The following is a 72,089-nucleotide window of genomic DNA, read 5'->3' as shown; positions in this document are numbered from 1 at the left end:
ACAGGTGAGCTATCTACGGAAAGGTGTATGAATCTAAATTTCAGAAGTCCAGCAGATTTCTGAAAATATGTCAGAGCTAGTGGGAGCATAAGTGTTATGCTGATAATCATCATGTTAGTGGGAGCATGATTATTATGATTAGTATTGCAAGCTAGCAATGTTAATTATAGAAAACAAAGTTTCAATCCGTGAAGTTGCAAGGGTTGAAAAGTTGTTTTGCTATAATTAAGGGAGAGGAAATTATACTTCATTTCAATTCTAAAGCTTAGATTGAGATTTTAATCATCTTTAGTCAAGAATATATATGAATTTTGTGTTGGAATGGTTCAACTTGAAGAAATTCTATATATATTGCATTTTCAAAATTCGATTATGATTACGACATCCCTCTTCATAGTTAAATTTTGAAAAACATGGCAAATAAAAAATATTGTAGCAAAAGACTGGTCTAGTATCATGTCTTTATGTCAAACATCATGAATCGTGTCCCATATGCTTCGGATATAGGATCGATTTCATGTGCTATAATATTCATTCTTTCTAAATTTTCCAAATGCTTAAGGCATTTAGAAGGGAAAAGTCTAGAATTGGATATGACTAAAGTGATTAAACAATTGTCGAGGACAATCTAAGGTTTACCAAAGATTGGTTTCTCAAGGACAATTGGAAGTATAGTGATAATTCTGGAAGGACCATATTGACATAATCTGTAAGGAGGCAACTCTTGTTCAGAAGTGATAGTCAAAATGGGATCTGGAAATGTTTCAAAGTTAGAAATTATTCAATCTATGTAAGATTAGGAAACTTAATGCAAGAAGGATGTTCCCAAGGAGCTGATCTCCTTTGGAATGCTCTGTAATGGTTGTTGTCAAGTCTTTCTGACTTTGTGCATAATCATTACAAGAGGATCAATGCATATAAGTTTAGAATCTAACAGATTTCAGTAAATGACATGAATTTGGAATTCTTGCATTTACAATAAGGATTTGGGATTGTGAAATGAGTATCATTGGAATCATGTTCAATTGATCTACATCACAATGTAAGGATCATAGACAAACATAGTGTGCATACTTGGGGTATGGCATAACTATTGTTTAGAAAAACAAAGTGTACATGCTAGGAGCATGGGACGACTGTTGTTTTTATTTAAGTCTTAAGTTGATTATTTGAAACATTGAATAATGTGTAATCAATATGGTGATAAATAAAAAGTGGTTTTATTTATATTCAAAAGGGTTCTGAGACCATATTAGATTCGATTATTATTGTGTTTCACTTTGCATGTTTTGACTTCCAAAATAGCTAGGTTATTCTTTCCGAATGACTAAGTTATTTAAACACTCCACAGTCGTTCATATGTTGGAAGTAGGTATGAATCAAGACTGTCATGAATCGGGTTTGTAGATGGCTAAATGGGTTTAGTCATAGTAATGGTTGCTACAACATTCATGAGTGCTCATAAGTTATGAGTATTGGAATAAACCCACGCTCACTTGTATCACTTCATGGAATTTATCTCGAGTGATCGTGATACGATAATATCATATAAATTTTCAAACCTAGAGATATGAGTTGTTACCTATGAGTTGGTTGTGCATTGATTGCACGTAAACGCATTAGTAACTTGATGTTATAAAACGTGCCTTTGTGTACAATTCAACAAGTAGTAGAACAAGTATATGAGTCGAAGTTTATCTGTTCCTTCTAGAAATAGAAGCGATATCTGGGCCCCTCGATGATTTTGTTGTGACCTATGTACCGGCCGGTCAGAACTGAATTGATGTGTTTGATTAAGTTCTTTGTCAAACAAATCGAAAATCGGGAAACAAACTGATGGACAATAAGTACGACGTTGTTCCATGTATTTATCCGGATGATATCATGAGAACAGAGGATTATATGATCCCTTATCTAATGGACAAGTCATTGACAAGGTCAGAGTTCATCTACAAGGTCAGAGTTCGACAAAAGCTTTTGAGAGCTACGATTGCCAGTTGGCTCCTGAAGTCATACACAATAATAGTTTTAGACTTATCCAAGTGGGAGACTGTTGGATTAATGTCTAAGTCCATAACTATAATTGGTAAGACTTGACCTGACCCGGCATGGTCCATTTGGGTTGCATACCATCATGCACTTGGATAGACTATAATGAGAGAAATAAGACACTTATGGTTATTAATATATTATAAGTTCTAGTATATTAATAATAAGAATAATAAGATTATTTAATTAGTATTGATCAAGAATTAATCTAGGATTAATTAAGTGATCAAAAGAAGACTAATTAAATATATGGGTTGATTGTGTAAATCATCCATACTTATATAGTGGGCTAATGCTCCATGGATAATCAAGTTGGGCTAAAACCCATAGGATGGTCCATGGATGCTCCATGGTGTATTTGAACCCATGGATCCAAGGAAATGGAAAGCCATGACAATTAAGGATTTACCCTAATTGTATCACTATATAAAGATCTTATTCTTGACAAAAATCGGCCACTAGGATCACACTAGAAAGTGAAGAAAAGGGCTAGCCGATTTCATGAAGTGTAGAACTCTCTCAAGTTATTCTAAGTGTTTTGATGATTGTGATTCCATTTGAGGCTTCCACACTATTGGGGCTAGGCACTCAAGCTTCATGAAGACTTTCTACATCAAAGAGGTATGTATTTTATCTTGTTACACTCATTGTTTTGTATGCTAGATTAGGATAATACCTTGGATGTTCTTATTTGCATGTATAATAGAGAAAACATAGATCCAAGGTATTTAGGGTTGCATGTACACTTAGGAGTGTTAGAATGCTCAAAACCCAACAAGATTAACATGCGTTTTTTTTCCAACTTGTGGTTTTGTCATTTTTCGTTTAATATTCAATAACTTACAGCCCCCCAAAGTCAGGATATCAAAGCTGAAAATTTTCAAATTTTCAAATATTTATTTTTGTACTTTGAATTCTATGAAAATGTTAACACATGCATATCTCATTTGTTAAAATTCGGATTGACATGTGGTTTTTTCTAGAGTGTAGTTGAGAATTTGTACGTTATTTTAGACTATAATTTTGTTAATTTTCGTTTCATATTCAATGACTTATAGTTCCCTGAAGTTGGGATGTTAATATGAAAATTTTTAAAGCTCAACCCACAAAGTAGCAAGTAATTACCAAAAAATTCCCGGTTTTTCGGGTTTTCCAGTTCTAAACCCACTTTATTTGACTCCAACCTACCGACTTTGATATTTTCAGGTTTTCTGGTTCTCGACTCACTTTACCCGGTATCATACCCGGAACCAAACCGGAAGCAGTTCCTATATATCGGTCTGGTTTTCGGTCCTACAATATCTCGTTAATCGGTTTCGGGTTTTCCGGGTCTAGGTCCATCCGGTCAGGGTTTAGACCCACTTTCATCCCTACCCGAATGGTTCACATATATGCTAAAAATGGCCCTAAACTTAAGCATGGAGAGATCTAGCTAGAGAGAAGTCAAGGTAACGACTTGTCACCTTCCAGATTATGCCAAGATGAAGTAGAAGTCGGATCCAAATGCTTATCCTTGTTCTAAGCTCCTTAGACTTCAAGTCGTCTCCACAAATTCACCTTCCAAGCTTCTTAACACATAAAATGAAGTAAGATCATGATTAGGGTTTTCTGAGCTCCAGGGGAACGGTAAGGGAGGCTGGTGGTGGCTAATCACCCTTTAAATAGGGTGCAGAACCATGGAAATTAGGGTTTCTTTTTCCAGCTCCTACTCGTCGAGTCAGGGTCCTCCGACTCGTCGAGTAGGTCCAATAATCCACACGAGCTAACTCGCCTTTACACGACGATTTGGGGCAACCAACTCGTCGAGTAGGTCCATAAACATGTATGTAAGGCTTTAAAACTTATACCTAGGAGTCGGGGTGTTACACGTATGCCCAGCGTACATGCTGACCCTCCGCGCTCATCTATGCTTAGTACGATAAGCCTACTCCTGGAGTACGCCCAACGTACTTAAGGGGCCATTTTGCTATATTTATTAACTCAAGGGTTTGAATGGTAATTCCTGATTTGGAGTGTTACATTAGACAAAATACATGTAGGATTTATTTGATTGTGCATGGCTCTCTGTTAAGACCATTAACATGCCCCTTGAGATAAATTCTTGATATTTTCTAACTAATGGTGTTTTGTTATTAGATCTGAGCCTATATCATATTATTATGGGTACTTTGATTTATCTTATAGTCACTCGCTTGGACATAGCTCATGTGTTTATAGCCATTTTGTTACTTCTCGAATATTCTTCACTAGGGAACTATTCTTTGTATTTTGATATATATTCCTGGCGTTCAAATTCATGGTGTCTTGTTCCCTTCAATGTATTCTTTAGAATTTCATGTCTATAGTAATGTCGATTGAGATGGTGATCATAATGATCTCAAATCTACTATTTGTTTTTGTATTTTACTTGGAGATTCACTTACCTTATGAAAAAAAATATAAGAAACGAGATGTTGTCTCTCAATCTTCTATAGAAGTTTGATTTCGTTCTACGGTTGTGACTACTTGTGAGATTGTTTGGTTGCAATGGATTCTTGTGGATATGGATGATGAAGCATATTGAGATTCATTGACATTTCACTTTCCATCATGTATAACTCAAACCATCTCGATACTGTTTGTTACCTTAGTCTTCCAAATTTTTTATGTTTTCACGGAGGGTCAATTGGTCTCTATATTTCGTTTATTGACTCAATTTCGTTTATCGGGTGACATAGTCTCAATATTCATTGCTATCGTATCGTGGGCTTAAGGAAGTGGGCTTAAGGAAGGATGTTAGCATAATAAGTTAATGGGCTCATTTTTCATTAGGTTTTTATTTTATATTTTTAGTTAGGTTAATCATAGATTGCTTTTCTATGTATAATTAATTTATTTTCATTTTTATGGCTTATTAAATATAGTGATATTTTGTTCTTTCCTTTCTTATGCTTGTTTGTCAAATTACAAAAAAGAAACAATTAACTTAATATGTTGTTACTTTTTTCCACATTAAGAATGGATAAAATGACTGAATGAGTAATAATAATTGTACGGATAATATTTCTAATGATTATATATATATATATATATATATATATATATATATATATATATATATATATATATAGTCTAATGCTTTTATAGATAGAATAATATTTGTTTCCATACATTGAAAGAGTAATAATGTTTGCATGGATATAACCTTTTATATAAAAAGTTAGTTTCTTTTATAAACTAGACCGAACAAACAATACATGAATGAGACTAAATGATCATCTAATCCTTACTTTTGTGAAAACAAATTTCATTGTATGTATCTATTGAAAGAAAAATAATCAATAAAAAATTGGCATCTTAATATCTTATGTCAAGATTTTTGGTATAACTCTAGAAGTTATAATATCCATATTAATTGCTTAACCCCTTAAGCCCATTACGGCAAAAGAACAAGCCCCTTAGTTACCTTATTTAAGTACAATGAAAAAACACATCAACATTTTTAAATTACATTGATTTCAAGGCTGAAAATATGATGTTATACTAAAATAAGTCTAACTTGTTAAAGGTTATCATAGTCAACATTTAGCTTTTACCATTCCCCAATTTGCTTCCAAAAACGGGTTCTTGTTATTACGTTTGTTGATTAGAATTTGAAACTTAAAGGAAAGATGTCAAAGGTAAAAAACAATTAAAATAATCAAAGTATATATTGATGAGAATGGCATTCATGTCATATTGATTCTTTGGTGTTTTCTAAGAATGGAAATATGAAATGTGGTCATTTGACTATTTATGACGGTAACTTTTCTCATCTTGCTTTATACTTGTTATTTAGATAAAAATAGATAGAGTAATTGCTTTGCATGTATGAATGAACAAATTATTTCATAACTTGCTTTGATTTTATATGGCCACAACAAGGCATGAATAACAAATTTTAATATAAAATGAAGTGAAGAACATTGTAAAGGATGTATTTAAGTTTTCTGTTGGTTGGTGTTGATGTGCTTTAATTGGATAAAGTTTACTAATAGAGAGGATATAAATGATATGGATCTATGCTACCGAAAGGATTATCAAAGTTTAGACTACTTTTCTTATTTTCATAATCTTCCATTGGAAAACTGGTCACGCGTGCTTTTTAATTACATGCTACGATTATTTACGGTGGTGTTGTTAGACAATTCAATTTTAGTATTATGAATTGTTTAAATACATGTAATAGCTTCTTCTTTTTCATGGTATTACCCTAATTATCTTGAAACAAATGGCCCATTTTAACCGGCACTTGAGCTGAGGCATATCAGAGGAGGTTGTACTTGCCAAAAGTAGTGATCTATTTAGGCGTTGCCCTCCATTGTAACGTTGAGGGTTTATGTCTGATATGAACATTGGTAGATTTAGGTGTTAGATTATAATAATAGATTAGACTAGTTGATTTAATATATATATATATATATATATATATATATATATTATTTTAATATGTGGATATTTGTTTTTACATTTTCTTGGTTATTATAGAAAATACGAATTGATTTTACTTATAATCATATAGTTATATTTGTTTAAGAAACCACAATCTATCATTAAATAAGTCTTAAACGAAACAGAAATGATTGTAACGGAAAGGATCAATAATAGAAATGATCATTAATTAAAAAAAAAAGCCATAAAACATAAAATCATTCATCTTCTTCTTTTATGAATTGAAATTCTAGAGAATCGTACGACAATTTCACTTTCTTTCTCAGTGTCGAATCCATAATTCAAATTCACAGATGTCTAACTCAAATGAAGTACATAATAAACAGGTCAAAAAAAAATTTATATAGTCGAACTATCAATGTACCATTTAAGCCAAATAATTCTAAAAAGATACTAGTAAATTTAAAACCAATGAATTAACAATTTAACATAACAAACTCTAACTAATCATTAAATCCAGTAGCAATATACGTACAAGTTACATTTGAGCATGAATTTGAAAATACTTAAAGCCAATTTGTCAAATGAACAGCAAAATTGATAGCTATACATATTTGTCAGACAATTTATGATTATTGATTCACTTTCAATTTTTTTTCTTTCATTTATAATTTACATACCTAAGAAGAACTTTAGCACACTTCCTTTTTTCTCTTAAAACTTTAAAGCAATCATCGGATTTTTAAGATGAAGACAACCTACCTGATTTTCAAGAATAAAACTACTTTTGGGACTCTGGTAGACGACACACGAGTCACGAAGGAGACACGTAAAAGTAAGATGGACAGAAAACATGGTAGATTCCAATGAAGAGGCAAGCAACAACATAATGTAGTGGTTGCGGCCGGAGGTTTAGAGAGGCATAGGGTTGTTGAGACAATTGAGGGTGGGTTATCTGATAAACCCAATTATTTTGATTCCTTGATTATCTACACTTTTTTGTCAAAATTATTAGGGTTTTTTTTTTTTTTTACCTTTTCCTTATTTTTTTCCTATCTTTTCTCACTTTCCATGTTTATAATTTGTTACAAATTAGAAATTAAAATTGTATATTGTTATTAGTTTTTTATTTAGAAATCTAAGGATGTCCATCCTTAAATTGTAAGGTTGTCCTAATAATTTTCTTTTATATACTCTAACAAAAATTACAAAGCACGGGGTGTACATGGACACCCTTTGCATACATGTAGCATCGCCTCTCTTTTTTCTATCAAATCATGCTTTCATTCATCAATTTTCTCACAAATTTGTCAAAACTCATCCTCTATAATCACATTGTCACGATCGACTTTTTTTTACCCAACTCTCACTGACTTAAATTTATTTTTTCATCTCCACTATCCATTTTTTCCTGTGTTCAATTGTAACACCGTAAAAATTTGAATAATTTTTCACTTTTGTAACCCATAAAATATCATTTGAAATCATAAACAAAACATTGTATCAATACAAAACCCAAGATCAAAATATATATAAACTTTTGTATGTGTGTGTACGAATCATGTCGGCGCCTTCCCGCGATCATCACTGGTACCTGAAACACATAACACATAACATTGTAAACATAAATGCTTAGTGAGTTCCTCAAAATACCACTCTAACACATAATAGCCCCTCGAGGTTGTAACTCTGTTGATCCTCAGGTCTATGTGTCTCAGTGGGGCCCTCCAGCCCCAACTCTCTATGGGCCCTCTTGCCCTAACTCTGTGGACCCGAAGGTCCTAACTCTGAATCATACAAGGCACATATCACAATAAATCATAGCACATAAATAACATGCAATTACACTGGCATTTAACTCTAAAATACTCTATCACATAACTCTGTTACCACACTAGGTAAAGTATAGTGAGAAGACTCACCTCAGGCGTCTCAGTAAATCCTTGACTCGGTAGAAATATTGCCTAGTCTTCGCCTATTCACATAAAGTAAATACTCTTATAAATATAACTCTCGAGACTAGACTCAACCTGCCATTGGCACCCTTAAGAGGGAAAAAGGCTATTTTACCCCCCTCTCGATACAAGTACTCCATTAACCAAACCCTAAAAGTCAACGGTCACACTTTGACCCTACTCGCCAAGTGCACCCTGGTGACTCGGCGAGTTCACACATGTTCTTTAACACTTTGTCCCGCTTGGCTCGCCGAGTCCCTCCCTATGCTTAACAAGTCATACTAGGCATGAATCGCGGGGCCACCACGACTCAACTCGCCTAGTCTCAAGAACAACTCGGCGAGTACCGCCTTGAACTCCAGTCCTCTAACTCCCTTCTGACTCACTGAGTCATCCCCCAACTCAGCAAGTCTACTCACCGAGCAATTTACACTCGCCGAGTCTCAGGAACAACTCGGCGAGTTCATGCCATGCACAAACTCTACTGGCCTCCTGAGGTCAGATCTGTTTCCCTAATCAAAGATCTGGCCTTCCCAAGCATGAATGTCACGTAAAGCTCGAAACTTGATGCTTGTATAACAACAACAAGGCATCAAAAGGAGATTTAGTCCCAAAAATAGCAACCTAAGTCCAATAACCCCAAACTGATTCATAAAGCTCCAAGGGTTAATGTCTCTGGACCTCTTTGAGTCCAGATCCAAGGCACAAACTCAAAGAGGGACCATTTGCTCCACATAATCACTCTCCAAAGGGGTTAGAAAACCCTAACTCTAATGATCAACACCAAGACTGAAAGAGGTTCGAACTATTACCTCAAAATGAAGTCTCTGAATCTCTGGAACTGCTAGAATCGCACCTCCCCTTTGCTCTTGTGCACCTCCTTCTTGCCAAACCAAAGGTACAATGATCAAAAGTGACTTCTTCTTCCTCACAATGATTTAGCTCACTTAGGGTTATCTCAAGGGATTGGTAGCGGCAATGAGAGGGTATAAGTGCCCTTAAATAGGCTCCAAACCTGGGGGATTTAGGGTTCATTAAACGGCGTGGACTCGCCGAGTCCACTCATGAACTCGCCGAGTCCAAAGTGAATCCGGATGAACAATCACGACCCTACTCGGCAAGTCTACGCATCAACTCGTCGAGTTCTTTCTCATAATTCAAAATAAATAAATAAAATAATATACTTGGAAACCCGGCTGTTATAATTCTCCCCCACTAGAATCGGACTTCGCCCTCGAAGTCTCACTCTGGAAATAACTCCGGATGATGCTCACGCATCTCATGCTCCGGCTCCCAAGTCAGCTCGGACCCCTTCCGATGTTGCTACTGAACCAAAACCAGAGGTACTTCCTTGTTCCTCAAAACCTTGATCTTCCGATACTTGATCGCCACCGGTCTCTTAGCATAATTCAGGCTCGCATCCACCTGAATGTCCTCCAATGGCACCACTGCCGACTCATCTGCTATACACTTCTGCAACTGCGATACGTGGAAAGTATCATGAATCTGACCCAACTCTGCAGGTAGCTCCAAGCGATATGCTACCCTGCCCACCCTCACGATCACTTTAAACGGACCAATATACCGGGATCCCAGCTTGCCCCTCTTTCTGAATCGGATCACTCCTTTCCAAGGAGATACCTTCAGAAGCACCAAATCACCGACCTGAAATTCGAGCTCAAATCGTCGCCTATCAGCATAACTCTTCTGGCGACTCTGAGCGGTCAACAATCTCTGCCTGACCTGCTGTATCTGCTTTGTCGTCTGAAGCACAATCTCCGTACTACCCATTACACGCTGCCCCACTTCTCCCTAGCAAATGGGGGTCCGACACCTCCTCCCATACAACAGCTCAAAGGGTGGCATACCAATGCTCGAATGATGGCTGTTGTTGTAGGAAAATTCCACCAAGGGTAAGTACGTGTCCCAACTCCCACCGAAATCCAGCATACATGCCCGGAGTATATCCTCGAGCATCTGAATCGTCCGCTCACTCTATCCGTCAGTCTGGGGGTGGTATGTAGTACTGAAATGCAGTCTAGTACCCAATTCCTCATGGAATTTCTTCTAGAATCTAGAGGCGAAACGCACATCTCGGTTAGAGACAATCAAGATTGGTACTCTATGCCGTGCTACCACTTCCCTTACATATATCTCTGCCAACCTCTCTGCGGAAGAGCTCTCGCTAATAGCGAGGAAATGAGCGTTCTTCGTCAACCGGACTACAATCACCCAAATTGCATCGATGCCCCTTGCGGTCCTTGGCAATTTGGTGATAAAGTCCATGGCAATATGTTCCCACTTCCACTCGGGAATCTCTAACGGCTGCAACTTGCTGTGCGGTCTCTGATGCTTGGCCTTAACCCTGCGACAGGTTAGGCACCTCTCCACGAACCATGCAACTTCCCTCTTCATACAGGGCCACCAATACTCCCTTTTCAAATCCAAATACATCTTAGTGGCCCCGGGATGGATCGAGAACTTTGATCGATGAGCCTCTTCCATCAAAATGGTATGCGTTACGCCCACATGCGGTACCCAGATCTGACCCTAAAACATCATAAGCCCCCGACCATCAGTGACGAACTCCGATACTTGCCCGACAACCCGCTCTCTCTTCTGGTTTTCTGGCCTAACGGCCTCGGGTCTGAGCTCCTCGAATGGTGTCCAACACCGGAGTCATCACGGTCAACCTCATACAAATGTCACACATCGGAACACTCTCCGCCCTACGACTCAAGGCATCAACCACCACGTTGACTTTTCTCGGGTGGTACCAGATCTCGCAATCATAATCCTTTACCACATCCAGCCATCTCCTCTGTCGCATATTCAGGTTGGACTGATCCATCAAGTACTTCAGGCTCTTGTAATCTATGTATATGGTACACCGGACCCCATATAAATAGTGACGCCAGATCTTGAGGGCGAACACCACTGCCCCCAACTCCAAATCATGGGTAGGATACCTCGCCTCATGAGGCTTCAGCTGCCTCGATGCATACGCTATCACATGACCCCTCTGCATAACTACTGCTCCCAATCCTGATATCGACGCGTCACAATATACCACAAAATCCTCCATTCCCTCCGGAAGGGATAACACCGGGGCTTCGCATAATCTTTGGCGAAGTGTCTCGAAGGAGGCCTGCTGCTCTGGACCCCAAGCAAAAACTACACCCTTCCGGGTCAACTTGGTGAGTGGCACGACGATCTTGGAGAAATCCCTGATGAATCTCCGATAATAGCCTGCCAGCCCTAGAAAACTCCTGATCTCCGTGGGCGACCTTGGCACCTCCCAACTCATCACCGCCTCAATTTTGGTGGGATCGACCAATATCCCTTTCTGGTTAACGAGATGTCCCAGGAACTGGACTTCTCGTAACCAGAAATCACACTTGGAGAACTTGGCATAAAGCCTCTCCGATCTCAAAACCCCTAGGATCTCCCTCAGATGCTCCTCATGTTGCTCTCTAGATCTCGAATACACCAAAATCTCGTCGATGAATACGATTACCGAGCGATCCAACATCGGTCTGTACACCCTGTTCATGAGGTCCATGAACACTGTTGGTGCATTGGTGAGCCCGAAAGGCATCACCACGAACTCATAATGCCCGTAACGAGTCCTAAATGTTGTCTTCTGAATATCCTCATCTCGCACCCTCACCTGATGATATCCAGACCTCAAGTCGATCTTGGAAAACCAAGATGATCCCTGCAACTAATCGAAAAAATCGTCAATCCTCAGCAACGGGTAACGGTTCTTGACCGTCAATTTGTTCAACTCCCGGTAGTCAATGAACGTCTGGTGTGAACCATCCTTTTTCTTGACAAAAAGGATAGGAGCTCCCCACGGTGAACTACTCGGCCGAATAAACCCCTTTCCCAGTAGCTCCTGCAGCTACGAGGATAACTCCTGCATCTCTGGAGGCGCAAGGCGATAGGGCACGGCCCTCGGAACCAAATCGATATTAAACTCCACCTGCCTCACAGGAGGTACACCCGGCAACTCATCCGGAAATACATCCGGGAACTCACGCACTATCGGAACCTCTCCCACAGACCTCGGTTTCTCCGACTCAACCCTCGCGTCCATAACATATGCTATGAATCCCTTACATCCCTGCCGAAGACTCTGCGTCGCCCTGGCGGCTAAGCAAAACGTTGAACCGGAACGTGTACCCTCGTCGTACACCGTAAGAACTCCCCCACTAGGGTCTCGCATGGTCACCAGCTGTCGCTCGCAGTCGATGATAGCTCCAAATCTGCTCAACCAGTCCATGCCCACGATGACACAAACACCCCCCATCGCAATAGGGACCATTTCTATCGAAAACTCAACCCCGAAAATCTCGAGTACACAACCACGAATCACCTCGGTGGCATACACCGCTCTCTCATCCGATATGGAAACTCTCAGAGGTCGACTCATCGCCTCGCTACTAGTACTGATGTGTCGGATAAAGGCCAACGATACAAAAGATCGACTCGCACCCGAGTCAAATAACACTAGAGCACGTACAGAATTCACAAGGAAGGTACCGGCCACGACATCGGGCGCTGCGCGGACCTCCTCCGCAGTTAACTGGAAGGTTCTATCACATGCCTTCGGTGCTTCAACCTTCGCAGGCTGAACATTCGCAGCTCTCACCGCAGCAGGGGATGATCTCGGAAATGCTCCCTGCGCTGACCCCCGTAACTGTGGACACTCTGCCTTCCGGTGTCCAGTCTGGTTGCAATGAAAACAGACTGAAAAACCCTTGGGGTAATCCTTGGCCATGTGCCCGTCCTTGCCACACTTGTAGCAAGATCCTGCTCTGCAAATCCCCTCATGGCTCTTGCCGCACTTGCCACAAGTGTGGCCCTTCTAGTTCCCAGATCTCGAATCATCGGGTTTGACCCACTTGGCTGCCGGCTGAGACTGAGCCAGCCGCCGATCCTTTCCCTGAGACTCAGCCTCCTCCCTGGCTTGGGTCTCCAACTCTATCTCCATATTCCGGGCATTTTCCTGAAGCTCGGAAAATGTCCGGTACGTCGAGTTCGCCACAAACTCACATATATCCCTCCTCAGAATGCTCAAATATCGGCTCACGCGTGCCTGCTTGGAGGACACGTGCTCTGGGAAGAACATCGTCCGCTCATGAAACATCCTCGTACTCACCATAACAGACTCAGTACCCTACTTGAGGGTCATAAACTCCTGGGCCAAACGCTCCCTCTCCACCTGGGGAACATACTCATCTCGAAACATAGCAGTGAACCTCTCCCAGGTCACCGCAGCAAGCTCAGCAGGCGTAAAGTGCGCAGTCACAAACTTCCACCAGTCCTTCGCTCCCAAGCGAAGCTGGTTCAACGCGAACCGGACTCTCAAATGCTCTGGAGATGAGCAAGTAAAGAAACACTCCTCTATGTCTGAAATCCATATCATCGCCGCGATCGGGTCCTGGGTCCCGTTAAACTCCGTTGGTTTTGTGTTGCTGAACTCTCGGAACAACAACGCATCACCACCCTGCGACCTAGTCGCAGCTATAGCTGCAGTGGCCGCAGAAATAGCAGCCTCAGAAAGAGCAACATATCTCTCATCAAATGTCTCCATCAGAGTGGTCTTGATAGACCCGAACATCTCTGGTATCTCTGCCCTGATGGCCGCAACCACCTCCTCCTGGATGATCCTACGGATCTCCTCATCACCCGAACCGCCGATCACTGGTGTGTGGCGCGTCCCAACCATGGTCTCCTTCTGAAATACAACATAAGAATATTAGAGACCTTTTTCGAGTATAAACACACTCGATAACTCCACCCTACTCGTTCCTTGGTGCCCAAAGGATTCTTACTTAGACTGCGTACCAACCCGATATCTTCAGTAGCACGGGCCCAATACTACCGTCCATACTACGTTGGCATTCATCCCAAGTCCTCTTCCTTGAGCCTAAAATCCCAAGTACTCTACTCTTTCTATCATGTGCTACTCACTAACAAAACTCTCATAAGCACCTCGCTGCTATCTAAATCACTCTTAAGCATCTCTAGCAGCAAAACCCCTAGACTAAGGCATCATATATCAGGCCACTCTAGTCCTAATAAGAATACCTAGTCTAGTCTAGCATGCATATCGTAACTCATCATATAGCATACATAACATATCTGATAATCACTTATTAGGAGGGTATTTTGGGAAATCACCGTTCGGGCGCTGGCTGATCGTACACACGACTCTGCTCTGTTTGTCTCAAGACTCTTTTTACTCTTTTTCAAAAATATTATTTTTTATTATTAAAATTTTCCTCAAATCCCCAGTTTGAGTTCAGATACGCCCGAAGATATATATCCGAATCCCTCAAACTAAGCCTCCGATACCAACTTGTAACACTGTAAAAATTTGAACAATTTTTCACTTTTGTAACCCATAAAATATCATTTGAAATCACAAACAAAACATTGTATCAACATTGTATCAATACAAAACCCAAGATCAAAATATATATAAACTCCGGTATGCGTGTGTACGAATCATGCCGGCACCTTCCCGCGATCATCACTGGTACCTGAAACACATAACACATAACACTGTAAGCATAAATGCTTAGTGAGTTCCCTAAAATACCACTCTAACACATAATAGCCACTCGAGGTTGTAACTCTGTTGACCCTCAGGTCTATGTGTCTCAGTGGGGCCCTCTAACCCCAACTCACTATGGGCCCTCTTGCCCTAACTCTGTGGACCCGAAGGTCCTAACTCTGTGGACAAGAGGGTCCTAACTCTGAATCATACAAGGCACATATCACAATAAATCATAGCACATAAATAACATGCAATTACACTGGCATATAACTCTAAAATACTCTATCACATAACTCTGTTACCATACTAGGTAAAGTATAGTGAGAAGACTCACCTCAGGCGTCTCAGTAAATCTCTGACTCGGTAGAAATATTGCCTAGTCTTCGCCTATTCACATAAAGTAAATACTCTTATAAATATAACTCTCAAGACTAGACTCAACCTGCCATTGTCACCCTCAGGAGGGAAAAAGGCTATTTTACCCCCTCTCGATACAAGTACTCGATTGACCAAACCCTAAAAGTCAATGGTCACACTTTGACCCTACTCGTCGAGTGCACCCTGGTGACTCGGCGAGTTCACACATGTTCTTTAACACTTTGTCCCGCTTGGCACGCCGAGTCCCTCCCTATGCTTGACAAATCATACTAGGGATGAATCGTGGGGCCACCACGACTCAACTCGCCTAGTCTCAATAACAACTCGGCGAGTACCGCCTTGAACTCCAGTCCTCTAACTCCCTTCTGACTCACTGAGTCATCCCCCAACTCAACAAGTCTACTCACCGAGCAATTTACACTCGCCGAGTTCATGCCATGCACAAACTCTACTGGCCTCCTGAGGTCAGATCTGTTTCCCTAATCAAAGATCTGGCCTTCCCAAGCATGAATGTCACGTAAAGCTCAAAACTTGATGCTTGTATAACAACAACAAGGCATCAAAAGGAGATTTAGTCCCAAAAATAGCAACCTAAGTCCAATAACCCCAAACTGATTCATAAAGCTCCAAGGGTTAAGGTCTCTGGACCTCTTTGAGTCCAGATCCAAGGCACAAACTCGAAGAGGGACCATTTGCTCCACATAATCACTCTCCAAAGGGGTTAGAAAACCCTAACTCTAATGATCAACACCAAGACTGAAAGAGGTTCGAACTATTACCTCAAAATGAAGTCTCTGAATCTCTGGAACTGCTAGAATCGCACCTCCCCTTTACTCTTGTACACCTCCTTCTTGCCAAACCAAAGGTACAAAGATCAAAAGTGACTTCTTCTTTCTCACAACGATTTGGCTCACTTAGGGTTCTCTCAAGGGATTGGTAGCCGCAATGAGAGGGTATAAGTGCCCTTAAATAGGCTCCAAACCCGGGGGATTTAGGGTTCATTAAACAGCGTTGACTCGCCGAGTCCAAAGTGAATCCAGATGAACAATCACGACCCCACTCGGCGAGTCTACGCATCAACTCGCCAAGTTCCTTCTCATAATTCAAAATAAATAAATAAAATAATATACCTGAAAACCCGACTGTTACATCAATGGATCGTATGTTACCATGTATTTATTGTCTGATCATTTAGATTTCATTTTCAGTTTTCGTACTTTGCTTCTTTGCCTTCTATCATCTTCCTCGTAGATTCAAAGATGTCCCAAGACCTTAGCTCATTGTTAGAGCTTGAAGAACGGCTAGTGTTAGGACCTAAATTGATTTAAATTGATTTTGAATATGGATGTTGGTGAGAATTCTAATGATTTTGAGTGGTAGATAAGAAATTATAATTAGTTAAGTGGATGTTGGCATGTTAATAAAATAGTATGTAGGAGTTCCTAACAAAAAAATGTTTAAATGTCTACTTTGGAATCTAAACCTACTATGGAATACGAAGAAGGTGATTATTTTGTAAAACCTTCAAAATTAGTTATTTTTGTCAAATATTTTAGGTTAGTTTAATCAATATGCCATGTATTAAATATGTAACAAAAATTTGAAATCTAGGCCAAAATTATAAATTTTGGACCAAATTTGTAATCAAATTTAAAATTTGGTCCAAAGTTGTAAATTTTAGACTAAATTTGTAATAAGATTTAAAATATAGACCAAAAGTGTAAATTTTAGATCAAATTTGTAATAAAATTTAAAATTTGGACAAAAATATAATTTTTGAAAGTTGAATAACTTTGTTATCTACGTTAGTATCTTTATTGTTTTTTAGATTTTTAAACCATTCATATAAAACTAGTTCAAGGATTCAAGCATGCATAAAAATGTTGAAAAATTCATATCTTTATTCTTCATTGTTTGAAAAATTCATATCTTTATTCTTCATTGTTTTTCCAAGTAACAATACCATTTTACTTCAGACTTCCAGCAACTATAGGTTAGTTCTAAATAAAAATTTAAGAAGCAAATGTTAGTTAAATAATCTTCAAAAGTCATTTAAATTAATGTTCAAATGATAAGACGATTTGTCCCTCGGAAACAACATTTTTTTTTCTAGTATTGATTAGGATCTCTTCAAATAATACGATTTCCTTAAAGGGTTGATCTCGTCAAATAAAATCGCTAGTTCTAGGTTAAGATCGATGTAGGAGCTAGAGACTATGTTGTTTAAACAAAATACCATGACAATTTATATAAAATAATATTGAATGTAATTAAAACTGTTTAAGAAAAACAATTATATACCAAAATAACTTTGACCTAACAGTATTAGGATTGTCGGATAGATGTCTATCACCAAAGGTTGAAGGTTCTAATCCCCATTATAGACTAAATGTATAAATTTAGAAGTAAAGTAATATATGAATGTATAAGTTATTATAGAAGAACAATTTATAAGACATAAACAAAAATAAAATAGATAAATGTTTGTTATAGTGACGAGCCACCGATCCATTTTTGTAAACCTTTATAAAACCAACCCATTTTTATAAGTTTCTCAAACAAATCCATTTCATAATAACAAACATGGTCTTTTTTTCTTATCATTCTTTCGATTTCGATTTTTTTATAAGATATTGACGTGACTGTCACATCAATAAAAATATCTAACCAACATAAACCAAGAAAAATTAAAATAAATGAAAGTAACAAGTTACATAAAAATTATAAGGTACTTATGATAAAAGGTAAAAAGAATTGTAAACTTAAGAATTTTCTTACATGTATTACTTTAAGTAAACCTAGAAACTGGTGTTAAAAGGTAATATAGATAAAACCAAAATTTTGAATAAAAATTATGACCAAATAAAAAAAGACAAAAAAATAAAAATTATAAAACAATTACAAATTTACCTGCATTATTGAAAATTAGCCCTTTTGAAGTAAGGATTCCCTCTTTAACTAAGGATTCAGTATAGAAAATGTGTTTTAAAAAATATAATTTTTTTTTTCTAAATAATGTAACACATTCTATTCTTATTCTAGAAATTGAAGTCCTGTTTGCAAAAGGAGAAAAAAAAAAATAATGAAAAGATAATATAAAAGCATCTCTCCTATTACCAGGTATATAGAATCTAATTTTGTTTACTGGTTACTATAAGTGCATAATGTAAACTAGATGTAAATTAATAAGTATTAAAATATAAATATTAAAATATAAATTAATAAGTATTTTTGTAAAATAAAATTTTGAAATAAGAAATGAAGAAACATATTAATCACAATTTAGTATAACATGTATTGCATTTGATACATTACATATATAAAAATAAGTATAGCTATAACTTTTTAATTTTAAAAATTAAAAAAAAACTATAAATTGACATATGGATATTATTTATCCTATATAATAAATGAATATTTTTTTTGCCATCTGTTACATTCTCATTTAATTTGTCAAATGTTATTTTATGGTTATTTTGAATTAATTTTTTTTCGCATATCATTTTATGAGTTTTTCTGTTTTATTAAATTTCACATAATATTTTAATGCAATAATTTCAATAAATGTAGTAATAAATGGATATCAATTTCATTAATAAACTTACATTTTAATTTCAAAATTCTCAAAAGTAAAACACATTAGTTTCTTTTATTTATTTAAATTTAAAAGATAAAAAATAATAATTTTAAAATATTAAATTTATCGATATAAATTAATTTACATTTTTAAACTAGACATCAAAAATAATTAATTTACATAAAATATTTAAACAGATAACATAAATATAAGTTTCAGACATAAATATTTTATTTAAAAGTGGTAATTTTTTTATTAGATAATAACTAATAAAAAAATCTATTAATTATTTCTCTATAACAAAAGAATTATTTATTGCCGGTTTTTTGCATAGGAAAACATCTAGTGTGTATGTGTCTATATATATATATATATATATATATATATATATATATATATATATATATATATATATATATATATATATATATATATATATATATATAGATATATTTGTTTGTTTTGTATGGAAAATTCACAAAAATCACTAAGTTTTCAAAAAATTTTGATTTAACATTTTTTTTTTCAAATTAAACATTATTTTTATCAATTTATTATAATTCCGACAAATTAACCAATCAATCATATTATCTATTGACCTAACATGTTTATGTATCTTTTTTGATAAGTCATCTGATCGGTCTAAGTAGTTGAAATTGTAAAAATTTCTAAAATAATATCCAATTTAAGATATAAAAAAAGGTAGTGTCAAAATCGATTTTTATAAAAACTTTTAGAATTTGTTATTATTATTATTATTATTATTTTTTTTTTGTATATTTTCATTTTCAGGCTTCATCGATATGCTTTAGGGTTTTTTCGGTGGAAATCCATAAGCCCCCATAAACGGAGACTTTCAATCAGAAGTTCCACAACTTTTGCAGGTTAGGGTTTTTTCGCGATCAGCTATTTACTTCTGCGTACACGTATCATAAATCAGAAATTTGTACTGAAATTGTTTACATAGCGAATAACGATCGATCCACTTGATGCTATTAACATTTGTTGGTTTTCGTTAACAGTTAGCGTCTACAATTGCGCTGGTTTACTTTTAGGGTTCGTAAAAAGGTTCAGTAACTGGAAACTAGAAACCTACGGAAAAGAGCGCAATGGTTACAGACTTACAGATGATTAAAATAATGTAAGTATATGTTGTTGTTGTTGAAATCTGTAACTTTTCTCATCCTGCTTTTTTAGACAAAACAGATAAAGTAATTCCTTTGCATGTATCAATGAATAAGTTAATCAATCACTTGCTTTGATTCGACACATCATATATTATATCCGCAGTTATGCCTATTACATCTTCCATCTTTTTTCTTTCTTTTTGCGTTTGATAATCATACATCTACACGAATTGAAGGAGATAATGTACATTCTAACATTTATTAAAGTCCAACACCGAAGTTACAGTGATTGAAAATTTGAAACAACAACAGATCTCTGCAACTGCAAGAGACAGACATTAAAGCCATGGAACTATAAAAATACGCATAGGCCTGATAATCTTCAGCCATAAGGAAGAATTCACAATTCCCAATGCACAATAGATATAACAACAATCAATTTCATTTTACCTTAGTACCTTACATCTATCTATACTTTTGGCATTATACGCTTATGGAATAGCAGTTTGATTGTGTATAGAATGACCAGCACCAGGGCTGTTTCCTGGTTTTGTAGGCCTAAAACCAGTTGCAGATTCTGAAGTAGGATGATGAATGTCTGAATCTTTACTTTCTACTTCTTTTGATCTTAAATCTGGTCTGTTTTCAGTGAAAGAATGCCCTGCTCCTGGACTATTACCAGGTGTTGTAGGCCTAAAGGCAGTAACATCTTTTAGTTTCCTTCCCTCAAACAATGGGATTTCATGGAAAGTGATTAAGAGAATGAAAAAAACACAAGGGTATATCTGGAAATGAACCATGATTAAACAGATTGTGAAAATGAGGAAGGGTTGTGGAAGCAATATGGAATGTTATTCTACTCTTCTGGTATTTATAGTATTAAGGTGCATTTAGGCTATTAAGGAAATGATACACACTTATTCTTGAAGTAGAAAATTTAGGTCCTTTGATTAATTTTTATGCAAATCTTTTAGTGAAGCCATTAGTGGTCTTGACTCTTGACTCCTTGAATGCTTACTAGCCATAGAATTTGCACTATTTTTAGGTGATGATTAATTGATTATGCAAAATCATTTATTTTAGAATGTTAGATGTGACTGATGCTTAGATTTTGTAAGTTATAATATCAAAGGAAGTAGCTTTATCAATTATCACCACCACCAAATAGATTCTTAGTCCTTTCCACTGACTCATTTTTATAAATTATAATTTTATGTTGATGGTTGAGAAAAGATGACAAAATTAAGTGAAATACAACTGTCTGTTTAATCTTTATATGTTCTTTTACATTCATTACCTTTGGAAAAACTTAGTTTTTATTTTTTATTTTTTATGAATATGTTTAAACATTGATTTGTTAGTTTGTATTATGCATATAAATCTTTGTTGAAAGTTGTTGAAGACCTTGAAAGTTATTTCTACTACTTGTAATGTTTCTTTTTCTTGTAAATTAAAGTTAGTATCAAATTAATATTCTATCATAAAATAGCAAAATGCACTTTTCAATGAATGGCTTACACAGAGTCATAGTTTGACCAAATATCTTTTGAATTTGACCAAATATGATTAGTCTCAATCACTCCTATGTTTTATATATGTCAACCTATCTTCCTCCTATCAATTTATTTCCTTTTTTTTTTTTTTCATTTTTATGTTGACTAGTGGAGTTGACTTCTACATGAAACAACAACTTTATACACAACTCCCAAACCACAAATTTAGTGGATGTTGATTTTCTTAAAATAAAACACGATTATTGATATATCGCCAAATTTTAATATTTGGCCTTTCGGAAAATTTCATGGTCAAGGATATAAAGAAGCAATAATCCATTTTAAATTATAAAATTACTAATCAATCCTCGATGCGACCCTACCACTCTTAACAAAGCAACTTGCAATTAGTTTACTAAAAAGAAGTCAAAACATAAAAAATATGATCTTTTCATGCCGACATTTGTATTCATGGTGGAATTTAAAAAATATATATTTTTTCCTTTTTAAGAAATTTCATAGTTGGCTCCATAACCTTTGGAAGCCTCACTCTTCCACTACGCTTATAACATTGGAAAAGTGGTTAATAGTTTAACAAGAGACAAACAGAATAAGATTCTCTATTATGCATTATGCTAGGCTGTAGTTCACAGTGAGTGTGTGTAGTTTTAATTTTTAAACTTTTTTTTTTTTAACTTTTAGTATTGTTTTTGAAAAATCATTGGATGAAAGTGACTTAATTTTTTGTGGGGTTTGGTTTTATTATACTATATCTTTTTATATATAATAAAATAATACTTTCTACACTTTACTGCTGTGTAACTCATTAATATACTTATATACATACCTAATCTTGTAATTATTATGTTTTCTCAGAACTTTTTTCATACGTGGTTGAAATGAGAAGATGAATGTATTTAAGAAAATATTTGAGTAATTCAGATTTTATATTGTTAGAATACTTAAATACTAATGACAAAACCAAAAGTTAGGAATAGTAAACTTTTGCCGATTTGAAATTGGCCACAATAGTTTGTCAAATTGATAAGTTTGGTCCCTCTAATAATATCGTCATTCTTTCATTCTTCTTCAGATCGTTAGATTGAATTATCATCGTTCCTCATTGGTTGTTCCACCATGGAGAACAATTTTGATCAGGTGAAATGAAACGCTAAACTTGTGTTTGATTTCTGTTTACGATATGTTTTTAAATAATACGTGAAGTTCGGTTTTATCGTGAAATTAACAGGATTTGATTTACGCAATTTTCAGAACGGTGTGGAGCAAAAAAGCAATCGGTTCGATTTCTCTTGCAATCGATCTACTTCCGATTGAGATTTTCTGCTTAAACTCTCAAATTCCGATATGATTTTTGTATTTACAGAAATACGTTTGTTTCCGTTTCCGTTTCAGAGCGGGAGAAGAACGTAGACGACGAGACTTCCAAGGGCGAGGTAGAACACATTTGATTATCATAACTTCAGTTCTCGAAAACATCTTCTGTTCAATTTTAGCGTCTTAATTGTGTGAAACGCTGTTATTTATCATGCTAAATTTAATCGAAGTTGTTCCAAAACTTCGCCACTTTTGTGTGAACAAACGATTCTGTATTTTATGTTTCATGTAATCTTGATTTGCATAAATTAGCTCCGTTTCTTGAGTGTATATGCAGGAAGGAGCTGGAACATCTAAGAAAAACCGACCTACTTCTGGTAAGGAGCCTTTTCAAGTTAAATTAATGGTGTTACTTTGAATTAGATACAAAATCCAGTACCACTTCTTCTTTCTGATAGTTTTAAGAGAAAATTGTTCTTCTAGATTTCAAATGATTTATCTCCAATGTATTCTAACATGCTTTTTTCTATTTGTTTTTGCTTGATTTCTGTAAATTATGATTCCAATCTACTCTTGTTTCAGCCAATTCAAATGCTGTGAAGCTGAGTTGTGAAAAACTTCGACTCTTTGTTTCAGGTTAATCCACCTTGATTATAGCTACTGTTAGCAATAAAGAAAACTGCATATTTATATATCCAGTTGTGATGTATGCTTATTTCCTGTGTAGTTTACAAAAGTTTTTATTTTGTCAATGCAGAAGCAGTTCATAGAGCTGCTACTATTGCTGAAGCTGAAGGTGGAAATAAAATTGAAGCAACTCATCTGGAAAGGATACTTCCTCAATTACTTTTGGATTTCTAAGGTCCTACAGCATGAATGCTGTATTTCTTTCTTTTAACACTTCATGGAATAGTTTCAGACTTTCAACCAAGAAATTTCAATCAGGTAAGTTTTCTTGTTTATATCTTCTTGCGAATTATATCCTTTCAGATAAAAATAAAACTATAATTACATGACATTACATTAACACAAGATATAAAAAGCTGAAATGAGTTTACAAATATATAACTATATAAGTTACATAAATATATAAGTTTCACTTGCCCTAGTTTTGAATAGAATGCCCCGCCCCAGGGCTGTGGCCAGGTGTTGTTGGCCGGAAGTCTTGAGCACTTCGCGGTGGTGGTGGTGGTGGTGATGGTGGTGGCTGAGACTCGACTGTAGTGTTAGTTGAGATAGGTTTTGTCTGTAGAGCTTCAATTGCATTAAGTTGGCTGATGCTGTTTTGTTTTAAGTTTCTTGCATCAAGATAGTGAATCTGAAGGGTTATGGTTAAAATGAGGATGAAAGTAACTAGGGTTAAGTTTTTTAGAGCCATGGAGTATGTGTGTGTGTGTGTGAAAAAATGAGTGTTAGATAGAGAAATAGGCAATTGATAAGAATGAAGATGGTTAAAGTGCATGGGGTTTGTGATATTTATAGAGGTTGTGTGCATGGTTAGTGTTCTTTTGAACCACAAAATTGTAGTGTATATATTTAAATAGTAGTGGGATTTAGCAGAAAATTATTTTAAAAAAAAGTAATGTGGAAATAATTAAAATATTAAACAGACTTTTTGTCGTTTTTTAATTTTTATTTAAGTAAAATAAAATTCATATGTAGTTTAAGTATTGTTTTAAACTCGATGAATATACTTCAAATCATACTTTGAGATTGAAAACATATAAGCTTGATTCTTGAAAGTGTTCTTCAAATCATACTTTGTTTAACTTCAAGTTTTTATTGGAAAAAGAAGGGAAAAAAAGGGAGAAGAGAAAGGCCAAAATGGTTACTTTTCAGAAAAAAAAAATAATCTTAATATGAAAGAGTAAAGTACGGACAAAATAAGAATTGATTTGATGTTATTATTAAATGTTTGATGATAAAAAAAATAATTTAATCTTTTTTGGCTTTCTTTTTGTTATATCATCACCTCCACTGACAATGACCACTGATCTGGTCAAACCAACCATTTAATAAGTATGATTTATTTTATCATTAGTGATAAGTAATTTTTTAATATTTAAGGTACTTCCATTCAACATTTTATTTACTCTTTTACTTTCAAAAATAAATAGCGATTACTATTGTTATAAGATGTATGATTTGTTAATAAACAATCGTTTTTCAGCCACTACAACTAACTTGAGGATAATTTATTTAAATGGCCAGTCTCCTACTTGGTACTATTTTCATATTTAACTAATATTTGGAAGAACCAAATTTAAATGAATCTAGACTTTTGTAGTCTCTCAATTCATGCATCTTTGGGCTAGAGACTCGCTTAGTTGAGCAAAAAAACCTAATAAATCGTAGATTTTTGAAAAAAAAAGTCATTTTTGGATTGTAAATATGAACAAACAATGTAAGATGAATTGAGTCAGCTGGTTACAAAATCCATGTTTTTCTATGTTTTCTTTGTAATGTTCATTTTCTAGTATTTTCCTAGTTTTTAGATAATAAAATTATGTATGTGTGTATTGGAGGTGCTTTTAGTGTTTTAGGGAAATGTTTGATTTTAACACATGGAAATGATATTTGTGGAATCAAAAGTGTCATTGTATTATTATTAGTAGAAATGCGGTTGTATATAAAATGAATGAAAAACTAGGACATGTCTCATCTAACATTTGGGATCCCATAGTTAATTAGTATATAAAATGAATGAAAAAAATGTTGAAATATTATAAAGACTTGTTCAATCAAATATCCGTAAACTTTGGATTCGATCATTTTGTTTTTTAAACAAACACAATTGGGCCTTGGGCTTTTCATGTTGATACTTGGAAATTTGAATGAATCACGACTGAAACTATGAACGAAACATAAAATTGATACAAAAGAAGCAGAAATAAGTGATTAAGATATCCACTTATCGAGCTAGCCAACAAACACCAAGAATAACTTCAAGAATACTTTTTAGTTCCTCTGAAAAATGATCGAAAACAAAGAATATTACTTGTTCCACTTATATTTCTCACAAAATTGGAATGAAAAATCTCAGTTTAGTTGAGGAACTTCATTAGGAACAGAACTATGATGTGCTAAAGTGGTCGGTGGATATCCTAATGAACTAAGTATCCCTATCAATTGTTAGCGTTTATTTTTCTTAACCTATTTAATAGTGAGACTGTGGAGTTTTTTTATTAACAGCTAACACATATCTATTAAATCCTATTTCTAAACTAAATTTTATGTCCACCACTAGACCTGAACTCACGACTTTTTAAGAAATACACATTTTCAACGCCTTACCTTTCAATTGACTTTCAATGCACGCGACGAGATACTAAAAAGAGGCTCTTATATATATATATATATATATATATATATATATATATATATATATATATATATATATATATATATATATATATATATATATATATATATATATATATATATATATATATATCAAAAGTGAAATAAATTTGATAATAAAACTAAATAATGGTCAGAGAAAAAGAAATCATCTAATATGATGTCTACGTGTAATATTTAAAGCAAAAACATTCCAAATTTTACGATAATTAGAGAGTGATTTTTGATACTCAAAGTTACTAATTCTTTTAATATTTTGACTCATGGTACTTCAAATATATGATTCCAATAACTTTAATTTCAAAAAACAAATCTTGTTAACAAAATCTTATATGTTATCAACACATTGGGAAACATGTCAATTTTCTTTGAAAACTCTATAATTTGAATAGCTATCCAAGGAAGTTCACATTTATATCCTTTATCCCACAACATTATATTCAAAACTTGTAACTCATAAATAAATATTTTTCATCAATATCAAGTTCTTCACCGATTGTCATACTAGTTTTAAGCAATGGTGGCCTTGGGGTGTACAAGGAGTGTGGTCACATGAGGCCTCAAATTTTATGAGGTCCCCAAGTTTTGGAACAAATATATAGTTATAGTGTTGGTATTTTTATAAAATACTTTTTTATTTGTTATCATTAAAGAAATAGATATGTCGATTACTTATATACACAATGTAACATCTTGTTGTAATCTTGAACTTATTTTAATCATGAGAAAAATCATAGAAAATCAAAAAATTAAAATCTAATCATAAATTTTAAAATTTATCAACAAATTAAGAAAAAATATTTATATTTAAAGAAAAGTATAAACTTGTTTTTAGTATAAATTGTTTTTTCTTTTGACTTTTGTTTTGCTTCTAGTGCTCTACTACCCGATATGTGAGAGTTTTGCACACTTATTTGTCATTTGTCATGAATCATAAATGTTAATTACATAAACATAGACTTACTTTAAAATCTTTTTCAAGCACAAGTTGGAAAAATAGGATTGAAAGTGTAAAAGCAATAATAACTCAATCTTCTAAAATAGTAGAAGCTCTGTATAAACTTATTGGTGAAGAGACATATAAAGATAAAAGAAATGAAGCTATTTGTCTAGCAGAGTACAGACTTGGAAGATTTGACATTATAATTGTTATGGTTATTATGGTATCATATATTGGATAAAGTAAAGAACCTTGGTAAATAACGCTAATATGAGACTATACGTAATGATTAGGAATGAGTACTTCCCGAGCACTTCTTGAGTTTTTCAAAGACCATCGAGAAAATGGGTTTGAGAAGGCTTTGGATTGCGGTAGACCTATAACTTCTTCTTTAGTAATTGATCCATTGTTTATTGAGAAAAAACAATAATAGAAGAATTTTAAAAATAAAAATAAATAAATAAAAGAAGACATTGATGATAGTGTCGTTGTGTCATCAGAACTGATACATGAATTTTGACCTCCAGAGTTATTCATGATTTAATATTTTGTGTACATTGTTGATCAATTTGTTGGTTAATTAGAACGAATGTTTGAACAATAAAAAACGATATGAATACATTTTTGGTTTCTTATTCACAGCTAGAAAACTGAAGTCACTTAATACTAGTGAATTAAAGTCAGTTGCAAAAATCTTGAGAAGATGTTGCAAAATGGTCGTATCTCAGACATCGATGTTGATGATTTATTTAAATATCTGAAATTGTTATAAAAACATTTATCATTTGAACATGATACGGCTAAAGGAATACTAAATTTCTTAAAAATTATATGTATCCAGTTTCTTGTATATCATAAAAAATATTGTTGATTGTTCTCATTACAGTTCCATAAACGAAAAGTAGATCTAACACTTTTAAAATCTTATTTGCACTCGGCCATGTATCAAGAGAAGTTAAATGCTTTGGTTTTTATTTCAATTTAAAATGAGTTTTAAGAATATTAATTATGAAAGCGTGATAGTTGATTTTTTTTTTTATCTCTTTTTAATGTTTTATTTATTACTAATGACGGAAGATGTGATATTGTGGTAGTGAATTTACGAGATGTGTTTTTTAGCAACTTTAAGTTTTGAGTCTAGCGGTGATAAAACTACTTAAGAATATTCTTACAAGAATTTTTTTTGTAGGCCTCATTTTGATTTCCGCATAAGGTCTCCAAAATTTCAGGGTCAAGCATAGTTTATAGTTTCATACAATATAGTTTTTTTAATTCATAAGTATGGATTTTAACTTTGAAACATCAAACAAAAATTCATTTAACTATAAATGGATTGAACATGTTGCATTTCCTCAAATATGTTTTTCAACAGTAAAAGACTCATACCCACTAGAATAATAAAATAATTTGTTTTAAAGTTTTCTTTAGAATATTGTTTTTTCAGTATTTAGAACTTCAACCAATTGTTTTTTACAAGAAATATATTTAATAGGAAATTCAGGCTCAACTTCAATACTCTGTGTTATTTCTGTAACTTCATTAATAGCATAGTCAAGCCTATTTTCCAAGTAATTTCAAAAATAATTAACTAATCTTTCTAAATTTTTTATCGCAACATCAAGAATCGTATCTTTTGAGTTGTAACTTTTTACTTACCAAATTAATTCTAAATAAAATATCATGTCATATTATTAAACGTAAAATAAATTCAAAACTAGAAATTTCACTATTTATTAATGATTTGACATATTTACAAACTTTTCTGCTATTACTCATTTTAGCTAATTTTATTAAAGCTTTTAATTTGAAAAATTGAGTTTTTATTACTTTAACATTTTCAATGTGACTTTTTCCAACATGTTGTAGATAATGATTTAAGTGTTAATTCATCTACATATTTAAATAAAACGTTTCTCATCTATTTGTCAAACTAGAAAAAAAACATTGTATATCACAAATACCAAAAAAAGTTTTTGCTTTATAACAAGAATTTGACATATCACAAAAAACCAAATTAAGACTACGACATCCACAAGGCATATAAAAAACTCTTGAATTTATATCGAACAATATTTTTTGTAAATCTTGATGTTTGCCTTTTATATTTACACTATTATCATACCCTCATCCTTAGATACAATTAAAATCCAAGTCAAGAGATTTCAAAGCGTCTTATAAAACATTAAAAAGTCATAAGCAAGATGTATCTTTTGCAACAAAGAACTCTAGAAAAAAAAAACTCTTCTACTTTTATTGGAATACTTACAACATCACCATATTTTATAATCGAAGTCATTTGTTCTTTGTGACTTGCATTCAAAGTACACTTAAAGATTATAGAAAACATTTTGCATTATTATTATTTTTTAATAAGTGCACTTTTTTACTTCGGATGCCAACATTTCAATTAATTCATTTTGAATTTTATGACTAAGATAATGATTTTGTCTTTTTTTTTTTTTTTATTATTATAAATAAGTTGAAAATGTTGTTTCATTATTGGATCAAATTCAACAATGTAAAAAGTTACCATTAGAATTTCCATATATTTTTTCACCTGTTCCACAAAAAACGAAGTTATTTTCAGCTAAACATTTTACAACATCAATTATACTTACCAAATTTCTTTCCAATGTTCGGTATCCATTTTTTTTATCATTTTTGTAACTCTTTATCAATTGTTTTATTTTTATTTAACCTAATTTGTGTTTCAGTCCAAGTTTTAAATTAATCATATGTTTATAACTATTTTTATGTTCACATAATTTTTCATTAAGATGTTGACAGCTTGGTTTTTAGTATATATTTTAACATTCGTTTTCTTTTAGTTTTAAGCATTTCTAATGTTATTGTCGCATTTAATCGTTAGACTTATTGTTTTGGATATTTTTACTAATTTAAGTTATTTTTGTGTAGATTTGTATGAGCAATATGTTATTTTGGAGCATCGTTAAAGTCACATTGAATATCTTACAATCACGATTAAAGTCTCGTAACAAAATCTATGAGCGACAAAAAAAACAAAGATATATAAATGAATTTTCGGATTTTAGCAGCATTGCGCAATTTTCTTTAACGATTAGACAGAGGGGAAAACATTGTCTGATTTTGCTAAATTTTTACGGACATCTTCCAAACTCATTAATCTCACCGAAAATACATGGATTTCAACGAGATTTGGTATGAATTTGGTCTTGTGAACAGAAATGTTGGCAGCCCAATTTGATGATTTATTTGGAAGCCCTTTTATTAAATTAGGCAGCCCATTATAAAGAGCCCAACAAAATTATTGGGCAGCCCGATTTTTCAGTAGCCCAAATTGAAATTTCTAATAGCCCACATGAATTAATCATTAGCCCATTAGGTTTGTATTTGGTGACAAGTAGAGAAGGCTTCTCGAATTTTTTATCACGCCGGCAAAAAGAAAAAGAACACAGGAGAAGCAGCGCTTCTTAGGTGCCTCCTCATTTCTGTTTTTTTTTACAATTATCAGGATACTATTATCTTGATATTACATTTGTGTAATTATTTTTTTAGATGAGATTAGGTTGAAGTTTGTATTAATATTTAGATTGTGAATGGAGTATTTAAAACAACAAAAAGTGGCGATTTCAAAAAACTTTTATTATCTTCGTTTAGCAATCAATACTTGTATAGTTTTCTATCCTTTTATATTATTGTCATTAGGGATGAGCTTTAGAACCGGATCGGTTCGGAACTGGAACAAGTTTTCCTATAGTATAAGAATCAGGAACCGGATAGCCGATTCTAGCGCCGATACTCTTCTTAGGGTTCTAGTGGCTGAAAATGGGAGTCCCAAGTGTTCCTTATATAGCTGAGCTGTTAGGGTTTCAGTCAAAACTCTAATTCAGTTATTTAGACCTTAAGCAATCCACAGGATCCTTCCGGAAAGCCCCTATGGACGATTTCTATGTGGGATTCCTCATAGAATTCGTCCATCTCTTCTTTAGGAATCATTAAGCCAAACTTTGTAACTATCTTATAATTACATAATCAACCCCCTTAATTTAACTAATCTCTTTTGACCATAAAATTAATTCTAAACTTATTTTTGACCAACATTAATTAAATAATATGATTTTTCTTTTAATATATTATTCCCATAATATATTAATAAATCATAATTAACCTCTTTCTCTATAATTCATCTAGTCAAGTTGCTAAGATGAAGGCAACCCAAAAGGATCATGTTACTATCAGATCAAGTATATACCAAATATAATTATGGGCTTAAATACCTAATTCAACAGTCTCCCACTTGGATAAGTCTAATAACTATAAATGCAAGTACGACTTCAAAATTCGATTAGCAAACGTAGCTCTCAAAAACCGTTGTCGAACTCTAACACGTCCTAAAGATAAGGGATCATGTAGTTCTCCGTTCTCAAGATATCATGCAGACATATTGATGGAACATAGCCATACTTATTGTCCAATAGTTTGTTTCACGATTTCTGATTTGTTTGACATAGAACTTAATTGAATACATCAACTTACTCCTGACCGGGCCTAACACATAAGTCAACACAAAATCATCGAGGTGACCAAGATATCGCTTTTAACCTCTTAGGATAAAAGGAACATATAAACTTTGACTTATATACTTTTACTATTTATTCATCAAATCATACACAACAATACGTTTTATAACATCATGTTACTAATGTGTTTACTCATTATCAATTCACAACCAACTCGTAAACAACAACTTATATATATCGGTTTAAAAACTATATGATATTATCGTCTCACAATCACTCGTGATGAATTCCATGAAGTGATTTATGTGAGCACAGGTTTAATCCAATATTCAAATCTTATTTCGGAAGCACTAATGAACGTTGCAGCAAACTTTTGCTATGTCTAAACGCTTAGACAATCTACAAGCCAATTCAAGACAGTCTTGCCTCAATACCTACTTCCAATGTATGATCGACTGTGGATAGTTTGAATAATCATATTATTCTGGAAGACAAAACATGCAAAATGAAACAATAGTAAACAATTGACACAATACAGTAACTTTACTTATAAATAAAACTCCTTTATTTAATCATCAAATGTCAATTACATTTTATCTATTAAAAGTTTCTAAACACTATCTAATCAATAAAACTAATATTGTCCTTTAGCCCAATACTCCTAGCATGCTGCAAGTGCTTAACCCTACTCAGTCCCTTCGTAAGGGGATCTGTTGGGTTCTCTTCTAAGGATACCCTCTTCACTACGAGGAGTCCATCTTCTACTCGATGTCCGATGAAGTGATAGTCTCTGTCGATGTGCCTGGATCTACCATGATCCCTCGGTTCCTTGGTTAAGGTGTAACGTCTGTAGATCCGTGCTAGTCAATTTAGAGATAATAGGGGCCGAAAATGACTTTTTGACAAGAGATTATTTAGAATAAATAATCTTAACCAAGTTGTAGAATATGTCTCAAGGGTTCCGTACATATAAAGAGCGCCGAAATCCGAGTTATAACGAAGAAGTTATGACTCGTCGAAGTTTAGCAACGGAACCGACACGACACCGCGAAGACGTAAATAGTGAATTTATGATAGAGCGACTTTTAGCCTTAGTAATCTAAATGAAAGTCATAGAATGTGTTAACCTGAGAACGTCCATTAAAAGAACACCCAAATCTGACTTCGTATGAGGAAGTTATGATTTTTCGAAGTTTCGGCTTAGCGGTGTACAGCCCGAAGTTCAAGTATTAGATCGAGCAGTTTCTAGTTGACACAACTTAAACGAGAATCGAAGATCTCGTTATTAGTAGCGTAACGATAAAAAGACAGACGAAAATGGACATCGGATGAAGAAGTTATGAGATTTTAACGGACCAATCCTGTCCCGGCCTGTTAAAAATATAACTTTAAAAATAAAGTCAAACTTAGCCGACGGAGTCTAAATGAAAGTTGTAAAGTACGTCTCCACCTACGCGTGGATATAAATAACGTCAAAAACGGAGTTCGTATGAACGAGTTACAAATTATAATAGCATATTTACGTATTAAAATAAGGTATAAATCATATATACGTACACATATATATACATATGTATATATCATTAGAAAGGTATCGATCATTATAAGACTAATGTTGAGTTCTTTCGACATTAGTTTAGTACAAATATCATTAAATCTATTTAAAATAGTATTATAAAGGGGTGTTTAGTTGTTTATATAACTATAAGGTCATTAAGTAATTATAGAGGGTAGTTTTTGTAAATTCAATTACTATAAATAAGAGGCTTGGGCTCTCATATTTTTGCACCATTCTCTTGATTCAAGAGTCTTTCTCTTCTTATCCCCAGAGCATTTCGGTCCCTCGTGAATCGACTTCTCTTTTTGTAGTTTTAGTATAGTAAGATGAGCGTCGAAGCGTTGCACGAATCTTTCTTAGAAAGATTCAGCGACGAAGTTCTGCCCCTGCAGAGCCCGACACCTAGCTAAAATCCCCTTGTAAGTAAGTTATGTTTACCCTATTTTAAATATAGTTTATATTTAAAATTAGTATTGTTATTATAAATTTATAATAAATAGTTGAGCTATTATTATGACTTATATAAGTGTCGTTATAATATCTTTTTAACTACTCGCGGTACGGGGAATCTGGTTTAAAGGGCCGCATATGGTTGTTGGATTTCAGAAGTGCTATACGCCAAAATGGTCCTGCCCTCCGGTGATTTATGTCTGGCCCCTGTCTGTACATAGTGCTTGGAAAGTATTGTTTAAACGCTTATATAATAATAATAATAATAATAATAATAATAATAATAATAATAATAATAATAATAATAATAATAATAATAATAATTAGTCACGGTAAATATTAGACTAAAATCTAGTGGTAATAATACTAGGTTTCGTCGAAGGAAATTATTTTAAAGTAAACGAAGCGTTGTCCGAATACCGAGTCACCACCTTCTCAGGTGAATGCATAGTTACTTTCATCTTACACATAGTTACTTGTTGTCTATGCTAAATGAACGATTTTATACATGTTTTAAATGATTTAAAATATATATGTATTTTATATCTACGATAATGTTGGGGTAAACATGGATAGATATAATAGATGGAATATGAGTTGAATGATGAGTTGAGACATGTTATAGACCACGAGGTGAGGGTGAGAGGTGGACAATGTGAGAAGCCTTTTTCCCAAATGATGGCCCCGTCATTCAGCATCTAGACAGTCCAGTGGAACACTAGCAGGCTCGCAACCTGTAGGTGTTGTGAACGATGTCATGCAGACTTGATGCCTAAACCCTGGTGATCATGCCGACTTGATGCCTAAACCTTGGTGATCATGCAGACTTGATGCCTAAACCTTGGCGACTATGTAGACTTAGTGTCTGTTGTGTAAACCGTGGCAACGATGGACTTTGTGCCGATTCCTTAGGATGATCCTTAGGAATGAATGAACGAGGAATAACTGATTCTTAGGGTAGATCCTTAAGATTAAAGAAGATAATGGGGATGGGTAATTGTGTTGATTATTTGATTGTTTAAACATAATAATTATATTATTGTGGGTTGAAAACCCTATGTACTCACCAGGTTTCCCAACCTGACCCACTCAGTTTATTTATATTACAGGTGTTGAGATGAAGTCACATTATACTGAGAGATTAAAGAAATGTAGATCACTAGTGTAAATAAATGTAAATTCTGTTTATGCTTATGTTTCTGTATTGAGGATGACATCCCAAATGTTTTAAAACGAATTAAAAATACTTTTCTTCGGAAATGCTTTGATAACGTATTTATCATGTTTTACTGGGACAAATACCGCAACATTTTTATTAAAAGAGGTACTCTGATTTTTATAAAGCATAAACAAAATCGGTCTTTTCTGGCCGTGAAAATAGGGATGCCACAATTGGTATCAGAGCATTAGTTTAAGCGAACTAGGAATTTGTAGGAAATTTCTAGACTTAAACTTAGAATGTTAAGCGATGATTGTGAGGTGTGAGCACTAGCTTATTTTAGGAATGATGCCTAAATTGCTTTTACGTGCTAAATGATTTGTTATGCTACAGTTTGATCGGATCTATGGTCTGTTGCCGACCGGATCTGGAAACCTTATGTGTTTAGGAATCTAAACGTACGAATACGATATTAGAACTAGCATATAAACGTTTCGGAGTGATAAAGATGATTTAAATGTCAATCCTAAATAAAGATTTAGATTCACCTTATTCGGTGTATAGATCAAGATGGCAAGGACCCGTAGCGGAAACGTAAATACAAATGGGAACCGAAACCAGCCCCCAGTGATTGAGCAAATACCGGTTGTGGTAGCCATTGTTGAGCCAATAACGATGGTTGGAGTGCAAGCGATTATCCAGGCGATGTTGGATCGTCAAATGGAGGAAACCAGACGTTTGCTCCAACAAAATTGAGAGGAAGCGACCATACATATCGAATAGCCCGAGTTGAATGAAGGGCAGACTGAGGAGGGAAACTACAGTGGGACCGTTGGTCAAGCCAACCCACCGATAGTTAGGCAAAACCACCAGGACGGAGGAAATGACAGACGTGGATGCAAATACAAGGATTTCATGGCGTCCAAACCACCAAGTCTATCTGGAAGCCCGACGCCGGTGGAAGTCATGAACTGGATCTCCGAGGTGGAGACGATGTTTGAGAGTTGCGAGTGTAGCAACAGACAAAAGACCGCTCTCGCGGTTCCTCTGTTGAAATCTGGAGTACTAAGCTGGTGGAAGCTATTAGCTGATTCGATGCCCAAAGGAGAAGCGAGCAAGATGTCGTGGGAAGATTTTCTGGTGCAGTTAAAAATTCAGTACTGCTGAGTAGGATCTTCTGGAGATCAACAATGAGTTCCAGAATCTAAAGAAGGGAAGGATGAGTCTCATCGAGTATGATGCAAGTTTTACGGATAAAATGAAGCTTGTTCCTTACCTAGTCCCAACTGAACTCTCCAAGGTTAAGAAGTTTGCCCATTGATTACCAGCAGACTTTGGTCCAATGGTTAAGCAAACAACCACTTTGAAAGCTGCCATCTGGGCAGCCAGGAATGTTCAAACCCAGATTATGGAAAAATGTTTGGAGAGAGATGAAGTTGGCGAGAAAAGGAAGCATGAAGGATCTTCAAAATCCAACAAAGATGGGAAATTCTCAAAGACTGAAGAAGGAGGAGGAGGTGAAACTAAGTGGTGCGAGAAGTGTAAAAAGAAGCACTTCGGGAAATGTGGTGAGGATGTGACTTGCTACAAATGTGGAAAGATAGAGCATTACGCCAGCAAGTGTGCGTACAACAAGAAGGTGTGTTATGGATGTAACAAAGAAGGGCATATTTCTAGGGACTGCCCGAGGAAAAATAAATCAGCAAAACCAGAAACACCACCAAGGCCAAGGGCATTTCACATGATCCTCGACGAAGCAGAAAACCATGCGAAGAATCAAGGATGAGGACTTCATATCTGAAGATCAAGTTATACAGTAGCCATAGTATCGTATGATGTAGCCTATTAGAGGCATAGTCTAGGGTGCACTTGAACACCTATGTAATAGTTTCAAGAAATAATAAAGCCCTCGTTTTGTTATCTGATGTGTTAAAGTGTTATGTGATTTTTCCTGTATGGTGACTTGGAAAACTACGAGACAATACTTGGGATGAGTATGAGTAAGTGTGAAAGGTAGTAGATGCATATACTACCGGAAGCACATGACTCACGCTTGGAACACGACGTGACCCTAATTGATCTCACCTATTTGCTTATAGCTACTGAATCAGCAATGATTTGGCGTGCTGGTCAAGAAAATTTGTCTGGTGAATCAAACTCCCAATATTCAATGCACACTTGCAACATTGGAAGTCTAGAAAGGACTAAGTATGAGATTGTCCCATGTAATGTGCCAAAGGAGTCCATTTGCTTTTATTGCCAAGAGAAGGGGCATTAGAGACGAAGTTGTCCAAACTACCTGAGAGATATAAGAGATGGGAGAGTCATGGCATATGTCACACCCCGAAACCGGCAGTGGAAACGTTTCGGGGCGGAGGACGTCATACTTAGTATCACAACCATTGTACACAGTAAGCATAGTAAACACAACCATTACATTATAATAAGAATATTACATTTGTTTAAAATCATTGAAATTTTGAAGCAAGACTAGTTCTTCCTGGTGCGAGGTTCCGAAGCAATCCTGAAGACTCCGAAATGATGTGGTCCGGATGAGATGCTTATTCTGGAGTCAACCTTCCGGGCTTGCGAGATTGTCCGAAGCAAACTAGGGCATTCCGGAATCCATCAAAAGCTCTGTAGTAGATAGGGGTTTTGGCCTAAGAGGGTTCCGGACTAAGTGGGTCTAGGACCAACAGGGTTGTATTGGGTTTTCTCCTTCAGTTTTGAGTTGTTTTCGACTGAGGAAGGTACATAGAAAGATTTGAGATACGTGGAGAGATTTCATATACTTGGAGAGATTTGTGAGTGATAGAGATATAGTGGGAGAGATTTAGAGAGACTTTGTTGGGGGGCCTTTATTAATATTTTTCTTCATAGAACAAGGACCTTAGACTTAGTTACACCCTATTTTGAGCGTTATACACCCCCCGAAGGGTACATAATAGTGTTTTATAGAGTTGTTACTCCCCTTTTCCTAATTAGGATCTAGAATCTTTGAACCTTTGAACTTTCAAGTAATACTTCGTATTAACATGTAGAGTCATACATTAGTAAACATAAAGAAATCCATAACATATAAACACTAGTTGAGTTGACCAGGTTGACCCGTTGACCTTAACTTGACTTTGACTTGACCAGAAACTTGCCGGTTGTTACATCATCCCCCGCTAGAGGAAATTTCCTTCCGATATTTTTCTTTGAAGTAGCCTTCAAGGTTTAGCGAATAGGAGGGGGTACTTATGTATCATTTGATCTTCACGTTCCCATTTGAATTCAGGCCCGCGTTTGGCACTCTAATGAACTTTTACAATTGGGATGCGACTTTGCTTAGTACGCTTCACATCTTTGTCCATGATTTCGACTGGTTCTTCCATGAACAAGAGATTCTCGTTTATCTCAATCTCTTCTAGCATAAAGGGTTTCGTCCGATAAACACTTTTTCAAATTCGATACGTGAAACATGTGGTGCACGTTGTTGAGCTCGGAGGGTAGTTGTAGCTTATATGTCATTGGACAAGTTCGGGCAAGAAGCTCGAATGGTCCGACGTATCTCAGGTTTAACTTTCCTCGTTTATCGAAGCGGATCATCCCTTTCCAGGGAGATACTTTTAGTAGCACGCGGTCTCCTACTTGGAAATCCAACGACTTTCGTCTTTTGTCTGCGTAGCTTTTCTATCTATCCCGGGAAGCTTGGAGTCGTGACCTGATTTGGATGATTTGCTCGGTTGTTTCCCGGATGATCTCAGGTCCTGTGAGGGTCCTATCTGGTAATTACCCTCTTTCCAGCTGGGTGTCACCCACCTCGGCCCAACAAAGGGGTGATCTGCACTTCCGTCCATACAAGGCCTCAAAGGGGGCGACTCTTATGCTTGTGTGGTAGCTGTTGTTATATGAAAATTCAACTAGGGGCAAGTCTGCATCCCTGGCTTTGCCAAAATCTATTACACATGCTCAGAGCATGTCTTTTAGCGTCTGAATAGTTTGCTCGCTTTGACCATCGGTTTGAGGGTGATAGACAGTGCTCATATCCAGTCGGGTTCCCAATGCTTTGTGGAGCGACTGCCAAAAACGAGAGGTGAGTCTACTATCCCAATCCGAGATAATAGATATGGGGACCCCACCTTCATTTGAACCCTCTTGGCCGAAAACACCCTCATTCTCTCTCTAGAACCCCTGACCATACACACTAAAAACACCTCCTTTCTTCCGAAAATCATCAAAAATCGTCATTTGGGGTCGATTTGGGGTCGTACACCCTTCAAATATGCAAAGGGCCGTAAACCCTTGAAATAGGAGTTCACGGCCGTAAACATTTCACGACCGTAAATTGCCTTTACGGTTGTAAACCCACTCTTCACGACCGTAAACCCCCATTCACGGCCGTACACACCTCCTAAGTGGTGAAAAACCCGTTTTCTCGATTCCATCAAGTTCCGGTAACATTCCTTAACCAAAAGAAAGGGTTTTTCTAACACTTTATCTAACGAAATTGCTAATTTAGATACATGCATGTGTTTATTGGATATTAGGATTTCATTAAATGCCACGTACAACAACTTGAGGATCTTCGTTTCCAGTTCAACGTTTACACACAACAAACAGTGAGTTCATATCCCTACACTTTTATGGTTTTTTAACGTTTTCAGAGGGGGGGGGGGGGGTGGGGGGAATACAAGCTAAACACAAATGATTATGTGAACTAAAACAAAAGGTTTGCATCAAGTTTAAGACTTATGCAATTGATACAAATCCAACAATTTCCATAAAATATATAGATATTTTATCCCTTTTGTGTTATGCGGAGCATAAGGGATGCTTTCTCAACATAGTTGCATAGTTTTTAGAACAATTCACGAACATAACATTTCAGTCAAACTATAATAGGTATAGTTTGGGGAATTTATTACTAGTTTTACCGATACAAACTACTTACTTGTTCAATCATATAAACTATAACAAATTTAGTTTATAATATTCATTACTATGTTCAGATAACAAGTGTACAACATTAAATAATTATTTTACGTATAATTATTTATACTCTACCAAGTATACAAACGGTTTCAATTACGATAACTCGATACAGAACAACACGTAAACTAGTTAATACAGGATTGTGAGACATCTCTTCATTTGTACCCTTCGGGGTACTGGTAAAATCCTCAAAATTTAGTATAACCAGATTCTCCTGGAGGGAGAGCATGAGATTTGTGAATAGATCTATTCAAGACTAACAATCCCACACCTAAATTGCTAGCTATAGTTAGGCAGGCATGCCTGGGGTGACAAATATCATACCGTACAAAGCCTGAAGAAACATCGTTGAGGTCACTAGTCATATCAAGCATGGTTATACAAACTCACAATAGTATAAACTAACCTTTGTTTACAGGATTTCATTCTTCACTAGTTTTATTTTGAATAATACAACTACTACACATTACACTAGAGGGTTCCAAGGATACAATATATGGTTTTATTTTAAGTTATAAAACTACTATACATACTGGTGGTAGCCAGGTTTTTTTTTTTCTGAACAGACTATACATACTGGTGGTAGCCAGGGTTTTGAATAATACAACTACTACACATTACACTGGAGGGTTCCAGGGATACAATATATGTTGATACGTTTTCAAAACTGCTTGTATTCTCAGGAGGGTTCCTGTAGCATTTTGAGAAGGCGGAGCATATATCGACACGTCTTTTATATTCTGTTATACTTTTGATGTACTCAATCAATGGATCAGACAGATGAAAATATACATATTATATTGTAATGGTTGTGTTTACTTTGATTACTATGATACAATTTTTGTGATGCTACACATGATGTCCTCTACCCCCAAACGTTTCTGCCGTTTTCGGTTTGGGGGTGTGACAGTAACCCAAACCAAGCATATCCTATACAGGCTATCATATCACTTAACTCATCATGTGACAACCCAAAAATTTCCGTTAGTTTTAACGTCGAAATTAATTACGTCAAAAATTAGTCAAATTTATCCCGAAAATATTTTTGACCGGAATTAAACCCGTTGGAATATTTTAAATAATATTCGTCAAGCGAACAAAAATTAAGACGGTATAATTTTAAAATTTGTCGTGATTAAGGAAGTAGTGAAAAACCCGTTCGCAGTTGGTGTTAGGAGAACCCCAGCCAGGCCATAAGCTCCACCCTATATAAGGGAGGAGTGGGTTTCACTCCCACCTTTTTCCCACCTTAGACCCTCTCTCTCTCTACTTTCTCTCTCTACAAACGGGTTTTGGTCAAAAATCACCCCTCCGAGCCTTAAATCAGTAAGTAAACTTTCCTAGCTTGTTATCTAACTTATCTAGCTTGCAAATTTTTGACTTAATCATCCAAAAACCCCAAGAACATGTGTTTACGGTCTTGGGAGCCTCCCAAAACCGTAAACCCCTTGGAGGTGGGTTTTAATGCTCAAAAACCCTTCCAAACCACTTCTCATGCTTAGCAATGGCTTAGAGGCTTACCCGAAAGGAATTAGAACACCAAAATCGGACCAAATGGGGAGTAAACATGAGTTTACGGTCTAAGGATGTTCTTAGACCATAAACCCATGTTCATGGGCCGTAAACACCTTTTAAGGTGTCAAGCCACCCCTCAAACACTTCCAAAAGCTTCAATGGGTTCTTAGAGCCTTGTAATCCTTTGTTTGATGCACCAAAGCATACAAAAACATGTCTCACTTGAGTTTACGGTCCAAGAAGGTTCTTAGATTGTAAACACCTATTCTTAGACCATAAACACCTCCAAAGGGTGTTAAAGTGCCCTTAACACTTTGTAATGGCTTGGAATTGGATCTAGAACTTCGTATGCTTGACCTACAACCACCAAAACATAGGATTCATGGAGAAAATGAGTTTACTGCCATAAAACCATGTGTTTAAGGTATTAAACTCCCCAAGAACATCTCCTTAGACCATAAACACCTTTCCAAGGTGTTCAAGTGCCCCAAACACGTTCCTATGCTCCTAAAAGTGACTAGAACCTTACATGCATGAGTTAGAACCACCAAACAACGAAAGAAATGGACCAACATGAGTTTACTACCGTAAACTCATGTGTTTATGGTCATAAAATCCTCAAGGAGTATTCATAGACCGTGAAATCCTTAAATGGCCCATTTTGAAGCCTTAAACCCTTCTTAAGCCCTAGAATTGAACCTAGCCTAGTTCCACAAGTGTTAAAAGACCTTAATGCACCAAAGAACACACCATCCATGATTTTACGGCCGTAAACTCATGGGGATAAGGTCTTAGGGATCTAAACTCGATAAAGAGTTTACTCTTGAAGAGTAAACTCCCTATCTAGACCATACACACCTTTAGATGTTACCCAAGACACTCCTTGCACTTGACCAAAGTGTTTTCTGCATCTTAGGATGCTTATACATGTTTAATTAGTATTATATTTACTAATTGTGTGTAAACATATGTCATCATATGTTTATAGGTCACTAAGTGGGTTCAAGTCTTCACTTGACACAGAGCACCTAACCGGCACTTTCATTCGATCCGCTTACAACAGGTGAGCTCATACCCCCTGAATTAACCTTTTAAATGTTTTTACATGCTTTTAGGGAGGAAAACAAGTTAAACATGCCAATTATCATATCAATCACATGTGATTGATAACCCGCATGCATAAGGATTCATCACACTATCAACTGTTTTACCAAGTATGATATTGTAATTGGTTTCCTAAAACGTCTCTATGTGTTCAAAGCTTTTCTCAAATTGCCTCTCGTGCTGTATGTTTTATTTCAAACTCTGTTACAGCATCATTTTAAATAAAGGTTTTCTCTACTTTATCAAGGTTACAATCAAAACTTGTTTATGAATGATCTTCTTAAAGTATAAAGGTTTTCCAAAGATTTCATCAAAGTTTTCTTCCATGTTTTTATACTTCTACTTTGTTAAATACTACTGCTTTGTTATACTTCTACTTAGTTACTGCTCCTATTTAGTTAAATGCTACTATTTTGTTAAAACTTTTACTTCGTGATACGCTTATACTTCACAGTACACTTCTACTTCACGATTCACTTATACTTCACGATACGCTTATACTTCATGATACGCTTATACTTCACAATACGCTTCTACTTGTTAGCACTTATACTTTGTGAAACACTTCTACTTCGTTAAACACTTAAACTTCGTTAAATGCTTCTACTTAGTTAAATGTATGCCTGTGCTTGTATAAGTTATATAAATAATGTTTAAAGGACTTAGGAAGGCTAGTTCACCCTATTTCCTTTTCTTCGTTGAGATGTGGTCTGGTGGGATCGGATGTCCGTCCGAAGGTCGTTTGATCATTAGTTATATATTATGTATACAAGCATAGACATATAGGTTTACATTAGTCAGTTTAGTTGTGAGTCTCTATCATTAGTCCAGTAATTCACATCAGATCTCACTACACGAGATACATCTTTAGTACACGGTCTTCTCCGTTGTTAGGATAGTAACCAGAGTCTCTTGTAGGGAGAGCGGACATTGTGTGTATAGCTATACAGGATTGACACCCCCGCACCCTGACTACTAGCTACAGTCCACGGCCTACCAAGCCAAGGGGTGACAAATGTCATATTCATACCGACGTTTGCAGGGCGTCAAGTTCTCTAGTGTCTATCAATAGGGTTACGAGTATCTCGGGGTTACCTTATAATTCATGGCCTTAAGGTAACGGGTTTTAACACTGTATTCACTATATTTAGACCTTGCTAGACGTATCATTCATTTGATACTGTTTGGGGTCTGTGTTCACTGTTTTTAGACCTTGCTAGACATATCTTTGATTTGATACTATCTGGGGTCTATGTCTTCTCTAGTTAGACTGAGTCAGGTGCGTTGTTCATTCGATACTCTCCTGGAGTCTATGATTTCTTTTGCCTTAGTCAGCAGTCTTCACTGCTGAGGCATATGTTGTTTTCTCTGATATTCTCCTACTTTCTTTACAATCAATACCCTATTTTGATAATGATAGTGTTAAGGGAAAAATCACTTTTTACAACATAATTTTGTCCAGTCTTGGTAGAAGACTGCTTTTAAATTTGAAAATATAGGATTTTCTGGAAAGGACTCTAATCCACTGTATACTCTAAAACTACTACTTATATAAAGTTATTTGGATAAAATGACACTAAATACTTATGAACTCACCAGCATTTGTAAAAATGCTGATACTCATTTTTCAAATAACTTGTATTCTCAGGTCAACAATAGACAGGTACATCCCCGGAGCTTTTGATGAAGACAGTTTAGTACCAAGCTGCACCTATATTATTACTTGTATTACTTTGAAGTTTCTATGTAATGTAAACCATGTAAAACTATTACTATTAATGCAATGGTTGTTGTACTTTGATTACTATACTGCATATGTTGTGATACTTGACATGCCGTCATCCACCCCAGAACGTTTCCGCCATTCCGATTTTGGGGTGTGACACATCAGCACTATCATGTTGTTCAATAAGCACATTTAACAGGCATATCAGACATCTTCCTAGATCCTTAGCCCTATTCTAGCATACATTTCTAGTATGCATTTCTCATAATCATATCATATCATAACATGCATTTCTCATAATCATATCATATCATAACATAAAATGCATGGGTATCTTGGGGAAACTTACTTGAGCTCGGCCGGTTGCACGCATTGCAAACCTTGTTCTTTCTCAAACTCTTTACATTAACTTTTGGAAAAACTATTTTCTCGTGAAAATATTTCAAACCCTCTATTTGAGTTCAGACACTCCCGAGAGTGTGTCCAAATCCCTTAAACTAAGGCTCTGATACCAACTTGAAACATCCAAATTTTCAAGACCAAAATTTTCATTTTTGATAAAACGATTTACAAAAACAATTATAAGAAAACATCATTGAGTCACATCATTTCATAAAACCATAACTAAATGTCTCAAAATCATATCATAGAAATAGTAACAGTGTCAGAGTACAATCCCAAGAATCTCATAATGTGGAAATCATGTGTGTGTGATGCGCTACTACCATGCCAGCTTTTTCCCCTTCGATGAACGAAGAGGCACCTGAAAACAAAACTGAAAATTGTAAGCATGAAGCTTAGTGAGTTCCCCCATCATACAACATACAATACATAACCCACATACTGTCAGGCATATATGGGTGCCCGAACTACCCTGCTGAGCATACCAGGGTGCTCAACCTACCCCTGTTAGGCATACCGGTGTGCCTACAGGTGTGTCCGACCTACCCCTCCGATTTATCTCAACCAGTTATGGGGACTATTTCACCCCTACTACTACCACATAAAAGCATAACATAATCATACTGTCAAACATATCGGGGTGCCCAACCTACCCCTTGGCCCTATCGACCGGATATGGGGACCATTCCCCCTACTACCACTATCACATAACATCAAATCATACTAGCACATAGAACATAACAGATAGTGGCAAACCAGACAATTATCACAAAGACAATCATCCACAGTTACTCCTACTAGTGGGCCGACATTGTGACCTTAGACCCACTTCTACTGGAAGGTAACTTACCGCAATGTCATGTAGTATCTGAACTGTCCTCGGCACTGGGATCAACTCCTCTTAAACTCCTATACATAACAACCTTCCTTAATTACCATTTCCTACTCATAACCCTTTCAGGGGTCAACTCATGTCAAAGTCAAAGTCAATGTCAACACCTTGGTCAAAGTCAACTTTTGGAAAAAGTCAACATCTGGTTGACTCAACTCGCCGAGTTGGCCCACTAACTCATCGAGTTCCATAATCCACAAAATACTAAAACTTCGATCCTACTCGTCGATTCTTTCAAGAATTCGTCGAGTTCTCCTTCATACAGAATCGGGACCTTTTGCTCATGATTCGCCGAGCTCATCCTTGAACTCATCGAGTCCTGCTTCATATAAGTTGGAATGTTTAGCCTTTGACTCACCAAGTTCTTCCTTGAACTCATCAAGTTCTTCTTCATATAAGTTGGGACATTGCGTTGAACTCGTCGAGTTCATCCTTGAACTCGCCAAGTTCTTTGATCTTCTAGTCCATATTCATGTACATCTTGTTGAGTCCTCTTCTAGACTCAACTAGATTGCTCAGAAACAGAAAAGGTTAGGCAACCATGACCCGACTCGCCGAGTCCTATCAACGATTCGTCGAGTCCGTCAAAGTCCAAGTCTATCTAGTCGATTTCATTCGGGCTTAATGCATCCAGAACATAGATCTGACCTCCTAGGATCAATATAGCATGTAAAGTTACAAACTTTACGTGCATGCATGGGTTAACTAGTCCATAAAGTCCTAAAAAGTGTTCCATAAGATGCATGGGACTCCCATGGCCATAAAGTTGGCACCTTTTTGCCATGGAGTCCCTCTAATTCTTTGGATCCGAAGTCCTAACATCAACATAATGAGCTCCAAATGGCCCTAAACTACCCCATGGAGAGATCTAATGAATGAATGAACAAGGTACAGACTTTTTACCTCAAATGAGCTGGGAATGTGACAAAATCTCTAGATCTACTTGATTCCTCTTGATCTCCCAAGCTTCCGCTTTCTTCTCAAGCTTTAAAAACACACAAAATCCCTCAAGGATGGCTCTCACACTTGCAAAATGCTCTAGGGTTTCAAGTTAGGATTTTCTGGACTAAGGGAGACAATGGAGGTTGGGATGGAGGCCAATTAAAGTGTTTAAATACGATGCAAACCCTAAAATTTAGGGTTTCATCCAGACATATCTACTCGTCGAGTCGGGGCTTCCAACTTGACGAGTAGACTCTTCCACCCGCGTCCAAGATTTGCATCTACTCGACGAGTTGGGGCCTTAAACTCGTCAAGTCCCAGTGTAAAAATGCAAAATTTCATATTTAAAATACGTACCGGGAACCGAGCGTTACATATTGGTGCTACGATCCACCTATACAACAATCAGAGGAAAATCCTCAATCTATAACCTAAAACACTCAAGTTGATCAAAAGTCAACTTGGTCAAAAAGTCAACAGTCAAATTCAACTCCAGCTGACCACCACTTCATGGTTAAACATAATCCACATCGTGATAGCCTCATGACAAAACAGTCGCAAGAATGCCTGCCACTACATCGTGGTAACCAACCCACCACATCGTGGTACGTGCTTTGGCTGACTTAATAGATTAAGCTCTTAATCCCAAAAGCCAAGCATCCATACTTTCCAGGAGGCTTTCATACACCCAAATGCATCATCATATGTGCTTTATGGACATGCATGTCCAATGCATTCCTTTTCCAAGCTAGGTAAAAAAAATGGAAGAAATGAGCTCAAAACTCATGCATGAGACCAAGTACTCCATGGCACACTAGATCTAGAACATATAACCACAAAAGGACCTCAAGGATCCATAAAGTTGCTAACTTTATGTAATGCATCCATCCAAACACCAAGACCATGAAGAAAAAGCTTCTGAGCCTAGATCTAAGATGATTGCACACAAAAGCTAGAGACTTGTGGACTTACAAGAGTTCAGAATATATGTAAGAAGATGATGATGAGATTTGTCTGTTGGATCTATGCACCAAGATCACATTCTTCTTCTTCTTCAAGGTCACCAAATCACCACAAAACACCACAAAAGCTACAAAATATCAATAATGGGGGCTAGGGTTTACTTTAGGTCGAGAGGATGTGATGAAGGCTGAGGGTGAACAAACTCTAACCATCACATCCCTTAAATAGGGCTTAAAACCCGAAAAATTAATGCTTTACATACTGGTCGCCACCACATCATGGCTAAGATCATGCAATGTCGTGGTGCATAAATGAAAGGCTCGTTTATCATCGGGTGACGCCACGTCATTGTACCTTCACACCAGTCTTAAATTCCATAAACACAAAAGAAGTATACATATACCTAGAACTGATGTTACATTTTTACACTCAATTTCAGAGTCTTTTGTTCCCCTCAACAACCACTTTAGAGTTTCGTGCATACAATGATGTTGATTAGGATGGTCATCCTAAATCCCAATAGTCACAAGTCTGTTGTTGATTTTTGTATTTTTCTTGGAGATTCGCTTATTTAATTGAAGAGTAAGAAACAATATATTTTATCTCCGATCATCCACAAGATTGAGTATCAAGTTATTGTTGTGACTATTTGTAAGATTGTTTGGTTGTGTTGTTACTTGTTGATATATGTATAGATCATTCTTAGCCCACTCCCTTACATTGCAACAACAAAGGTGTTATGTATGTTGCGTAGAAGGAAGCAAAGCATATTGAGATCTTTTATTTCACTCATCATCAACTTGGAGCTATTGGTCTCCCTATGTTCCTTATGGGGAGCACTACCTTGATCTCATTAACATTATGTCAATATATAACAAACTAATAGAGAAAACATTTATATGACTTGTAATTACCAAAGGTGGTCTAGTGACAATCACTTAGCATAAACAATCCATAATGGAGGTTCAAATCTCATAGGTTTCAATCTTAGAATGACCTATCCTTCAAAAAGGAATTATATGACTTGTAAATAATTTTGTACAATAGATAACAAATAAATATAAGACTCGAACTCAAAACCTGACATACAATACGACAACAAAATAGTAAGATTTTATTGTGTGAAGTTGGAAAGATTATTCCAAGACAACAACAAAAACCAAAATATGCATTGTCAAATAGACTTTGACACATGTATATATCGTATATCACCAACAACATTGTCACAACAGCTAGCAAGATACTAACCGAAAAACTCTAACCCTAATTACACTTTCTCAAATCATTTCCTACAACCACAAACAACATGTATAACCTAACACATATCTAAAAAAAACCAAAAAACACCATATTCAACATTTTCTATTGATTTGAATTAGATTATTTACACAAGGGTTTCATCAATAGTCAGCTTGAAGAAATTTCTCATACGCCGTTCCACTTAAAGTCTTGTTGACTTCATCCCAATTTTCAATATGTTCCGATAACGCCCCTTTGTGTATCTTCACTTGTTGACTAGTCAAATTCATTCGTGGCAGCTTCAGAAAGTCTTCCACTTGCATCATTTTCTGCTGCAATTGTTAGTTGTCAACAAACAAGAAATGGTCACAAGTTTTGTTTTTCAAAGTTGAGTTGTACTTTGTGCAATGATAGTTGTACATAATAAAAGAGACTTGACTTACAGAAGGGTCTCTAATGAGATCTTCATAGTAGATGATCATGTGTCTTGTTGTATTGAAGTAATTGAGTGCTTTCATCGATGTTGATTCCATTCCTCTTAAATCCGATTTTAAAGATGTTATGTTTATATTGGGCTTGTACTTAGAAAGTAGAGAAGCCTGAAAAATAATAACAAGAAAACTGATTTTTAAGTCAAATGTTCAAATTACCAAACTACCCCTGACATCAATAGGATTTTCCGATTTCCTATTTTCTGATTGTGTTATGTGAATTATTCAAGTATAAATAATTTCATAGAGGTGAAAACAATTTAATGCAAGATTTGAGTGATTGTTGCTAAAAATTGATGTATATATATATATATATTCTTGATAATTGGGAGGGAGAAAATGGTCAAAAACCTCTTCAGGCGAGTGTACATGAGACACGTGGACCCCATTTAGAAGCTTGGCATCTTTATCGAATGCATTTGCAAGCATCGAGACCAATCTACGCAACATATTTCTTCGTAAGAGGAAAATGACATTTACGCCCCTATCACTGAAGTACTCCGCTATTTCTTTAGGATATTGCATCAATCCCTATATTGTCATAAAACAAATATATATCATGATTTTTAATCACAAATAGCCACATACTTTCATTTATCTATGTATTATAGCATCCTACTTTCATGAATTAAAAGATCAATGAAAGTATGTTGCAAAAAGACATAAATGCCCTCATCAATAAAAAAAATATCCCTAGAAAGCTTCTCAAGACTTGTCCCTAAGTACACATAATCCTAGTATGTATGTAACTTAAAGATTCCCTAACTTACAAGGGTAAGAATGGAAAAACGATTAAAAAGATTGTAGATTTATACCTGATTAAGCATCCATTTGAAGCCAATTGCAGCAGAACATTCATTCTTTGAAGAACTAGTAAACCAATCAAGATTATAAACTGTATCAAGTGTTTGAATAATCGATGAAACATTATTCCTTCTACTTTTTGGACCAAAAATCTCTCCATTTGAACTCACATTTACATGACTATTCAATAAAGTCTCAAACCACCCACTTCCCGATCTTTGCATAGACACAATCGCAAACAATCTCACAGGGTTTCCCGAACATTCTGACCTGAAATTTCACCATATTTTATCCCAAAATCCAACGAATCTTTATAAAAAAATATATATATATATATATATATATTTCTTTTTTTGAAAGATTTACCTGTTGAAAGTTTTGGGTTTTGGGTAATGTAAGAAAGGGATTTGGGAACGATCAATGATTGTATCAGAACATGGCCTCTCGAAGTCATCGAAGAATAAAAACCTGTTCTTGTTTTGAAGGTTCATTTGTTTTAAACAAATGGAACATATATAAATACCACACACCATTGCGAATGCCGATAGCATTAATCTCAACACCAATGAAGCCTTTTTTGGAGGTTTGATTGTAAGAGTATCCTGTAGTAATATAGTAATCAGATTAAACACTTGTATATTGTGCATCGAAAGTTGTACCTTGTAGTGGATTTGGGAAGAGGGTTGGAGTAAAACTGTAAATGAAGCTAGATTTACTTCTTAATTAAGAGTTTGTGAGCTTAAAAGAACAGTTATGAAGAAACTGAAAGACAGATTCGTGGATAAATTGCTAGATTTTTTTTAGTAAAAACAGTTACTAAAGAACCTGAAAGGAAAATATTATCAAATCATATGCAAATTTGAAGGTGATTTGCTGTTTAGGTTTCGACTTTCGACATAAATCTCTACCCAAATCAGCAAATGCGAAGAATATCATGAAAATCATCACAATGAGAAGAAAAGAGGGAAGAAGAAGAAGAAGAAGAAGAAGAGAAACCCAAAAACGAAACAGTACCTTATTGAAGGAGAAGAGAAGTTCCGCCATTAAAACGATCTCGATAAGTAAAAAAATCGAGATCTTGTGATACAATTCTTCACTTGTTCTCTTTCGTCGTAATGTTGATTTCTCAAAATATGCATACGTTTAGAGAGAGAAAAAGACGAACCCTAGACGAAACAAACAAAGCTCCTTCTAGTAAAGATCAAAAAGGCAAAAAAACAGCTGGGTATCTGGCTTTTAGTCGGACTCTTTCCAGATTATTATATAAGGAAATAGAATAGAATCGAGTTAATTAATCTGTTCTCTGATCTACGAAAGAGATTGTGTAAAAGCTTCGACGTAATTAATGTCGATAATATGAAAGAAAGGTGATGAAGAAATGGAATTAATCTGCAAATCCACACCCACCCACTGCAATTGCGCGTGTAGATGTTTGAATGAGTGAAGGGATTTTGACTTTTGTTGCAGATTTCACGCACCAAAAATTCATGATGCCCAAACCAAAAATTATAATTATAATTATAATTTAATGCGACAAGAACAATATGATGTTAACAACAACATTTTCCAACTTTCAGACAATCCCTTTCTATTTTGTATGAAAAATTGAAAATCACCTTTTTTTATTTTATGAACAAATTAAATTAAATACTTTTATATACTTCCAAAATTGATAGTTTTAATTTTTATCTATTTTGTTTATAAATCAACTCTTCTAAAATATGTTTGTATTGTGAAAGATATACATCAACAAATTTATATAATTTGTTTATTTATCAAATTTTAATTATTATATGAATGATGACATATGTCGTTCGTTGATCTTAGCCTAATATTATGAAATTCAAAGTTGATAATAGTTGTTAAGTTTTTTAAATTATAAAATGTTATTTGGATAATGATCGACTTAATTATACCCTTAATCAAACTAATGGACGATAATTAATCATATATTCACGTAATATATTTGCAAATTGCATTTAATCTTAACCGAGTAAAATATAAATTTATTTATTTAACTTTTTTAGTTAGGTTATAACTTGGTACAATTGTTGTTTTGTAGTTGGTTTTTCTTTGGATAATTTGCATCCATGATTCAATAATAATCTTGTGATCGAGTAGAAATTTTAATGTTCTCTTTTGTGTTATTTTGTAAACCAACTTTTCATATAAACATGCTAAAGATTTTTTGTACAGCCATTCACAAATAATTGAAAAGTGAATATACTTATATCTTAAAGTCGTTTTTAACAAAGCCCACCCTACTTTTTTAGGGATCTAAATTGAGTGCATTTTGTGACGTTAATTTCAATATATCATAAAGGGGTATTAAAAAATCACAGACATTATTTTCAAACTACTATCAAAGGCAATCAATTGAAATTAAAATGTTCACAGTATATATGTATTTTAGTCCCTTCGAGGACATCCGATAAATTGGAATGATACTGAGAAATTTAGCATGGTCTTGCGTAAAGATGACATGTACAAATCAAGAAATGGTCTAAAAATATATGTATTTAATAATAATTGTGAACAACAAATTTTCATTATTAATTTGTAATAGTTTTTAACAAATTACTAAACTTGTCTATGTGGGTAAAATGCATATCATAAACCTTGTGGCTTATACTAAAGAGTAAAGATTTAAGTCTTTAACTATACTTATATGTGTAAAGTTTATGCAAAAAACATACTTAGTTATAAAAGCTAGTGTTTTATACTATACTTGCATACCAATTATATTTGGCTTTTACAAACTATATATAAATTCATTATGTCTAATAACTTATCCACTTATAAGTTAGGGCTGGGAGTTTTTCCTACCTTAGTTAAAGGGTTTTTTAGTGAGACTATATTCATTAGCTGAGATTAAACATTTAGTATACTCACACTACTATAACCGTTAATCTTTTAAGCGAGATACATATGTATAGATCTATACGGGGTTGACATCCCCACCTGTGGTTGCTAGTTACAACTTTGACCAATCAATCGTGGCGGGTGATAAGTGTTTACTATCGTTACTACAACGTATAATGAAGCAACATAGAGAGGTACATACAATCACATGGTTCGGTTATAGGATTCACTATGAACATTAACTAGAATTTCTCTATTTTACTACAAAGCCATGGGCTTGGTTGTTTTCAAAACTATTGTAAGTATGGATTTACTTATACAAAGATAAATTTGGTTTTTTTCATAATTTATACAAAGTCTCTTTACAACCATTGGTTTAAGTATGGCTATACTTACAAAGGAAATACTTTCTAGACTTTTTAAAAGTATCATTGCAGTTAGCAGAAAATTTGCTCTCACCAACTTTATGTTGACCCTCAAAACTTCATGTATTCTCAGGAAATCGGTAACTCAAGCATTCAGAGGAAAAATAAACATGGATTTCAAGCAATATAGTTTACTAGCTTTTGTTATGCCTGCTTACCTGTTAAGGATATTCATGTATTATTATTATTAGTATTTGTGACAACCGTCAATTTTCGGTCAAGTCAAAGTCACCTAAAGTCAACAAGTCAAACCGGTCAACTCAACTAACCCTTGTGTACTAGAATTTATATTATGTAATTTCTACACAACTCTCTATTCTAATGAGAGATCATAAATCAAAAAGTGCGAACGTCTAGATCTCCTTAACCTAAAACTGTGGTACGTGGTGAGCCAAACCGATAAAACAATGTTGCATACTCATCGGGAGTGTGTAAGATCTTAAACAAGGCTTAACAGGGTTTACGGACCTTGTGTAGCGAAGCCGGACACTCGCAAATGCCACACACGAAACCTCTCTCAATCGTTTTCACTCTATCTCTCTTTATTTAAAATCTCTCAAAGAATGTAAAATCTCTCCAAGAATGTAAAATCTCTCCCAAATCTCTCTAAGTATGTGAAATCTCTCCGAAAACTTTCTTTGTATGAGAAATCTCTCCAAGAATGTGAAATCTCTCCTTGTATGAGAAATCTCTCCAAGAATGTGAAATCTCTCCCAAATCTCTCCCAATCTCTCTCAAAAGTTCCTTAAACTTTTTACAGTCTTTCGGGCCATCTCGACCCTTAACAGGGTCAAAAACGGCTTAAAACGGGGTAAAAACGAGTAAAATAGGCTTAAGGACCCGAAACCCTCTTATTAGGGCTGAAGCCTCTTAGAACCGAAGGTCCTTATAGGGACCGAACTTGCTAAGGACCGAAACTAGGAGAGCCGAACCCGAGAGCCTTCTCAGATCCGAACCTCGCCTAGGAAGAACCGAACTCGAAGGTCCTCTCAGGGCCGAACCTCGCCCAGGAAGAACCGAACCCGAAAGGTCCTCTCAGGACCGAACCTCGCGCACCACCCGAACCCGAAGGTACTGTTCATTTCGGTCCATTTCGGGTCTGACCACCTTCGATCTATTTCGCTTCCATGACTTCGGACCGAGCCTTTCGCCTTCGCTTCTTCTGATTCGCCCATTTCACTTCCGGCTCGGCACCAGCAAGGACCGAATCTCGGCCTAGGACCGAGAGGTCTCGCTGGAAGTGCTTTTTCTCCCGGTTTTCGACTAGTTTTGCGTTTTAAGCCCGTTTTTAATTATTTTAACGCGGGATTTTCACCCAAAATCATATTTTAACATAATGAGCCCTAAATATTCACAATTTAATCATATTTTCATGAAAATCTTTATTTAAATAATAAAAGCTAGTGGGTAAAGTACAAAGAGGTGGAGTGTTGACTTTGCTTTACCTTATGACACAAGCTACCACTCCCACACCCACTCCATGACCAGCCACACCTCCCCACCTTACATAGGTCACATCAATGTCCTTTCCACTCAATTATCACCCTTTCCCACATTTTTTAGAGCTGGACATTCATCCTCTCTCCTCATTTCTCCCATTTTCTCTCATTTCACCAAGAAGATCAAACTCTTTCCTCTCTCACTTCCTCTCTCTAGAAATTCGAGATTCAATGGCTGATCTTGGGTTTTCCTCCACATTTGGTAAGCATAACTCATTCTCCTTATGAATATCTCACTTCTTTCTACTCAAATCATGGATATCTTACACAAACTCCATCATATTTGTGTCAGAGCTTCGAATCTTCAAGTGATTCTTCAAGTGTTCTTGGGTTGAACACTTCTCTTCTTCAACACTTATCTGCTGAAATCACATAAGGTGAGTTCATACCCCTACATTTTAATGTTTTCTCAAGTTTTTAAGGGGGGAATACAAGTTAAAACACCAAGAACATAACTAAACTTTTTCTAATAGCCTTCATCAGAAATGTTCAACTCCATTCACGGACTGTTTTGGACAACTTAAACATTTTATTTTTCAAAACTGTTTTAGGTGAAAGTAGTTCCACTTCTTAGCTTTAAAATGACAACTTGCAAATATCCACACGATTTTTCTACAATTTATGGTGATTTTTACAAAACAGCCTGTCTTTTCAAACACAAATCCGGACCGGTCTGTGAATATGATCATTTTAATACACATTAAAGGCTTCCAAAAATCATGATAAAAATTATGAGTAAACTAGACACAATTTAGGAACTCTCAGAATTTACGGATCTAGTTTTCGACTCCGTATGATTTTTCTATGATTTTTCCAAAACAGTGCAGAAAGGTTAAAGTTAGTTAACAGCATATAAATTTCATAACACTTTGTATTATGTTGAGCAAAGTGTATAATAATTAGTTCTAAATATTGAATGTGTTTCCTTGTTAGTTTATCATCATAAACTGAAATTTAGTCATTCATGATAAGATTATTCATTCATTTAGAACACGAATATTAAGCTATAATAAGCATGGTTTATGGATTATAACATTAATGCATTTTCATAAAAGAGTTTTTATACATTACAAACGTGTTGGATAAACTATAATAGGTATAGTTTATGATTCATCACACAACACACTCGTACAAAAAGGGTACATTCATACAAAAAGGTTCTACACTTATGCACACTACACGTAAACTTGCTATCTCTCCCCGTACGTCCGAGTACGGGATCCCTAAATTCCTGTAAGTTATAACCAAAATCTCTTGTAGGGAGAGCGTGATAATTGTGTATAGATATATATTGGGGTTGACATCCCACACCTCGCTGCTAGCTACAGCTGGACCGGTAGGTCCACGGGTGCCAAGAGTCATAGGATCAGGGCGTCTAAAAGACGTTGTGCAGGTTACCTCTAGTCATAGTATGGTTATAGCGACTCACATAGGGAGCTAACAATAAATAAAGTTTACGGGATTTTTATAAAACAAAAGGGGTTTTATGTCGATTTAAAATCACTTTTATATCAATAAATTCATATATTACTGTACACTCTCGGTTTAGGTATTTATGACTACACATCATTTGAAACTACTCTTATATCTTTAAGTATGACAAATACTTGTTCGTTTTCGGTCATGGTATTAGGACCACATAACTTTTATAAGGAAAATATTGGATTTTTCTTGGTAGCATACATCTCTCTACAAAGATCTATTTTCAAACTCTTACTGTCAAAAGCTTATGGACTCACCAACCTTTGTGTTGACACTTTTTCAAAACTACTTGTATTCTCAGGAAGTCAGTGAAACAGGAAATCAACAACGTTTTAAGGATGGGACGATAATTCATCTAATAGTTCATTTTGTATCATAATGTAATTGATTTCAATCATGTAAATATATACTTTGGTGTAACTCTTCAATTATATTTATGATGGTTGTATTTACTTTGAGCACTATCATACTCGTTGTTGTGATACTCTACATGAAGTCCTCCACCCCCGGACGTTTCCGCCATCCTTAGTTTGGGGGTGTGATAGTATTATTATTATTTATAAGAACAGTGTATTCAAACTCAAAGATGGAATACAAATTTTATTTTGTTTACTGTTGTACTTGTGCTATTTATTCAGTTTACATATGATTCATGAACTTAGTCGCACAACCTGACAGGTTCCGCTGCCTCGGTCGGCAGTGTGACATAACCCAACCTCATATATAACCCTAAAAGACATTCTAATCCATAAAGTCTCAAACTTTATGCCTTTTCATGGCTAAAGAGAGCTAAATCCCAAAACTCTAACTTCTAACATCACCAAAAACTCCATAACTCATGCATGGATGAAAGGAAAGGACCAAGTTTGCATTTTTTATGACACCATGCACTCAAAAATGTCTGAAAGGACAGCTCAAATGGTCTAGAGTATTCCATACTCACAAAGCCAAAGGTTTTGGGACAAAATGAACATACACTTATGCTTAGACAAGATCTAGCAAAGCAAGCCTCAAGGTATAAACTTTATACCTTCTGGAGATGAACAAAAAGGTGTAGATTTTGGATCCAAGAGCTTGATTGCACCACTACTTCTTCAAATACCTTCCTTCACCACCAAGAACACTCAAAAATCACTCAAAGGCTTCAATACTCACACTCAAGAGCTAGGGTTTCGATATTAGGGCTAAGAGGGATGGAGGTTGGTCATAAGAAGGTCCAAGGGGAAATAAGATACTTAAATAGGGGACACAGCCCTAAAAATTTAAGGTTTAGGAATAGCTCGAGTACGCCCAACGTACTCAACGTGTACGCTCAGCATACTCAACCCAAGTTGCGATCCAAATATTGGCTTATGCCCTCTGTACAATCTATGTACACCCTGTTTAAGGGCTTACTTTGCAAACATTTAACATTTTATAGGTCGAAAATGGAAATATATGGCAACGTCTGTTACACTATGGTTTCTAAAAATTTCGTGTTTGGTCCTTATCTTTTTTTTGCACTCGCATCATCCCTTTAGTTCGTTTTTGTTTCGGTTTTGATCCCTGATAGATTTGAAAAGACAATTTTACCCTTGCTATATTTTTTTCTCATACTTTTATTAACTTATATACTTATTTATAACTAAAAATTATTGGGTCCCACCACCCTTTCCTAACTCCACTCCCTCTCCTTCTCATACTCTTCTTCCTTTTCCATAAGTACTTGATCCCAACACATGCCTCCATCGTCGGCGATCACCACTTCATGGACCACAACAGTCGGAAATCAGTGGAGCACCCCCACCTCTCTACACTTCGGAGCATTATCCAGAGTTGTTCACTGCATCAGACTACAAGGACGAAGTATGGTTCAACTGGGGGAGAATTGTAACATCCCGATGTTAAGGTGCTTCTAAATTCATCCGTATAATTTTATTTATGACATTTTGGCCCCTAAGTCCCAAGAGAAAGCGCCTTGAAGCCTAAGTGGTATTTTCGTAATTCTGGTAGGAGAAGTACGCCAAGCATACAGGTGTGCACGTTGCGTGTGCGTACTAGCTAAAGAAGGAAAACCTAATTTTTAGGGTTTGGGTGGTATTTAAGCAACATTAAGCCTCATTCTCTTCTCATTTCCAGCCTCCAAGCATATTCGTGTTATCTTGCAAACCCTAACCACTTTTGTAACACCGTAAATTTTCAAATAAATTTTTCGTTTAAAATCGCATAATTCTCATAACAAATTTCACAAAATCTCATTTATTAAATTTACAAGTCCGCAACTCCATAATTGTTTGATTAAAATCCAGGATCTTCAAAACATAACTCTTTCCTGGTGTGTACAATCAAGTCGGTGCATTCCCGTGATCCTGAAAAAAAACCTGAAACACATAACACGATAAGCACGAAGCTTAGTGAGTTCCCCAAAATACCACACGCAGCTCATTAGCCACTCGAGGCTATAACACCGTAAGACCCTCCGGTCAATGTGTCTCAGTAGGACCCTCCAGTCCCATAACTCGGGTGGACCCTCCGGTCCTAACTCAGTAAGCATAGAATAATACACAACATAAATCACATAGACATAATGCAGGATATAACAGTACTCAATATAAACACATAATACATCTTAATCACACAAGGATACCACTCATGGTATGTATAGTTAGAAGACTCACCTCGATGGCAAGCAATCATCCTCGCACTCGAATCTCAAACTAGCCACCGCCTAAAACATAGGGTAATTATCTCAATATATACTCGATTCCCGACTCTAGGTAACCAAATGTTATTCTTTTCTATCTAATTCTTGAATTAGGTAAAAGACCATTTTACCCCTCCAAGGTCTCCAATACTCATGTTGACCAAACCCTAAAGTCAACAAAAGTCAAACTCGAGTCAACAGTCCATGTGTGACCCGACTTGTCGAGTGCACTCTTGTAACTCATCGATTCCCCTCGTTTCCTCAGAAGTCTCAAGAAAGTCCAGCTCAACTCGTCGAGTTGACCCCCAACTCGCCGAGTTATCGCACAATCAAGCTCATCGAGACAAACCCTCACCAACTCGTCGAGTCAAGCCATTGACTTGATGAGTCCATTCAAACTCAATCCACATTCAGATGATTCTAAGCAAATCCACAACCCCACACTCCATATCTATCATCCCAAGGCTAGAATAGCACGTAAAGCTACAAGCTTTATGTTCATACATGGCATATAAGGCTCATAATGCCAAAACATGCACCAACAAGGACTAGATGCACAAGAGCTTGCCTCCAGCTTAATAAAGCTCGAGTCTATGGACTCACAAGGCAACTTATAGTCCAGATCTGAGGTTCCAACCTCAATCCATGCACAGATCACTCCAAGACACAAGGTAAATGGAAGAAAGTCCTAAAAATTCCCTAAAACAAGATCTCATAAGGAAATGATCAAGCTAGCATCTTTTTACCTCCAAGTGAAGCATAACTCTGAAGAATCTCTAGATCCAAAAGCCTCCTCTTGATCCAAGATTTAATGCTCTCCATTTCTTCTTCCAAAAGGTCACAACATGCCCAAAATTATGTCTCTTCTCTCTTTTAGCTCCCTCTAAGTGATTAGGGTTTCTTTCTAGAAGTAGGCTGATGAGTTAGCTTAAGGTCCTTTAAATAGGACCCAACCCCAAAAAATTAGGGTTTCTCTAGCCAACACCTACTCGGAGAGTTGACTCTCTAACTCATTGAGTCCATTCATTAATGTCACACAGACAACTCGAATCTACTCGACGAGCTAGACTCACAACTCGCCAAGTCACTCCACAAATCTCAAAAATAAAACACATAATAATATACCTGAAAGTCCAGATGTTACAACTTTTGATATCTTAGATGGTTTAGTATGAGTTTTTGTGTGCTCCAAAGGAAGAAGAAGGTGGTGGTGAAGCTTGAACCAAGCTTGGATGTGGGAGTTTTGCATCCTTATCCATCATTAGAAGGTATAAAGTTCATACCTTGATGACTTATTTGTTAGATCTCATTCTTAGGTGTTTTTATGTTACTTTTTGGTCCCAAAAGTCTCATCTTGTGCAGGGTTTGTTCTTGTCGATTTGGGTTGTCCTTTCAGACCCTAGGAGGGGTCCTAAGCCATAAAAATGAGGTCCCATTTATTAGTTTTTCTCCATGCATCTTGCAGAAGGTCTTAATGGATTAAGACCTTGTGCCAAGCACTTTTTGGACTTGTAAAGTCATAAAGTTTAATTTTTTCATGATTTTATGGATGTTACACATTTCATCCTCATTCTCGTTGTATATAAGCATCAAGGAAACCATTGCATCCTCATTTAATATGCACTTTCACAGTTGTGAAATGTGGAAAGTGCTGTAAATCTGGTTGAGCTCCTCAGGTAGCTCCAATAGGTAAGCAACCTTGCCAACCCTGAAAATCACCCGAAAAGGACCACTATATCGAGGTACCTAAATTTCATCTCTTCCTTAAGCGTATCACACCTTTCCAAGGTTATACCTTCAGTAATACTATATCACCGACCTGAAATTCTAACTCGGATCGGGATCGGTCGGCATAGCTCTTCAGCCGACTCTGAGTGGTCTGCAGTCTTTGACTGATTTGCTGAATAAGCTCCATGGTCTGAAGGACTACTTCGGTTCTTCCCATAAAATTGTGACCAACCTCACCCTAACGAACCAGGATGCGACATCTCTGCCCACACAAGAGCTCGAAAGACGAAGCACCAATGATGGAGTGATAACTGCTGTTGTAAGAGAACTCTGCAAGAGGTAGGTAGGAATCCCAACTCACACCAAAATCGATAACATAGGCCCACAACATGTCCTCAAGGGTTTGTATCATCCACTCACTCTGGTCATCGTTCTGAGGATGATAAGCAGTGTTGAAGTGTAGCCTCGTGCCCAGTTCCTTATGGAATTTTTGCTAAAAACGGGAGGTAAACCGAACATCACGACCTAAAACCATGGATACCGAAACTCTATGTGGAGCAACGATCTCACTAACATATACATCAGCCAAATTTTGGGCCGAAGAACTCTCCCGTATAGCCAAAAAGTGAGCACTCTTGGTCAATCGATCCATGATGACCCAGATAGCATCAAAATCATTTTCCATTTTCGGCAACTTGATGATAAAATCCATCAAAATCTTATCCCATTTCCACATGGGACCTTCAGAGGCTACAGCTTGCCATGCGATCTCTGATGCTCATCCTTGACCATCCTACATATCATACATCTCTCAACATACCAAACTATCTCTATCTTCATATACGACCACCAATAGCTCAGTCTCAAATCCTGATACATCTTGGTGGCTCACATGTGAATAGAAAACGAGACTTATGAGCCTCCTCCAGCACAATTTGCCTGATCCCACCAGAAATTGGAACCCAGACCCGTCCACACCAGGTCAATAACCCTCGACTATCCGTGACAAATCTGTAAATCTCGCCTCTGATCCTCTCTTTCTTCTAGTTCTCTTTCCGAACTCCCTCGTATTGAGCCTCCCTAATCAAACCCAAAAGCGGAGAATCAACCAATTTCCTCATATATGTCACCCTATCTGAAGACCTCACCGACTTGCGGCTCAAAGCATCCGCTACCACGTTCGCTTTACCTGGATGGTAAAAGATCTCACAAGCATAATCCTTAACTACATCCAGCCACATGTACTGCCTCATGTTCAGGTTTGGCTGATCCATAATATGCCTCAAACTTTTGTGATCCATGTAGACAGTACAACGAACCCCATAAAGATAGTGCCTCCAAATCTTGAGGGTGAATACCACCTCCCCCAACTCCAGATCATGTGTGGGATATTGTGTCTCATGTGGATTTAGCTACCGCGAAGCATAAGCAATCACTCATCCTCTTTGCATGAGGACTGCCCCCCAAACCAGTGATGGATGTATCATAAAATACCACAAAATCCTAAACTCCCTCTGGGAAGGTCAATATCAGGGCCTTAAATAATCTCAGTCGAAGAGTCTCAATTGCCGACTGCTGCTCTGGACCCCATCAGAATTCCACCCCTTCCTCATCAGATGAGTGAGGGGTACCGAAATCTTGGAGAAATCCTGAATGAATCTTCGATAGTACCCTGGTAAACCCAAGAAACTCCAGATAATGGAAGGAGATTTTAGAACCTCCCACTGCATCACTATCTCGATCTTGGCCGAATCGACCAAAATCCCGTCTTGGTTAATGAGGTGCCCCAGGAACTGGACCTCTCGTAACCAAAAATCGCACTTCAAGAACTTAGCATAAAGTCATTCTCGCCTCAAAACCCCCAGAAGCTCGCGAAGATGCTCTTCATGCTTCTCTCTGGTCTTGGAATACACCAAGATATCATCAATAAATTCAATGACAGATCGATCGAGCATCGACCTGCATACCCGATTCATCAAATCCATAAACACAGCAGGCGTATTGGTGAGACCAAATGGTATCACCACGAACTTGTAATGCCCATAACGGGTTCAGAATGTGGTCTTCTCCACGTCCTCCTCTATCACTCTAACATGATGATACCCAGACCTCAGATATATCTTGGAGAACCAAGATGCACCATACAACTGGTAAAATAGGTCATCAATTCACGAGAGGGGATAACGGTTCTTCACCGTTAACTTGTTTAACTCCCGATAATTAATGCACATTTGGTGCGAACCATCCTCCTTCTTGATGAACAATATCAGTGCACCCCACGAGAACTGCTTAATCTGATGAACTACTTGCCTAGCAGCTCCTGCAGCTGAGATGACAACTCTTGCATCTCAGGCGGTGCCAAGCAGTACGGCGCCTTGGCAATCGTGGCCGCACCTGGCACACGGTCAATCCTAAAATCAACTTACCTCTTGGAAGGTACACCGGGTAACTCCTTCGGAAACACAGCTGAAAACTCCATGATAATCGGGACCTCTGAAACCGAAATTTGATCCCCAATATGTGTATCCACCACATAAGCCAACTAACCCGCACACCCATGCTTAGTATAATGACGATCCATGGATGTTGAACAAAACCCTGAACCCATCATGGTTCCCTCTCTATAGATAACCAGTTCTCCTCTACTTGGGGTTCGAACTACCACCCGCTGGCCCTCACAATCAATCATGGCACAAAAACGACTCAACCAGTCCATACCCACTATCACACAAACATCTCCCATGGGAATCAGAATCAAATCAATTGGGTAAGGCACCCCGAAGATCTCTCATACACATCCCTGAAATACTGCAAACGTAGAAACCTCGTGTTTGTTGGAGATGGAAACCCATAACGGACACTCTAACTCCCCCATAGGCATATCAAACTCCCTACTGAACGATCGAGATACAAAGGACCGACTTGCACCCGAGTTAAACAACACGAGAGCAGGCAAAGAGTTCATTAGGAACGTACCTATCAGGGCATAAATATAAGCATAACATAAATATAATCAAAAAAATAACAAAAGGAAACATACCAGTCACAAAATATGGTGTTGCTCTGGCCTCCTCGACAGGGAGCTGAAAAGCACGTCCTCGAGCCCTCGGGGCTCCACCCTTCCCTGGCGCCCATCAGTGATCCTCAAAGTAGCTGGTATCGGGGCCTGCATTGGCTTGGCGGTGAGCAAGGGATAGTTGACCTTTACATGGCCAACTTGATCAAAATGATAGAAAATCCTGGAACACGGAGTTGGGGCTGGATTATGACAATCCCTCACATAATTCCCCTCCTTTCTATACTTGTGGCATATACCACCTGATCAATATGCCCCCTCATGACTCTTGTCGTACTTCCCACAAGTGCATCCCTCTAACTCCCAGATCTAGAATTAGCAGCCTTAAATCGCTTTGGTGTTGGTTGTGACTGTGCTGAGGCCGGTCTCTTCTCTCTCGTCTGAAGCTCTATCTCAATCTTACGTCGTCTAGCGGCCTCCTACTTCTCTAACAAGGTATCATAATGTTGGGTGGAAACAAACTGCTTGATATCCGTCTTGAGCATGCTTAAGTAACATGGTCATCTAAGCCTGCTCAGAAGCAAACTCAGGACAAAACATCGCCTTCTCTGTGAACATCCTGGTGATCTCCGTCACTGACTCCGTCCCCTGCCTCAAGTCCAAAAACTCCTGGTTCAACCTCTCACACTCCACCGGCGGCACATATCATCTCCAAGAACTGCTCAAAAGACATAAAAGCTCTCTGCTAAGTAGAATACGATCTCGTAACAGGTCTCCACCAATCCTTCGCTCCAGACCTCAGAAGGTTAAGAGTGCACCTGACCTTCTAGCCAGGTGAAAAAGCATCCATCAACATCATATAACCAACCCATGGATATGATCGGGTCCTGAACTCCATCAAAATTCTAGGGCTTCCTATTGTCGAAGTCTCGATACTGAGAAATCCGTTCAACACCAATCCCTACATCCACAACGGTTGCGGTGGTTGCGGTAGTAGCAGCCTCAAACAAATCAGCATAACTGTCATCAAAGAACCCCATCATCTTGATAGACCCAAATTGCTCTGGTATATGCTCCCGGACAATGGCAACCACCTCCTCATGGATAATCCCCTGATACGACCCTCTATCACTGTTGGCACACCCTGGCTACCAGCTCCTGATCCTGTCTCGAAATGTCGTGTCGTCACCATATTGAAAATAAACCAAGGAGATATAAGATAACACGCATATCATAACTGGGGAACCAACTCCCAATAAAGCCCTATGGGTTGTGACTTCCTTGATACACGTATGGGTCCTGTGCTTTCAGTAGTACGACCCTATACTACCTTCCACACCTACCCGTATTTGTCTCATAGGATCATCATAACAACCTTAACAATAGCATACTCATATAGTCATCCCTCACTCCCTAGAGGAAGGATAAACATCATAAGACTGGTCGGCTAACCCCACACAACTCATCCATGAAATTTCCACTAACCTTGGAAGACTCGTGTATGCTAATCATACATAACGTTGGACCCTATAGACAACCAAATATTTAATCCTACCGTAAGCCCTTTATCAAACAAGAACAGGAAATAAGGCCAAACCAAACATTCTCAAGCTATATAATCTTGGTTATGGATAACCATGATGCATACACTAAGCAAATACAATAATGATGTCAATTTCATATAAGGAAGGATCCTAGGCTATCATGCATCATGTAATCAGACAATTCTATCATGCAATTCCTGAAGATCCCTAGCATATCACTAGCATGATATTCTAGCATATCACAATATCAAATAACAGTATAGTAATTTGGGGTCTACTTATTGGCTCTAGCTTGATCGTACACATCACATCCTCTTGGTTAATTGAAAAAATTACTTTGAAAACCATTTATTTAAATCTTTCCTTAGTTTGAGACTGGATTCACACGAGTGTTCCTCCAGTTCACTCAAAAGGCTCTGATACCAACTTGTAACATCTATAAAATCATGAAAATTTTAAACTTTTCAAAACCAATCCAAAATCACAAATTGTTTACAACATAGTTTTCAAAACATGTTCTATATCAGAGTGTCCTAAAATAATAAGTCCAAAACATGAGGATGTATACGGTTACGCCTTTACATTCCCGCGATCCTCTGAAGTACCTGAAACATAACTCAAAACCGTAAGTCAACGCTTAGTGAGTTCCCCCAATGTACCAACACATCAGATAATCATAACAACGACAACAACAACAACAACAACAAACATACAACATGCATACAGAGTCTTCAGTATGACTAGAATGCCCCACTGGCCTACAATCTAGCTGGTACGTTCACAGGACTTTCAACATAACTGGTACGCCTCACCGGCTTTCAGCCTATCTGGTGCAATAAAATCATATCACATGGACGATTCGAGTGCAATAATAATAATAATAATAATAATAATAATAATAATAATAAAATAAATGGGACTAACGAAGGCGATCCAACAATTTCGACGACCTTCAGGTGGAGATCGGTTGAGCTTCCAGTCGACTAGGGTTCTTTTAACATACTCAAGTGATATGAGAAAGAAAAAGAGGTTTAAGAGTTGAATAGGTAAAGAGGATGTATTAGCTGGTTATATTTTTCTATATTTTTTTAATAACTAATCAAACTCAAAATTTTAGCAATAGTATTTTATTATTTTATAAAAACAATAGTAATTAGTTCTAGTTCTTAAAAATAATAGTATTTAAAAAAAATACATAAATAAAACTAAATTATTTGGTTGTATTTAAGTAATTTATGTAAAAAAAACACACTATTTTCTGACTTGAATCACAGTCTCATGAATTACTTTTTTTTTTTTTTTTTTTTTTTTTTTTTTTTTTTTTTTAAAGGTTTTGTACGACAAGAAAAACTGGTATTGTTGTTTGTTGCATAGGCGCTCTATTTGTGGATATTAACAGAATATATTTGGTGTTTTAACAATTAAATGATCTATATTAGCATCATATCTTGTAAGTTTGATATAATTATGTTATTTTAATATGCATTTAAATGATGCTTATCAATTGCAAAGTTACAATAACGAATTTAAATCTAGAAAGTAACAATAATTATTTAATTAATAATGGGTTGTTTCGTTGCTTTCCATTCCATTCCATGTTATCTTATCTAGATTTCTTTATGCATTTGTTTTATCATGTATTATTATCTCCAAATAAATGTAAGGTTTTGAGTTCTTAAATTTTGATATATTTGGTAATTAGTCTAACATGAATAATTATATTTTATAGCCTTTTTTATTTCATTGAACATAATAAGATTTTAATAAAATATATGCAAGTGTCTATGTGCATTATGTCTGCATCAATGATGTGAAAAACACACATAAGTTAACAAATGAAAAGACCAAATTTGAAGGGCTACCTTAGCAAGTACCATTTAAGCCGTATTTAAGCACACATAAATTAGGGTTTTTTTTCAACACTTCTCAAATTTGAAGGGCTACCTTAGAAATTGAAATATTGAATCAAAGAACTTGACATAAATCCCAACAATATTGCTACTGCTTTTTATAAAATCTACTTTCTTTTAGCTTTAGTATTTGAAACCCAAATTTTAAAATCGTTGGCTGCAAACTCGTTTTTAACACTTTAACAACAAAACATTACAAATCTTAGACTTTTGTGGCTTCTGTTCAATACAATACTTGGCATTCATCATATAAACAACAGTTATAAGGTTTATATTCGGGACCTTTTGGTAACTTTTAACCATAATTTTCTAAGAAATGAGTGGTTTTCGTGGAATCAAAACGTTCATTTAAATGAATGCATGTTCAATAAAGGGTTGTTTTTATAAATTAAACTAATTTTTCTGTATTAATTTCATTAAGCTATCATAGTAGGCATTATGAATGTCCTATCAGCTTAAACTTGAAACAAAGGAATGTACATTCGAACTTAATGCATTTTTTTGGAATGAAATTTTTTTATTAAAAAACTAGCAAGAAGTTAGAAAAAGAACATTACAACAAATTACAAGCAAGAGCAGGATTATGAAGCCACGAAGTCCAATCTATTTTAGCTTCGCTACACCTATTGGAAACTCTAAAAAAAAAAAAGTTTTTGACCACATCATAAAAAATGGTTGATTTCCTAGGCAACACCGTTCCAAAGATAATGAAATTTCGGAAATTCCACATACACCATAAAGCAGTCATAATCAATGCATCAAAAGCTTTCCGTTGATCACTTCTCCAAGCAAAAGAATTCGACCAAAACAAGATAGAATCTGTGGAAAGATGTTGAGGAAGCTGAACACCCCACCAAATGGCAACTCAATCAAATCACTACAGCCTACAAACAGATGGTCAATGGACTCAACTATAGTGGAACAGACCGGACACACGATCAAATCCATCAAAATACCCCGCTGTGAAAGATTTGCTCGAGTAGGTAAACCATTTAATCTTAATCTCCAAATAAAAATGTTCAACTTATTTGGAATCCAATTATTCCAAGAATTATCGACACCACCTGTAGGCAACATTCCGTTATCAATAAAAGACCAAGTTGTGGAGATTGTAAAATGATTAGTCATATCCAATAGCCACCCCAAACGATCCAGTTTGGAATCAAGCTGTAAACCCTGCATCAAAGCCAAAAAAGCATCCCACTGCGACTACTCATGCCACCCCAAGGCACTCTCCTAAGAGAACTTGTATCCCAACCCATCAACACCCTGTCACGAACCAATGCAGATTTATGAGTATCCAAAGCAAAAATCCTATGAAAAGAGTCTGCAAGAGAGTGACCCCCTTTCCAAATATCCTTCTAAACAGAAGTCCTACCGCATCTCCAATCCGGATCGGACATAAAGAAAGAAAATCTAAACCACGATCTCTGGGGTGAGACATCATACGAATAACACCATTCCAATGACCCATCCAACCTTTTTTAGGGACTAAAGAACCACAACCTCCATCAGAACCATAAATAGCTCTAACAAGACGAACGTATATCATATCTGGGTTATGAAAAAAACGCCACCTCTACTGGAAAAACATATAGCCCTGTTGAAAGAGAAAAGACTACTAACTCCAACGCCCTCTTCTTTCTTACCAACCAGAACTCTATCCCATTGGACCCAATGCATACACCTATCATCCAACTACACCCCCAAAAGACTCTCGCCCGAAAAGCCTCCGAGGACTTAAGAACGGAGATCATAACCATAAAGATGGACATCAAGTAACTTCGTAAGCTCCCAAGAACTGGCTTGATCAAAGTCAAACAACCACCAAATGAAAGGCTTTTCGCCTTCCAACCCGATAACTTGGAACGAAAACGGTCAACAATAGGGGACCAAGCCAAGACCCTTGACATACATTGACCTACTGGGACACCCAAGTGAACAAAAGGAAGGTAATGTGGGGCACATCCCAATCTACGAGCCACCAACTCCACTTGATGAGGCGAGATGCCAACCCCAATCAACTTGTTTTTTTGCAAATTAATTTTAAGGACAGAAGCTAGATAAAAACAACATAGCATTCGAAGAACCGAGTTAGCATTCTTGGGATCCCAAGGAGAAACCAGAACGACATCATCCGCATAAAAAAGATGTGTGATATCAATCCCACAACAGAAATGCCCCTAAACACATTCTAGAGATGAGATTTTTGCAATGCTACATGTAAACCCTGCATTGCCAAGATAAAAAGGAAAGGAGACAAGGGATCTCCTTGTCTCAAACCTCTATGAATCTGAAATTCTCTAGTAGGAGATCCATTCACTAATACCGAAGCCCTAGCCGTCCGAAGGAGCTCCATTATCCAAGCACACCAAATGGAACCAAAACCCATAATTTGCATGATTTCCAAAATATAATCCCGGGACAACATGTGACAATCATCAATCTAGAGTCAAGTCAGGTCAACAAGTCAACCGGTCAACTCGATTAAACCTTGTATATTAGGGTTTGTGTTATGTAGTTACTGAATAACTCGCTACATTAATGATAAAACATCACTTGGGAAAAGTTCGTGTGTTAAAATTTCCTGAGCCTTAGTGCTAAACAATGAACTAAACTGATAAAACCATGTTGCATACTCATCGGGAGTGTGTAGGATCCTTAATCATGACTTAACGGGGGCTCTCGAACCTTGCGTTGCGGAGCCAAACACTCACAATTGTCACGCATGAAACCTCTCTCAACCGTTTTCACTCTATCTCTCTATGTCAAATCTCTCCCAAATCTCTCTCAAATCTCTCTCAAAAGTTCCTTAGACTTTTTATAGTCTTTCGGGCCTTCCCAACCCTTAACCGGGTCAAAAACGGCTTCAAACAGGGTAAAAACAAGAAAAATGGACCTTAGGAACCGAAACCCTTCTCAAGGAGCCGAAGCCTCTTAGGGCCGAGCTCCTTGGACCGAAAGTAACCAAGAACCGAAACCGAGCCTCTGTGGCCAAGACTTGAGAACCGAACTCATAAAGCTGAGACCGAGCCTCGGTCCTCCTTCGCCTCTCGGTCTCTGCTCCTCCCTCTCGGTCTCTGCTCCTCCCTCTCGGTCTCTACTCCTCTCCTCTCGATTCCTTGCCCCTCTCGGTTCTACCCCTCTCTTCTCTCGGTTCTGGCATCAGAAGACCGAAACCTCGGCCAGACTTCTGAAAAATGACACTTTTCACCCATTTTTGATATTTTTAAAATTTTAAGCCTGTTTTTCGAGATTTTAATGCGGGATTTTCACCCAAACTCATATTTTAACAAAATAAGCCCCAAATAATCATAATTTAATCATTTTTTTTAAAAAAATCATTATTTAAATAAGAAAATCTAATGGGTGATTTATTTAAGGTGGAGTGTTGACTTTGCCTTATCTTATGACGCAAGCAACCACCCCCACACCCACTCTATGACCAGCCACACCTCCCCACCTTACCTAGGTTACTTCAATGTCCCTTACACTCAATTACCACCCATTTCCCACATTTTTAGAGCTGGAACAAAACCATCCTCTCTCCTCACTTCTCTCATTTGATCTCATTACACCAAAAATCAAACACCACTTTCCTCTCTAACTTATTGTCTCTATCTCAAGACTTTAAGGCTGATCTTCAAGCTTATTTCTTCTCTTGGTAAGTATAATACACCTTCCTTGTGATTATTACTCTTCATTCTACTCAAACCATTGAATGCTTACACAAACTCCATCATTTTGATGTTAGATTCTCAAAAATCTTCAAAGCATCTTCAAGTGTTCTTGAGTTGTTCACTTCCATTATTCACCAATCCTCTTCTAAAATCACTCAAGGTGAGTTCATACCCCTCTATTATCATGTTTTCTTAAGTTTTAAGGGGATGAATACAAGTTAAAACACCAAGAACATAACTAAAAATTTCTAACAGTTTTCATCAGAAAAGTTGGGCTCCATTCACGGTGGTCAACCTAAACATTTTTGTTGTTAAAACTGTTTTAGGTGCATGTAGTTCAGGTTTTTAGATTTCAAAAGACTACTTGCACATCTCCATATGATTTTTCTACAATTTATGGTGATTTTTACAAAACTATCTATCATTTCAAACATTAATCCGGACCAGTCTGTGATTATGGGCTTGTTCACACAAGTTAGAGATCACTAAAAATTATGAAAAAATTTATGAACAAACTAGACTCATTTTCCAAACTCTCAGAAATTGCAGAACTTGATTTTGATGTTTTATGATTTTTCTACAAATTTTCTAATAACAGTTACAGAAAATGTTATAATCAGAGAAGCTCTAGTAATTTCATTTTACCTTGTAACATGTTGAGCAAGGTGTATAATATTATGTGTTTATGCGTTATTGCTATATACGAAATTATTGTGTTAGTATCTAGATATACACCAGTTAACAAATGGATTTTTACTAGACAAAGCATAGAATAAACAAAGTGTTATCATTGAAGTACACCCATTACACACAAACATTTTATTAAACTACGTTAAGTGTAGTTTACATGCTTTGTTATTACTACCCTTGTTTTGATAAACTATAATAGGTATAGTTATGATACATTTCAAAATACATACATTTCAGAAAAGTACATTTATACAAAAGGGAAATTTTCATTACGACAAGTGTAAATTCGTTAATGACTTTGTGAGACATTTACTTCATATAAATCATAAGTCCTGTATTGTAACCAGAATCTCCTGGAGGGAGAGCGTGATAGTTGTTTATAGATCTATATTGGGCTTAACAAACCCACACCTAAGCTGCATGCAACAGCTAGACCGGCAGGTCTGAGGTGACAAATGTCATAACAGTTTCGACGCCTGAAGAACGTCGTTTTCATGCCACCTAGGTCATAGTATGGTTATAGTAACTCACAGAAAGTATTAACAAACATAAGAATTTATGAAAATTTCACTGACATCATACGCGTTTATGTTGAAATAAACTCACTTTATTTTCTATAAATAAGGAAGATTACTCATACGTTTCGGTCTTTGT

General features: G+C 36.2%; 2 protein-coding genes and 1 non-coding gene across 9 annotated transcripts; 2 read left to right on the top strand and 1 right to left on the bottom strand.

Annotated features, from left to right (window-relative positions):
- The first annotated feature begins 19,717 nt into the window (after nt 1-19,717).
- On the top strand, nt 19,718-44,254 carry LOC145037059 (protein MHF2 homolog). Of its 6 annotated transcripts, none has more exons than XR_013678628.1 (9): nt 19,718-19,821; nt 19,960-20,078; nt 22,651-22,715; nt 22,830-22,855; nt 22,942-23,011; nt 23,230-23,269; nt 23,475-23,528; nt 23,650-23,837; nt 44,106-44,254. XR_013678628.1 is itself a non-coding variant. In XM_078985614.1 (8 exons), the coding sequence occupies exons 3-8, from the start codon at nt 22,695-22,697 to the stop codon at nt 23,751-23,753; spliced, it is 309 nt and encodes a 102-aa protein (XP_078841740.1). In that variant the 5' UTR covers nt 19,718-19,821; nt 19,960-20,078; nt 22,651-22,694; the 3' UTR covers nt 23,754-25,560. The 6 variants fall into 6 exon arrangements, 3 of the variants coding, with proteins under 3 accessions (XP_078841740.1, XP_078841737.1, XP_078841738.1); XR_013678626.1 differs by lacking the exon at nt 44,106-44,254 and adding an exon at nt 27,835-28,114; XR_013678627.1 differs by lacking the exon at nt 44,106-44,254 and adding an exon at nt 27,486-28,114.
- A 4,285-nt stretch (nt 44,255-48,539) lies between these two features.
- Nucleotides 48,540-51,474, bottom strand: LOC145037058 (uncharacterized). 2 transcript variants are annotated; one of them, XM_078985610.1, is made up of 6 exons: nt 50,931-51,474; nt 50,283-50,518; nt 49,928-50,186; nt 49,464-49,643; nt 49,065-49,220; nt 48,540-48,950 (listed from the first exon to the last, which is right to left on the bottom strand). In XM_078985610.1, exons 1-6 carry the CDS (start codon nt 50,958-50,960, stop codon nt 48,783-48,785), a joined length of 1,029 nt encoding a protein of 342 aa, XP_078841736.1. In that variant the 5' UTR covers nt 50,961-51,474; the 3' UTR covers nt 48,540-48,782. The 2 variants fall into 2 exon arrangements, with proteins under 2 accessions (XP_078841736.1, XP_078841734.1); XM_078985608.1 differs by having other exon boundaries at nt 48,540-48,953; nt 50,931-51,468.
- Nucleotides 51,475-52,328: 854 nt separating this feature from the next.
- LOC145038098 (U6 spliceosomal RNA) lies at nt 52,329-52,429 on the top strand. The gene has a single exon (XR_013679167.1). It is a non-coding gene; the product is annotated as a U6 spliceosomal RNA (small nuclear RNA).
- The last annotated feature ends 19,660 nt before the right edge of the window (nt 52,430-72,089 follow it).

This window comes from Lactuca saligna, chromosome 3, assembly GCF_052625555.1.
Source record: "Lactuca saligna cultivar CGN05327 chromosome 3, ASM5262555v1, whole genome shotgun sequence".
Classification (NCBI taxonomy): domain Eukaryota; kingdom Viridiplantae; phylum Streptophyta; class Magnoliopsida; order Asterales; family Asteraceae; genus Lactuca; species Lactuca saligna.
This window is presented reverse-complemented; position numbering and strand designations above follow the sequence as displayed.

Excerpts from the sequence above, each read along its gene's own strand:
- LOC145037059 (XM_078985611.1), top strand. The coding sequence starts at position 22,695 with ATGGAGAACAATTTTGATCAG. Across the intron at positions 22,716-22,829 it reads TGGAGAACAATTTTGATCAG|AACGGTGTGGAGCAAAAAAG; the intron begins GTGAAATGAAAC and ends CGCAATTTTCAG. Across the intron at positions 23,529-23,649 it reads ACTTCGACTCTTTGTTTCAG|AAGCAGTTCATAGAGCTGCT; the intron begins GTTAATCCACCT and ends TTGTCAATGCAG.
- LOC145037058 (XM_078985608.1), bottom strand. The coding sequence starts at position 50,960 with ATGGCGGAACTTCTCTTCTCCTTCAATAAG. Across the intron at positions 50,519-50,930 it reads TTCTCTTCTCCTTCAATAAG|GATACTCTTACAATCAAACC; the intron begins GTACTGTTTCGT and ends ATATTACTACAG. Across the intron at positions 50,187-50,282 it reads AAACCCAAAACTTTCAACAG|GTCAGAATGTTCGGGAAACC; the intron begins GTAAATCTTTCA and ends GTGAAATTTCAG.